The 72089-nt window shown below is 38.1% G+C and overlaps 6 protein-coding genes across 6 annotated transcripts; all 6 read left to right on the forward strand.

Annotated features, from left to right (window-relative positions):
• Positions 1-3046: 3046 nt before the first annotated feature.
• On the forward strand, positions 3047-3406 carry LOC122910315 (keratin-associated protein 21-1-like). Its single transcript, XM_044254963.1, has one exon. It carries the CDS (start codon positions 3047-3049, stop codon positions 3404-3406), a length of 360 nt encoding a protein of 119 aa, XP_044110898.1.
• A 3434-nt stretch (positions 3407-6840) lies between these two features.
• LOC122910316 (keratin-associated protein 21-1-like) lies at positions 6841-7224 on the forward strand. Its single transcript, XM_044254964.1, has one exon. It carries the CDS (start codon positions 6841-6843, stop codon positions 7222-7224), a length of 384 nt encoding a protein of 127 aa, XP_044110899.1.
• A 4289-nt stretch (positions 7225-11513) lies between these two features.
• On the forward strand, positions 11514-11831 carry LOC122910317 (keratin-associated protein 6-2-like). Its single transcript, XM_044254965.1, has one exon. The coding sequence runs from the start codon at positions 11514-11516 to the stop codon at positions 11829-11831; it is 318 nt and encodes a 105-aa protein (XP_044110900.1).
• A 6661-nt stretch (positions 11832-18492) lies between these two features.
• Positions 18493-18876, forward strand: LOC122910318 (keratin-associated protein 21-1-like). The gene has a single exon (XM_044254966.1). The coding sequence runs from the start codon at positions 18493-18495 to the stop codon at positions 18874-18876; it is 384 nt and encodes a 127-aa protein (XP_044110901.1).
• A 5178-nt stretch (positions 18877-24054) lies between these two features.
• LOC122910319 (keratin-associated protein 21-1-like) lies at positions 24055-24384 on the forward strand. The gene has a single exon (XM_044254967.1). It carries the CDS (start codon positions 24055-24057, stop codon positions 24382-24384), a length of 330 nt encoding a protein of 109 aa, XP_044110902.1.
• Positions 24385-28615: 4231 nt separating this feature from the next.
• On the forward strand, positions 28616-28969 carry LOC122910320 (keratin-associated protein 21-1-like). The gene has a single exon (XM_044254968.1). It carries the CDS (start codon positions 28616-28618, stop codon positions 28967-28969), a length of 354 nt encoding a protein of 117 aa, XP_044110903.1.
• The last annotated feature ends 43120 nt before the right edge of the window (positions 28970-72089 follow it).

Raw genomic sequence — 72089 nt, forward strand, 5'->3', positions numbered from 1 at the left:
TACTGGCACAGATGTGTTGTTAGCTTCATTGTTTTTGTTTCTCTTGTAGTGTGGAAAGCAGATGAACACTAAGGTAGAGGTGGTGAAAAGGTAGAGTGGCCCAGACAGAAACACTAGATCTTCTTTGGAGGAGTCTTTTTACACGTGCACATGCTTAATCCTGGGACGAGAACAACGTGTGACCATCTTTGCAAATCTCCAGTTCCCAAGACAGCACTGAAGCTGTGGTGGGTGTTAATGAGTGTCTGTGGAATTCAGCTAAGTTGCTGAAGGAATGCCTAACAAGCGAAGCAATCAACAAAAATGTCCAAGTTATCATTTTAAAACTAGTATCATTTTCGAACTATGTGTGGAGATGGGAAAAACTCGGTCAGAAAAATAATGGGATTCTGGATAGGTCGAGTGAAAATTTAACATATTTTGCTTGGAAGAGGAGAAGCAGGTGAATTAGATTTGTGGTGCTGTTCTGGGACTGGAAAGCTGGGAGGGTCTATGGATTGCAGAGACCAAAGCACTGTGGGTCATGATACTGTTTTGTTCCTTCTCCACATTTTGCAGGAAGAGTGTGTGGTCTTCCTAAGTTTGCTACAAGAACCAGTTGTCTTTAAACTTTATATTCTTTTAAATGGAAGCCCATAGAGTTTAAGTGTGAGTCCTTCTGAGATGGTGATTAAAGGCAAGTGCAGAAGGAAGCAACAGAACAGGACTTTACCATTTACTTGATTCCAGTAGAAACTTACTGATGAAAAGCATCATTGACAGTGAACTACCCTACAGAAGAAGCAATCTAAGAAGGAAAGAGCAGGGCAAGACATGATGCTGAGTTCTGCAGAGCATCTCATTTTCTATTAAGTTCTAAATCTTACCATAAATTTCAAGACAGTGCCACAGGTATCTTTCTGATCACTTCCCACTAACCTAAGCCAACTGGATCATTGTGATAAAAAGTTTGAGGGAGAAGGGTAGAGGGAAAAAACAGTCTGAGGAGTTCTGAAAAATGGTGTTGAACACAGTATTTACTGTATTATGGATGTGGATAAATTTTGTAATTTTTTAATATATAGGAATGATGAGTTGAAGTTCACTGAAAAATGTATTTTCCCTAAGAATTCTTTGCTTATTCTAGTCACTTTCAGTATATCAGAAGGACATTTTGCAGTGGAGTGCTGAGCTATGTTACACATAGAATTTTGTAACTGAGGTAATGCATGGGTGGTACTGAGGTTATATATATATAGATACATATATATCAGATCTCAGTGTTAATTACAGGTATCTTCCTGCAGAATTACAATGGTTCAGCTGAGGCTGTAAATATCAATTAAAAACAGATGAGAGAAAATAAAGAAGGAAGTCATACATATTAGACATTTTTGGAATGTGGCAGGAATTTGAAGGTTAAAACAAACAAACAAGTGCTGTGTTCTGCATCTGGTAATGTTTTGGTCTTCAGCAGCAAGACCATTAATTCAGTGTGGCATCAAAACACCTTGCTACAGTTCTTTTTCCCAGAAGTGGCTTCATTTTGGGTCTATAAATTAACTTCCATGGTTTCTTAAATTTATCTTACATAAAATGTGAACCAAACACCAGCTCTGCCTAAAAGTTCTAATGTGGAATGGACAATGTTTCCTCAAGAATGCCATGAGGTGATTGGTGAAGGAGACAGAGTTTCAACAAACTTGGGCAAGGTCTATGACATTTGTCTCCATATAGGGAGGGGCAAAGAGGAAGGTCATTCAATCCAGATATTAGCAGCAAAGAAAGGCATCCTGTAGGAAGTGACCATAGAACTGAGTATAAATAAGTTTTATAACTGAGAATTAAGGGGAGCAAGAAAAATATTACTGGAATTAGAAATGACATTCACTTTCCTTTTCTCTATGTTGAAAAGGTAAGTGTGACAGAATAAATTGGCAGAAAAGGAATAGGTTATGTAACAAAATCACAATGAACATTTTTGTCAAAGATTGAGGACTTATGTTAAGTGGGTAACCCTGAATAGCATGAAATGGACATATAAATAGGGGTTAAAGTTGACTTATGGGCTCCTTTATGTCATAAAGTGTCAGGCACTGAAGGGGAGTTTTGCGGTAGGTATCTTAAAGTTATTCATTCACTGTCAGCTTCTGAACCAAAGGTGCAATGAACAGTACTGGTAGGAGAAGGGAATACTGGAATGCACTGATAACTTATCATGTGAAACTCTGCATAACTTATCATGTGAAACATCTGCATTGGAAAAAGTTTAGTTTTTGGCTTAATCGAGGTATTCTGTTTTCTCATCCAAATAAAGTGGTTTGGGGGTAAAAGGCTCTGCATAACAACACTTACATAGCTCAAAAAGAAACAGTAAAGGAGGGTTGCTCTATCCCCCAGGACCTGGCTTGGCCTGGTATATGACAGGAGTAAATATAGGAGGACACACTTATATAAAACGTGCTATTCCATACTTATAGTCCATGTGCCAATGAAAGTGAGTGCGTTATCAGATGTTGAGCTTCTTCTTGGAATTTGAGGAGAATTGAACAAGGGATGGGGCATGGAAGTCCAGAGTGGGTGGGAAAGCCTGGTAAAACATTGTAATGATTTCAGAAAGGAGATGGCAGTTATTTCCTTCCCTACAGGCAGAGGTGGATCTTATAGGAAAGAAGAGAGATTGAAAGGGACAATTTGTCTAAAATTGTCCCCAACCTTGTTGTATCAGGTGGATTAAATAATGGGAACTTGTGAAGTTGGGTATCCATGGTACATAGAGCACATGATTCTACTCAGACAATTCTTTGGCAGAACAAATTAAAATGTTGCTCTTTGAATGAAATAGGAGTCTCCAAAATAAAGAGTTCATTTTTTTTTTTTTTTGAGCTTTATTGATTCTTGACAGGCACAGTCACTACACAGTTGCTTACATACTTGTTGGGTAAGTCAGGGGATGAATGGTATGCTCTATCAATTACTGGCAGTATAAAAAGGTCCAAGTGAAGTAGGGACCACACTTCACCACACATTCACTTGCAAACCATCTGACTCTTCCCCTCCTGCCAACATGTGTTGCAACTACGGGAACTCCTGTGGCTATGGCTGCGGATGTGGCTATGGAACTGGCTATGGCTGTGGCTATGGCTCTCGTTGTGGCTGTGGCTATGGCTCAGGCTGTGGCTGTGGCTATGGCTCAGGATGTGGCTGTGGCTACAGCTCAGGATGTGGCTATGGCTATGGCTCCCGTTGTGGCTGTGGCTATGGCTCCCGTTATGGCTGTGGCTGTGGCTCAGGCTGTGGCTGTGGCTATGGCTCAGGATGGGGCTGTGGAAAAGGCTCCTGCTGTGGCTATGGATATGGCTCTGGCTCTGGCTGCTGTGGCTACCGGCCATTTTGCTACAGAAGATGTTATTCTTCTTGCTGCTAGACCATCGCTCTCCAAGCCCCATTTGCTTCTGAAATGACACCACCAAAGCGACAGCTGAAGCAAGAATCCATACCCCAAGAATTCTACATCCAGGAAATTGCATGCTTGACAGAGGCTTTGACCCCCAGTGAATGTTTGTGAGGCTGTGTGGTATCTTCTGACTACTTCCTAAATATTGGTCTTTGTTCCTTTAATCTGGATTCTGTGTTGCGGCTGTCCCAGGGATCCTAACATCCCACTGTTGGACAAAAAAACTCACTCTCAATAAAAATGGTTCTTTGCTTCTAACAAATCTCTGTGTTCTTGCTTGTGAATTACTCCTTCCTTTTGAGGTGTTATGGCTACTCTTGAAAATTGGGCTGACAATATGCTTCATGACCCTAGGCTCTTCTTTGATATAATACAAACATTTCCTCTCCTCGTGCATCAGAGATGTCTTCTTCACTTATTTCTCAATTCTCTCCTGCTCAGGCACTCACAGCCCAAAAGAAATTACACAGTATTTCAGAACTGTGCCCTGGAAATTGCACTGTGTTCCGAATGAAGCTGGGTGCAGGGGGAAGAGAAGGAGGAAGGACACCTCTTCAGGAGGTTGTGACAGAAGCCCGAGAGAGGAGATGCGGTCTGAGTGCTGACTAGATGAATGGCATGGGTGAGAGAGTTTCTAGGGTTAATGAGAAATTAGAAGCAGAGTCAGATTATTCATGAACGGCTAATGGAGGGATAAGGAGGGGGGAAAATGTGGTGCCGTATCATGTGCATATGGATGGAAGTGCAAATATCTGTTTGCATATCTTAAGCTTGAAGAAATTGATTTAAGTCACTTGTTTGACAAAAATCTTTGAATGTGTTTGATAAGGAACAGCCCCACATACTGAAGATACAGGAGCAAAATTGTAGCTGAGTTTCCTGTTCTCAGAGTGTTTATTTTCTAAACGTGATAACAACAACAAAAAAGAGAATCAATTAAGACACATTTAGGCAGATAATTGCTGTGGAAGGATAAAAAGTTTCTTAGGGGAAGAGCGTGAAGGTTGAAGTAGTGGAGAGGAGGGTATTTTGGCATTTCGTGTCAAATGAACTGATGCCAGTCAGAAGAAATACTGCAATATATGGTGGTAAGTGTTAAAGAAGAAGAGAAATGCATTATGTTTTGGGTATGATCAGCGGTGCCGCAATTTTTAGTGGAAAGGAACAAGGATTAGTGCTTAAAGGTGCTCTCTAGTGCCATAGTTGATGCAGATACAAGAATGGGATGAAAAGCCCAGTCTACTCTCTGAGTTTGAGAGCTTACCACTTTGCGGGTTCTGAGTTCAATGTCCTTTCCTCATGTGACTTTCTAGATCTCCAACACTATACTATAACATAGAATGTCGTCTAGGCTCAGTTTCCATGAATAGTGAAAAATGACTCCCTGTGTCTTTTTCACGACAGGGGTCACTGCCCAAATCTGAATCTAGGTCCGTGGAGGTAGTAGCCTCCACCCAATGGCCAATTGCAAGAGAAATGGCTCTGCCATCCAAGTCAGCCCTGGAGTAAAGCTCTGCCCAGGATATAATGTGTCTTATTGATGAAGAAACAGGGTATTTTAAAGATCTGGACAGTTTTCACAGGTGGAATATCTGTAAATCTGATCTGAGTGCACTGTGCTCTGGGAAAATCTAAGGTGGGGAAGTTCTACAAAGAAGGGAATGGAATTCTGATAATTACAGGTTGTTGAAAGTCTACTCATGTTTCATTATGTTCCTTGTGCTTGGAGTCTTTGAAAGGATGAAGAATATCAACAGCTAGCCATTTATATCATAATTTATATCCTATAAAGTCTTGATCATTTATTAGACATATCAGATACTTTGTACATCTGGAAAAACGTCTTTGGAAACCAACACATTTTTCATAATGTGAAATTTGAAACTCACTTAGTCGAAGACTATTTGAGGCTCTCAGCTTTCATGAAATGAGAACATCATGATTCTCATCATTCTTCTAAGGTGCATACCAATGCTTGAACATGTTTTTGTTTTAACACTTCTGATTTTTTGGGGGAAATGTTGAGTTCAAATTATGTACTAGGTACTCTACTTAGAACTAAGTGGTGATTCAGGGATGCACAGAATAAGAGATTTTTTCCCCCCTGCCATCATGGATTTGAATGGAAAGTTACTAGAAATTATGCAATAAAGATAGAAAAATTTTTCAATAGTAAGGAATATTGTGACCAGAAAGTGGGTGCTTGAAATGTAATGTGTCTATTCTAGGGAACTTGTGTATTAGAATTTAGAGTTATGATTTTCAAGAATGAGAGAAAAGTAGAGAAAATAAAGGTAAAGTTCAACTGGAATGGGATATGTTTTCTTTAAATTTCTTGTTAGGGATAAAACACAGCAGACTGATCAAATAGACCAGTGACCAATGGAGGAAAAAGTAGTTGGAAGTACTCTCACCTAAGGAAAAATCTCTAGTAATGAATATTTTCCGAAAAGGAAATCAACAGCTTTATGAAAATCTTTGCTGAAGGCATTCCCTGAATGCCTTCAGGGACTAAATGCCACACATTTCTTTGTTGAAATTATAGTGTTGAGTAGAATGAATCATCTTCCTGAGTTTGTACACCTTTCCATCTTGGATTTCCTAGCTATTATAGCAAAAAAATTTAAATTTTGGATTTCGGAAAATGGGGTTTTAAGTAAAGCCTAGAGAACTAAGGTAAGCAAAAACTTCCCAATAACCAAGCAAACAAAAAAATAAGCTAGTTTTCTTTATTTCCTTCCTTCCTTCCTTCCTTCCTTCCTTCCTTCCTTCCTTCCTTTTCTTTTTCTTTCTTTTCTTTCTTCAATTCATGTCTGGTGATGGAATGATTTGATATTTGGTTTAATTGGGAAGAAAGGAAATATTGTATTGACATTATGTGAGATGTTTCAGTGTTGTTGGGGGTTGTTACGTGCCCTGAGGCCAGCATCTCCCCCTGTTTCTAGCATGAGGAGCCAGTAGGTATCTGCAGTAGATATCTGGGTATGAGAAGCCTGGGAAAAAGTTTCGATGATTCCAGACAGGAGATGGAAGTTATTTCCTTCCCTATGGGGAGAAGTAGATATTTCAGGATAGAGAAGAGATCAAGAGGGACAAAATTTTCCCAAATTCCCCGAACCTTGTTATATAAGGTATATTAAATGATAAGAATTAAGAATAAAGTAAAATGCTGCTCCTTATATAAAAAGTGAGACTCTAAATAATGAACTCTCTTTTTCCAAGACATTAAGATTTTTGACAGTGACTGTCACATGAAAGTTGCTTACATATTTGTTGGGTAAGTCAGGGGGTGAATGGTATGCTCTTGCCAATTACTGGCAGTATATAAGGGTCCAAGTGTAGTAGGGACCACACTTCACCACACAACCACTTGCAACCCACCTGAATCCTCCTCTCCTAACAACATGTGTTGTAACTACGGGAACTCCTGTGGCTATGGCTGCGGATGCGGCTATGGAACTGGCTATGGCTGTGGCTATGGCTCCCATTGTGGCTGTGGCTATGGCTCAGGCTATGGCTGTGGCTATGGGTCACGTTGTGGCTGTGGCTATGGCTCAGGCTATGGCTGTGGCTATGGCTCACGTTGTGGCTGTGGCTATGGCTCAGGCTGTGGCTGTGGTTATGGCTCAGGCTATGGCTGTGGCTATGGTTCCCGTTGTGGCTACGGCTATGGCTCAGGCTGTGGCTATGGCTATGGCTCAGGATGGGGCTGTGGAAAAGGCTCCTGCTGTGGCTGCTGTGGCTACCAGCCACTTTGCTACAGAAGATGTTATTCTTCTTGCTGCTAGATCATCACTCTCCAAACCCCATTTGCTTCTGAAATGACACCACCAAAGCAAGAGCTGAAGCAAGAATCTGTACCTCAAGAGTTCTACATCCAGGAAATTGCATGCTTGACAGAGGCTTTGACCCTCGGTGAACGTTTTTGAGGATGGGATCTCGAGGATCCAGGCTGTGTGATATCATCGGACTGTTTCCTAAATATTGGTCTTTGTTCCCTTAATCTGGATTTTGTGTTGGGACTGTCCCAGGGATCCTAACATCTCACAGTTGGACAAAAAATGTATTCTCAATAAAAATGGTTCTTTGCTTCTAACAAATCTCTGTGTTCTTGCTTGTGAATTACTCCTTTTTTTGAGGTGTTATGACCTCTCTTGAAAATTGGACTGGCAATATATTTCATGGACTTGAGGGTTCTTCTGTGATATAATACAAACATTACTTCTCATCATGCATCAGGGGTAATGTCTTCTTCACTTATTTCTCATATCCCTCATGCTCAGGCACTCAGAACACAGCACAAATCACATGTTATTACATAACTGTGCCCTGAAAATCACTCTGTGTCTAGAATTGAGGTGATGGGGAAAGAGGAGGAGGGGGGACACCTATTCAGGAGCTTGTGACAGAAGCCCAAGGGAGAGGAGGTGTGGCCCGAGAGCTGAATGGTTGGATGAGTGGCATGAGAGAGAGAGAGTCTCCAGGATTAATGAGAATTTAGAAGCAGACTCAGGTGACTAATGAAGAAGTAAGGGAAGGATAAATAGAAGCAAAATGTGGTATTGTATCATGAGCATTTTGACAGAAGTGGTAATGTATTTGTTTGGATTTTTTTGACTTTAAGAAATTGATTTGTCACTTAATTTACAAATAGTTTTGAATTTTTTTTTAAAGATTATGTTTTTGAGAGAAAGAGAGAGGGAGAGAAAGCAAGAGCATGCACAAAGACGAGCAGAGGAAGGGACAGAGAGAGAGGCAGACATGTAGATTCCTGCCAAGTGCATCCTGAAATTAAGAGTCTGATGCTTAGGGGCACCTGGGTGGCTCAGTGGGTTAAGGCCTCTGCCTTCAGCTCGGGTCATGATCCCAAGGTCCTGGGATCAAGCCCCATGTCGGGCTCTCTTCTCTGCAGGGAGCCTGCTTCCTCCCCCTCTCTCTCTGCTTGCCTCTCTACCTACTTGTGATTTCTCTCTCTCTGTCAAATAAGAAAAAAAAAAAAAAAAAAAAAAAAAGAGTCTGATGCTTAACTGCCTGAGCCACCGGGTGCCAAGTTTTGAATGTTTCTGAGAAGAACCAGTCCTACACACTTTAGACAGAAGCGAAATTGTAGATGGGTTTCCTGCTCTCAGAGTGTTCATATTCTACTAGGTAACAATAAGAAAAAATAAGGAGTAGTTAAGATATATTTAGAGAAATAATTGCTATGCAATGAATAGGCCAGCTTCCTGGGGAAGAGAGTGAAGGTTGAAGCATTGGAGAGAGAGTTCAGGGAGTTATTTTGACATTTTGAGTCAAATGTACTGATGAGTCCAGTCACAAGAAATACTGCAATGTAGGGTAGTAAGTGTTAAAGAAAAAGAGAAATGCATTATGTTTTAGGTATGAACAGTGGTGCCACAATTTTTAGTGGAAAAGAACAAGGATTAGTGCTTAAAGGTGCTCTCTAGTGCCCTAGTTGATGCAGATACAAGAATGGGATGAAAAGCCCAGTCTATTGTCTGAGCTTGAGAGATTCGCACTTCGTGGGTTCTGAGTTCAGTGTCTTCTCCTCCTACACTGTATTCTGTAACAGAATGTCTTTTCAGGCTCAGTTTCCATGGGCAGTGAAACATGACTCCCCGTCTCTTCTCCATGACAAGGATCACTGCCCAAATCTGAATCTGAGGTCCCTGCAGGTAGTCGCCTCCACCCAATGGCCAATTGCAAGAGAGATGGCTCTACCATTCAAGTCAATTCCGGAGTGAGGTCATACTCAGGACATAATTTGTTCTACTGATGAAGAAACAGGCATTCTTCAATAGATGGATAGCTTTCATAGATGGGATATTTGTACATCTGATGTGAGGATTGGTGGCACTCTGGGTAAATCTGAGGTAGGGAAATCCCACAAAGAGGGGAATGGAATTCTAATAATTACAGTGTGTTGGAAATTTACTGTTTTATTATGGTCCTTGTCCTTGAAAGCTTTCTGAAGGAGAGAGAATATCATCCATTTAGCATCAATATTGTAGCTGACACATCCACAAAAGGCCAGTCCTTAAATTGGCCTATTTGATAATTCAGACATCTGGAAAAATATCTTCATAAACTAACACATGTCTTCAAAATGGAAATTTGTGACTCTCTTAGTTAAAAGACATTTCAGACTTTCGGTTTGAACGAAATGAGAACAGTGTGATAATGTATCCAAACAGCTTATAGTTTCTAATGGGCACAACAATGCGAGAACATGAGTTTTTTTTTTTTTAAGTTTATTTATTTTTTAGAGAGAGAGACAGACACTGAGAGAGGGAACGCAAGCAGGGGGAGTGGGAGAGGGAGAAGCAGGCTTCCTACTGAGCAGGGAGCCTGATGTGTTACTCTATCCTGGGATCATGACCTGAGCCAAAGGCAGATGCTCAATGACTGAGCCACCCAGGTGCTCCAGAGCATGTTTTTGTTTTTATGCAACTGATTTTTATTGCGGGAATACTGATTGAGTTCAAATTACATTCTGGGTGCTCAGAACTAAGTGGTGATTCAAGGATTCACTGAATTAGAGATTTTTTTCCCCCCTGCTATCATGGATCAGTATCCACAGATCTGAATGGAAAGGTACAAGAATTATGCAATAAAGACAGAAAAATTTTCCAATAGTTAGGGATATTGTGACCAGACAGTGGTTGCTTGAAAAAGTAATGCATCTCTTCTAGGGAACTTGTGTATTAGAACTTAGAGTTTTGAGTTTCAAGAATGAGAGAGAAGTTCTTAAATTTAAGAACAAGTAAGCTTTAAGCTTCTTGGAAGGGGTGAGATACAGCAGAGATATCAGATAGACAGAGATCCAACTTTAGAAAAAGCAGTCAGAATACTGATGAAAAATTTTAAAAATGAAAGTTCTCAGAAAAGGAATTCTGTAGACGTATGAATATCCCTGTTGAAGGCTTTCAATAAAGGACTGGATGGCACTCATTTCATTGTTGTTGAAATTTGAGTGTGGAGAAGGAATGATCTTCCAAGGTTGTACTCCCATTCAACTTAGACGTCATAGTTGTCACAGTAAAAAATAATTAAAATTCTGGATTTTGCCTGTTTCAGAAAATAGTGATGTGGGTGAAATCTAGACAACCAAGATAAGCAAAAACATCACACACACACGCTCACACACACACACACACTCACAATCACACACCATATAGTACCTTTCTTCTTCTCCTACATCCCCTTCTTCTGTTTCTTCTACTACTCCTGCTACTACTACTACTACTACTTCTACTTCCTCTTATACTTCTTCTCCTTCTTCTCCTCCTCTTCCTCCTCCTTCTCATTTTCTCCTTCTCCTTCTTCTTCTTCTCCTCCTCCTCCTTCTTCATCTACGTGTTTGGTGATGGAAAGTTTGGATGCTTGGTTGAGTTAGGAAGAAAGGAAATATTTGGAATTAGACACCAGTAAAGAGAGAAGCTAATTATCAGTGTGAAACTGCAAACCAAGGTTTTTAATCTCAGCACTACTGATATTTTAAAAAAGTCAGATGTTCCAATGTTGTTGGGGGCTGTTCTCTGTCCTGAGCCTAGCATCATCTCTGGTTTCTATCACAAGGAGCCTGTTGGTATCTGTGGTAGATATCTGGGTGCAAGAAGCCTGACAAAAAGTTTCAATGATTGAGAAAGGAGATGGGATTTCTTTTGTTTGGGCAAAAGTAGATACTGTAGGTAAGAAGAGAGACCAAGAGGGACAAAAATTATCCTAAATTCCCCCAACGTTGTTATATGTTAAATGATAGGAGCTTGTGAAGTGGGTATCAGTGGTATGTTGAGCATGTGATTCTAGTGGGACAGTCTTAGGCAGAGAAAATTAAAATACTGCTCTTTAAATAAAATGGAGTCTCCAAAATAATGAGCTCATTTCCCCCAAGACATTATTGGCTGTTGACATTGACAGGCACATGAAATTTGCTTACATACTTGTTGAGTAAGTCAGAGGTTGAATGGTATGCTCTTGCCAATTACTGGCAGTATATAAGGGTCCAAGTGTAGCAGGGACCACACTTCACCACACATCCCCTTGCAACCCACCTGAATCCTCTTCTCCTGACAACATGTGTTGTAACTACGGGAACTCCTGTGGCTATGGCTGTGGATGTGGCTATGGCTGTGGCTATGGGACAGGTTATGGCTGTGGCTATGGCTCCCGTTGTGGCTACGGCTATGGCTCAGGCTGTGGCTGTGGCTATGGCTTAGGCTGTGGCTATAGCTATGGCTCAGGCTGTGGCTGTGGCTATGGCTCAGGCTGTGGCTGTGGCTATGGCTCCCGTTATGGCTGTGGCTATGGCTCAGGATGTGGCTATGGCTATGGCTCTGGCTGCTGTGGCTACCAGCCACTTTGCTACCGAAGATGTTATTCTTCTTGCTGCTAGGCCATCACTCTCCAAGCCCCATTTGCTTCTGAAATGACACCACCAAAGCAAGAGCAGAAGCAAGAATTCATACCCCAAGAATTCTACATCCAGGAAATTGCACGCTTGACAGAGGGTTTGACCCTCGGTGAACGTTTGTGAGGATGGGATCTCGAGGCTCCAGGCTGTGTGATATCATCGGACTATTTCCCAAATATTGTTCTTTGTTCCTTTAATCTGGATTCTGTGTTAGAACTGTCCCAGGGATCCTAACATCCCACAGTTGGGCAAGAAACTTATTCTCAATAAAAATCATTCTTTGCCTCTAACAAATCTCTGTGTTCTTGCTTATGATTTATTCCTTTTTTCTTTTCTTTCTTTCTTCTTTTGGTGTTAGGACCCCTTTGAATATTGGGCTGACAATACCTTTTATGAACCCGGGATTCTTCCTTGTAATAATACAAGCATTTCTTATCATATGTGCATCGGAGATAATGTTTTCTCCTATTTCTTGTATCCTTCATGCTCAGGCACTCACAACCCAACAGAAATCACAAAGTATTTCAGAACTGTGCCCTGAAAATTGCACTGTGTTCAGAATGAGCCGGTGGGCATCGGGAAGAGGAGAGGGGATGACACCCATATAGGAGGCTGTGACAGAAGCCTAAGGGAGAGGGGGCATGGTCTGAGTGCTGAACGGATGGATGAATGACATGATAGATAGAGTTTCCTGGATTTATGAGAAATTAGAAGCATGTTCAGTCAATGCATGAAGAACTAAGGGAAAGATAAGTTTGAAGAAAATGTGGCATACTACTATGTGCATTTTGATGGAAGTGCACATGTATTTGCTTGCATATGTTGGGTTTAAGGAAATTGATATAAGTCATTTAATTTATAAGTAGTTTTGAATGTTTTGAGGGGAGATCTCCTGGACATAGAAGCAAAATTGTAGACAAGTTCCTGCTCTCAGAGTGTTTATATTCTAAAATGTGATACCAAAAAATAAGGATTAAGTAAGATGCATTTAGACAGATAATTGCTATGGAAAGAATAAAGCAACTTCCTGGGGAAGATACTGAAGGTTGGAGTATTGGAGAAATAGTTCAGGGAGTTATTTTGACATTTTGAGTCAAATGAACTGATACCTATTCCAAGAAACATTGGAACAGATGATAGTTAAGTGTAAAGGAAAGGAGAGGTTAATTATGCTTTGCATATGATTAGTGGCGTCACAATTTTTTACTGGAAATGAGCAAGTGGTTAACTAGTGGTTAATGGTGTGACCTAGGGTCTTAATTGGGGTAGATATAAAAATGGGATGAAAAGCCCAGTCTGCTATCTGAGTTTAAGAGCCTACCATTTTGTGGGTTTGAGTTCAGAGTCCCTTCCTCATGTGAGGAAGATCTCTACAGATCTCTGACATTGTATCCTATTACATAGAATGTCTTTTCAGGCTCAGTTTCCATGGACACTGAAAAATGACCCACTGTCTCAAATCCATGACAAGGGTCACTGCACAAATGCCGAGTCTGAGGTCCCTGGAGCTACGAGCCTCCACCCAACGACCAGCTGCAAGAGAGATGGCTCTGCCATCAAAGTCTGCCCTCGAGTGTCATTATGCCCATGTTATTGTGTTCTAGTGATGATGAAATAGTTCTTTTAAGAGTGAAGAGTTTTCACAGGTGGAATATATGCAAGTCTGATCCAAATACTGACTGTGCTCCAGATAAATCTGAGGTGGGGAGATCCTACAAAGAATGGAAGGGAAATCGAATAATTACAATTTGTTGAAAGTCTACTCATGTTTCACTATGTTCAATGTGTTTGAATTCTTTCTGAAAGGGAAGAATATTATTAATTAGGCACGATTATCATAATTTATATGTCCAGTAAAGGACCAAACATTTATAAGGCATAGAAAGTAATTTGTACATCTGGAAAAACATGTTTTTAATCTAACAGATATCTTCTTTTTTTAAATTTTTTTTAATATTTTCAACATAACAGTATTCATTATTTTTGCACCAAACCCAGTGCTCCATGCAATCCGTGCCCTCTCTAATACCCACCACCTGGTACCCTGACCTCCCACCCCCCGCCCCTTCAAAACCCTCAGATTGTTTTTCAGAGTCCATAGTCTCTCATGGTTCACCTCCCCTTCCAATTTCCCGCAACTCCCTTCTCCTTTCTATCTCCCCATGTCCTCCATGCTATTTGTTATGCTCCACAAATAAGTGAAACCATATGATAATTGACTCTCTCTGCTTGACTTATTTCATTCAGCATAATCTCTTCCAGTCCCATCCATGTTGCTACAAAAGTTGGGTATTCATCCTTTCTGATGGAGGCATAATACTCCATAGTGTATATGGACCACATCTTCCTTATCCATTCGTCCTTTGAAGGGCATCTTGGTTCTTTCCACAGTTTGGCGACTGTGGCCATTGCTGCTATAAACATTGGGGTACAGATGACCCTTATTTTCACTACATCTGTATCTTTGGGGTAAATACCCAGGAGTGCAATGGCAGGGTCATACGGATGTTCTATTTTTAATTTCTTGAGGAATCTCCACACTGTTCTCCAAAGAGGCTGCACAAACTTGCATTCCTACCAACAGTGTAAGAGGGTTCCCCTTTCTCCACATCCCCTCCAACACATGTTGTTTCCTGTCTTGCTAATTTTGGCCATTCTAACTGGTGTAAGGTGATACCTCAATGTAGTTTTAATTTGAATCTCCCTGATGGCTAGTGATGATGAACATTTTTTCATGTGTCTGATAGCCATTTGCATTTGTATGTCTTCATTGGAGAAGTGTCGGTCCATATCTTCTGCCCATTTTTTTGATATGATTGTCTGTTTTGTGTGTGTTGAGTTTGAGGAGTTCATTATAGATCCTGGATATCAACCTTTTGTCTGTACTGTCATTTGCAAATATCTTCTCCCATTCTGTGGGTTGCCTCTTTGTTTTCTTGACTGTTTCCTTTGTTGTGCAGAAGCTTTTGATTTTGGTGAAATCCCAAAAGTTGATCTTCGCTTTTGTTTCCTTTGCCTTTGGAGACATAACTTGAAAGAAGTTGCTGTGGCTGATATCAAAGAGATTACTGCCTATGTCCTCCTCTAGGATTCTGATGGATTCCTGTCTCACATTGAGGTCTTTTATCCATTTTGAGTTTATCTTTATGTACGGTGTAAGAGAATGGTCGAGTTTTATTCTTCTACATACATAGCTGTCCAGTTTTCCCAGCACTATTTATTGAAGAGACTGTCTTTTTTCCACTGTATATTTTTTCCTGTTTTGTCAAAAATTAATTGACCATAGAGTTGAGGGTCCATATCTGGGCTCTCTACTATGTTCCACTGGTCTATGTGTCTGTTTTTATGCCAGTACCATGCTGTCTTGGTGATCACAGCTTTGTAGTTAAGCTTGAAATCAGGTAACGTGATGCCCTCCATTTTATTTTTGTTTTTCAACATTTCCTTAGTGATTCGGGGTCTCTTCTGATTCCATACAAATTTTAGGATTATTTGCTCCAGCTCTTTGAAGAATACTGGTGGAATTTTGATTGGAATAGCATTAAAAGTATAGATTGCTCTAGGCAATATAGACATTTTAACAATGTTTATTCTTACGATCCAAGAGCATGGAATGGTCTTCCATCTTTTTGTGTCTTCTTCAATTTCTTTTATGAGTTTTCTGTAGTTCCTCGAGTACAGATCCTTTACCTCTTTGGTTAGGTTTATTCCCAGGTATCTTATGGTTCTTGGTGCTATAGTAAATGGAATTGATTCTCTAATTTCCCTTTCTGTATTTTCATTATTAGTGTATAAGAAAGCCACTGATTTCTGTACATTGAATTTGTATCTTGCCATGTTGCTGAATTGTTGTATGAGTTCTAGTAGTTTGGGGGTGGAGTCTTTTGGGTTTTCCATATAAAGAATCATGTCATCTGCAAAGAGAGAGAGTTTGACTTCTTCATTACCAATTTGGATACCTTTTATTTCTCTCTGTTGTCTGATTGCTGTTGCTAGGACTTCTAATACTATGTTGAACAAGAGTGGTGAGAGTGGGCATGCTTGTCTTGTTCCTGATCTCAACGGGAAGACTGCAAGCTTTTTCCCATTGAGGATGATATTTGCTGTGGGTCTTTCATAGATAGATTTTATGAAGTTCAGGAATGTTCCCTCTATCCCTATACTTTGAAGCGTTTTAATCAGGAATGGATGCTGGATTTTGTCAAATGCTTTTTCTGCATCAATTGAGAGGACCATGTGGTTCTTCTCTCTTCCTTTATTAATTTGTTCTATCACATTGATTGATTTGTGAATGTTGAACCATCCTTGTAGTCCAGGGATGAATCCCACCTGGTCATGGTGGATAATCTTTTTAATGTGCTATTGGATCCTGTTTGCTAGGATCTTGTTGAGAATCTTAGCATCCATATTCATCAGTGATATTGTTCTGAAAGAGTCATATTGATATGAATACACTCATCATTGGAGATCTTAACACGCCACTCTCAGAAATAGATCATCGAAGGAGAAAATCAGTAAAGTAACAAGAGCATTGAATGACACATTGGACCAGATGGACCTCATATATATATTTACAGAACATTCCACCCTAAAACAACAGAATACTCATTCTTCTCAAGTGCACGTGGAACTTTCTCCAGAATAGACCACATACTGGGTCACAAATCAGGACTCAACTGATACCAAAAGATTAAGATTATTCCCTAACAGATATCTTCTAAATGTGAAATTTGTGACTCTTTCAGTCAAAGAACGTTTGAGACTTTCAGCTTGAATGAAATGAGAACATCATGATAATTTATCCAAATATCTTATGGCTTCTAAGGGGCACACTGACCCTTGAACATATATTTCTTTTAATGCATCTTTTTTTTTATTTTTTACTCAGAACTAAGTGGTGATTCAGGGATGCAGAGAATAAGAGATTTTTTTTTTCTGCCATTATGGACCAGTACCCAGAGATCTGAATGGAAACCCTCTAGATATATGCAGTAAAGATAGAAAACTTTTACAACAGTCTATGAGTATTGTGATTGGAATGGAGGTGTTTAAAAAGGAGTGGGTCTGTTCTAGGGAACTTGTGCATTAGAATTTAGAGTTGAATTCCTTTTAAAAAAATTTTTAATATATTAGTCATAGAGAGAGAAAGTAAGCACAAACAGGGGGAGCAGTAGGCAGAGGGAGAAGCAGGCTCTCCGCAGAGTGGGAAGTCCAATTCTGGACTCAGTCCCAGGACCCTAGGATCAGGACCTGAGCCAGAGGCAGACGTTTAACCAGCTGAGCCATCCAGGTGTCTCTAGAGTTTTGAATTTCAAGAATGACAGAAAAGTAAAGAAAATAAAAGCAAAGAGCAAGTATAGTGGAATGTATTTTTCTTTAAGCTACTTGTAGGGATGAAATATGGCAGAGTGATCAGATACACAAGTGACCAACAGTAGAGAAACTAGTAGGAGGTATTATTAACTGAAGGAAAGATGTCGAATTATAAAAGTTCTCAGAAAAGGAATTCAGTAGATTTATGAAATCCCTGTTGAAGGCTTTCAATAAAGGACTGGATGGCACTCATTTCACTTGTGTTGAAATTTGAGTGTGGAATAACAGAAGGAATGATCTTCATGAGTTTAGGTTCCCTTGCAACTTGAATTTCATAACTATCAAAGCTCAGAATTTCATAACTATTTCATAACAATAAAAAAAACGGTAATTTAAGTCTTGGGATCTGCTTGTTTCAGAAAACAGTGATTTTGGTAAAACCCAGACAGCCATGATAAGCAAAAACACCACAAAAAACCCCAAACTCAAGACACCTTTCTTCCTTCCCTTCCGCCTTCCTGCCTTCTTTCCTCTCTTTCTTTCTCCCTTTTCTTTCTCTCTTTTTCTCTCTCTTTCTTTCTGATTGGTGTTGGAAAGGTTGAATGTTTCCTTACCTTAGAAGAATGGAAATATTTGGAATTAGACACCAGTAAGGCAAGAAGCTAATTTATTGATGTGAGGCTACACACCAAGGTTTGTAGATATCCACAATACTGATATTTCAAATCAGATATTGCAATGCTGGGGACTATTTTTCTCTGTCCTGAAAAGAGCATCTTCACTCATTTCTCCCACAAGGACCCAAAGATATATCTACAGTAGTCATCTGGGTTCAAAAAGCCTGATAGGAAGTTGTAATGATTCTAGTTTGAAAATGGGAGTATTTTTTTTCCCCCCGTGTGGGCAGAGGTAGATGTTTTAGGAAGATTAGACATCAAGAGTGGCAAAATTTTCCTAAAATCTCCCAACCTTGTTATATCAGGTATATTAAACAATGAGAGGCTGTAAAGTTGGGTATCAGTGGTATATAGGGCACATGATTCTACTGAGACAATTCTTTGACAGAGAAAACTAAATGCTGCTCTTTAAATAAATTGGGAGAAAAATAAATAGAAGAGGAGATTCCAATTAATGAGCTCACTTTTCCAAAGACGTTAAGATTTTTGATAGTGATTGTCACATGAAAGTTGCTTACATACTTGTTGGGTAAGTCAGGGGGTGAATGGTATGCTCTTGCCAATTACTGGCAGTATATAAGGGTCCAAGTGTAGTAGGGACCACACTTCACCACACATCCACTTGCAACCCACCTGAATCTTCTCCTGACAACATGTGTTGTAACTACGGGAACTCCTGTGGCTATGGCTGCGGCTATGGCTCAGGCTATGGCTGTGGCTATGGCTCAGGCTGTGGCTGTGGCTATGGCTCAGGATGTGGCTGTGGCTATGGCTCAGACTGTGGCTGTGGCTATGGCTCAGGCTGTGGCTGTGGCTATGGCTCTCGTTGTGGCTGTGGCTATGGCTCAGGATGTGGCTGTGGTTATGGCTCAGGATGTGGCCATGGCTATGGCTCAGGCTGTGGCTGTGGCTGTGGCTATGGCTCAGGATGGGGCTGTGGAAAAGGCTCCTGCTGTGGCTGTGGATATGGCTCTAGCTCTGGGTGCTGTGGCTACTGGCCATTTTGTTACAGAAGATGTTATTCTTCTTGCTGCTAGACCATCACTTTCCAAACCGCATTTGCTTCTGAAATGACACCACCAAAGTGACAGCTGAAGCAAGAATCCGTACCCCATGTATTCTATATTCAGAACATTGCAGGCTTGACAGAGGGCTTGACCCACAGTGATCGCTTGTGAGGATGGTATCTTGAGGGTCTAGGCTGTGTGGTATCATCTGACTACTTCCTAAATATTGGTCTTTGTTCCTTTAATCTGGATTCTGTGTTGCGGCTGTCCCAGGGATCCTAACATCCCACAGTTGGACAAAAACCTCATTCTCAATAAAAACGGTTCTTTGCTTCTAACAAATCTCTGTGTTCTTGCTTGTGAATTACTCCTTTCTTTTGAGGTGTTATGGCTACTCTAGAAAATTAGGCTGACAATATGCTTCATGACCCTACGCTCTTCTTTGATGTAACACAAACATTTCCTCTCCTCATGCATCAGAGATGTCTTCTTCACTTATTTCTCAATTCTCTCCTGCTCAGGCACTCACAACCCAAAAGAAATTACACAGTATTTCAGAACTGTGCCCTGGAAATTGCACTGTGTTCCGAATGAAGCTGGTGCAGGGGGAAGAGAAGGAGGAAGGACACCTCTTCAGGAGGTTGTGACAGAAGCCCAAGAAAGAGGAGATGCGGTCTGAGTGCTGATTAGATGAATGGCATGGGTGAGAGAGTTTCTAGGGTTAATGAGAAATTAGAAGCAGACTCACATGACATATGAAGAACAAAGGGAAGTGTAAGTTAGAGGAAACGTGGTACCATGTCATGTGTACGAGACTGCATATTTATTTGCTTGCATATGTTGAGTTTAAGGAAATTGATTTTTTTAAATTAAAGATTTTATTTATTTGAGAGAGAGAGAGAATGAGAGAGAGAGAGCATGAGAGGGAAGAGGGTCAGAGAGAGAAGCAGACTCCCTGCTGAGCAGGAAGCGGGACTCCATCCTGGGACTCCAGGATCATGATCTGAGATGAGGCAGTCACTTAACCAACTGAGCCACCCAGGCATCTCTAAGGAAATTGATTTAAGTCACTTTTTGATAAATAGTTTCCAGTGTTTTTGTAAGGGAACTGCTCTATACACTGAAGATACAGTAACAAAATTTCACAAGAGTTTCCTGCTCTCAGAGTGTTTGCATTCTAATAGGTGATAATAAGAAAAAGAAAAAAAAAAACCCAAGATACATTTAGGCAGATAACCATTATGGAGGGAATAAAACAGCTTCTTGAGGAAGACAGTGAAGGTTACATATTGGAGATACAGTTCAGGGAGGTATTTTGACATTTTGTGTCAAATGAACTAGTGTTTGTTACACAAAAGGGCAGTGTTTCATGTAAAGGAAGAAGAAAAATGCATTGTTTTGTGTATGATCAGTGTGTAACAATTTTTAGTGGAAAAGAGCAAGGACAAGTGGTTAATGGCATGCTCTGTGTGTGAAATGGTACAGATATAAGAATGGGATGAAAAGCCCAGCCTACTATCTGACTTTGAGAATCTACTACTTTGTGGATTCTGTTTTCAGATTCCCTTCCCCATGTGACTTTTCAGTTCTCTAACATTGTATTCTATATTATAGAATGTCTTTTCTGGCTCAGTTTCCATGAGCAGTGAAAAATGATGCCCTGTCTTGTCTCCATGACAAAGGTCACTGCACAAATCTGAGTTTGGGGTACCTGAATCTAGGAAACTCTCCAGAATGACTGTCTGCAAGGAAGGTAACTCTGCCAACAAAGTCAGACCTGGAGTGAGGCTATGCCCAGGATATAATATGTTCTAGCAATGAAGAAAAAGAAATTCATCAAGAGTTAGGTACTTTTCACAGGTGGAATCCTGTGTAAGCCAGATCTGAGGACTGACTATTCTAGGTAAATCTGAGGTGGAGAAACCCTACAGAGATGGGAATGGAATTCTCATAATCACAGTGTGTTGAAAATCTACTCATTGTCTTATTATGATCCTTGTCCTTGAAGGTTTTCTGAAAGGGAAGAATATCTTCAATTAGGCAGTGATATCATAATATCAATTGATATCATAATTTATATACTCAGTAAAGAGTTGATCATTTATTGAGCCTATTAGATAATTTATACATCTAGAAAAATGTCTTCATAAACTAACACATAATCACATTGTGAAATTTTGACCCTCTTAGTCAAGGAACATTTGAGACTTTCAGCTTGAATGATACGAGAATATTGTGACAATATATCAATATATCAAATATATCAAAATATCTTAGAGCTTCTAACTGGCACAAAAATACTTGAACATGCTTTTGCTTTAATGCATCTGTTTTTTAATGACAAAAGTATTGATTAAGTTCAAATTATGTCCTGTGCACTCTATTTAAAACTCTATTTAGAACTCTAATTAGTCATTCAGGGATGCACAGAATAAGAGGTTTTTTTTTTTTTTCTGACATCATGGATCAGTATCTGGGATCTGAATGGAGGTGACTAGAAACTATGCAATAAGTGTAGAAAACATGTTCAATAGTTCAGGAGTATTTTGGTGGGAAGGTAGGTGTTTGAAAAGGAATGTATCTATTCTATGGAACTTGTGCATTAAAATTTACAGTACAGACAAAAGGTTGATATCCAGGACCTATAAAGACCTCCTGAAACTCAACACACACAAAACAGATAATCATATCAAAAAATGGGCAGAAGATATGGACAGACACTTTTCCAATGAAGACATACAAATGGCTATCAGACACATGAAAAAATGTTCATCACCACTAGCCATCAGGGAGATTCAAATTAAAACCACATTGAGATATCACCTTACACCAGTTAGAATGGCCAAAATTAGCAAGACAGGAAACAACATGTGTTGGAGGGGATGTGGAGAAAGGGGAACCCTCTTGCACTGTTGGTGGGAATGCAGGTTGGTGCAGCCTCTTTGGAGAACAGTGTGGAGATTCCTCAAGAAATTAAAAATAGAGCTTCCCTATGACCCTGTCATTGCACTCCTGGGTATTTACCCTAAAGATAAAGATGTAGTGAAAATAAGGGCCATCTGTACCCCAATGTTTATAGCAGCAATGGCCACGGTCACCAAACTGTGGAAAGAACCATCAAAGGATGAATGGATAAGGAAGATGTGGTCCATATACACTATGGAGTATTATGCCTCCATCAGAAAGGATGAATACCCAACTTTTGTAGCAACATGGATGGGGCCGGAAAAGATTATGCTGAGTGAAATAAGTCAAGCAGAGAGAGTCAATTATCATATGGTTTCACTTATTTGTGGAGCATAACAAATAGCATGGAGGACAAGGGGAGTTAGAGAGGAGAAGAGAGTTGGGGGAAATTGAAAGGGGAGGTGAACCATGAGAGACTATGGACTCTGAAAAACAATCTGAGGGGTTTAAAGTGGTGGGGAGTGGGAGGTTGGGAGAACCAGGTGGTGGGTATTTGAGAGGGCACGGATTGCATGGAGCACTGGGTGTGGTGCAAAAACAAGAAATACTGTTATGCTGAAAATAAATAAAAAAAAATATATATATATAAATTTACAGTTTAAAATTTCAAGAATGACAGAAAAGTAGAGAAAATAAAAATAAAGAATAATTGGAATGGGGTGTATTTTCTTTAAGCTTCTCAGAAGAGAAGAAACATAGCAGAATGATGAGATAAAACAGTGACCAATAATAGATAAAGTTGTAGGAAGTACTTTCAATATAAGGAAAATGTCTACTAATGAAAATTCTCAGAAAGGAATTCAGTACATTCATTAATATTCCTGTTGAAGGTCTTAAGTAAGGGGCGGATGACGCTCACTTCCTTTACTGAAACTTGAGTGTGGAGTCGAAGCAATGACCTTCCTAAGGTTGTACTCCCTTCTAACTTGGATTTCATAGTGGTTACAGGAGAAAGTAATTTAAATTTTGGATTCTGCTTGGTTTGGAAAGTGGTGATTTAAGTAAACCCTAGAGAACCAAGATAAGCTAAAACATCTTAGCAAACAAGGAAACAAACCCCCAAAAGAGAAATCTTTCATTCTTTCTTCTTTTTTTTTTAAAGATTTTATTTATTTATTTGACAGACAGAGATCACAAGTAGGCAGAGAGGCAGGCAGAGAGAGAGGAAGGGAAGCAGGCCCCCTACTGAGCAAAGAGCCAGATGGGGGGCTTGATTCCAGGACCCTGAGATCATGACCTGAGCTGAAGGCAGTAGCTTAACCCACTGAGCCACCCAGGCACCCCTTTCTTCTTTTTTTGATTCATGTCTGGTGATGGAATGATTGGATATTTGATTTAGTTGGGAAGAAAGGGAATATTTGGAATTAGATACCAGTAAAGAAGCTAATTTATTGATGTGAAGCTAAATATCAAGGTTTCTAGATCACAGCATGATTGACATTTTATTTCAAATGTTTCAATATTGTTGGGGGCTGTTCTTTGTCCTGAATTAAGCATCTTTCTTCCTTCCTACCACAAGGGGCCTGCAGGTATCTGCAATAAGTATCAGGGTACAAGAAGCCTGGTAAAAAGTTGCAATGAGGGGACCTTGGTGGCTCAGTTGTTAAGCGTCTGGCTTCAGCTCAGGTCATGATCCAAGAGTCTTGGGATGGAGTCCTGCATCAGGCTCCCTGCTCAGAGGGAAGCCTGCTTCTCCCCACTCCCTCTACTTGTGTTCCCTCTCTCGTTGTGTCTCTCTGTCAAATAAATAAATAAATAAATCTTAAAAGAAAAAAAAAAGTTACAATGATTCCAGAAAGGAGAGGGCAGCTATTCCCTCCCCTATGGAAAGAGGTAGATATTTTAGGAAAGATGAGAGATCAAGAGGAACAAAATTTACCTAAATTCCCCCAACCTTGTTATATCAGGTAGATTAAATGCTAGGAGCTCATAAGGTTGTGTATCAGTGGTATGTACAGCACATGATTCTACTCAGATTATTCTTTGACAGAGATAATTAAAATGCTGCTCTTTAAATAAAATGGGAGTCTCCAAAATAATGAGCTTATTTTTCCCAAGACATTATTGATTGTTGACATTGACAGGCACATAAATGTTGCTTGCATATTTGTTGGGTAAGTCAGGGGGTGAATGGTATGCTCTATCAATTACTGGCAGTATAAAAAGGTCCAGGGGAAGTAGAAGACCACACTTCACCACACGTCTACTTCTAGCCCACCTGAATTCTCTTTCTCTGACATCATGTGTTGTAACTATGCGAAATCCTGTGGTTATGGCTGCGGATGCAGCTATGGCTATGGATGTGGCCCCTATTCTGGCTGTGGTTATGGAACTGGCTATGGCTGTGGCTATGGTTCCCGTTGTGGCTGTGGCTATGGCTCAGGTTGCGGCTGTGGCTATGGCTCAGGATGTGGCTGTGGCTATGGCTCAGGATGTGGCTGGGGCTGTGGCTATGGCTCAGGATGGGGCTATGAAAAAGGCTCCTGCTGTGGCTGTGGATATGGCTCTGGCTCTGGCTGCTGTGGCTACCGGCCATTTTGCTACAGAAAATGTTATTCTTCTTGCTGCTAGACCATCACTCTCCAAGCCCCATTTGCTTCTGAAATGATACCACCAAAGCAAGAACTGAAGCAAGAATCCATACCCCAAGTATTCTACATCCAGGAAATTGCATGCTGGACAGAGGCTTTGACTCCCAGTGAATGTTTGTGAGGATGGGTGGTATCATCTGACTATTTCCCAGACATTGTTCTTTGTTCCTTTAATCTGGATTCTGTGTTGGGACTGTTCCAGGGATCCTATCATCTCACAGTTGGACAAAAAACTTATTCTCAATAAATATGGTTCTTTGCTTCTAAAAAATCTCTGTGATCTTGCTTGTGAATTACTCCTTTTTTTGAGGTGGCTACTCTTGAAAATTGGGCTGACAATATGCCTCATAATCCTGGGGTTATTTCTTGGCATAATAACACATATTACTTCTCATTGTACACCAGATTTAATGTCTTCTTCACTTATTTCTCATATTACTCATGTTCAGGCACTCACAACACAACACAACACAACACAAATCACACATTATTACAGAACTGTGTTCTGAAAATCACTCTGTATTTAGAATTGAGGTGATGGGGAAAGAGGAGGAGGGAGGACACCTATTCAGGAGCTTGTGACAGAAACCCAAGGGAGAGGAGGTGTGGTCTGAGAGCTGACTGGGTAGATGAATGTCATGGAAGAGAGAGTTTCCAGGAATAATGAGAAATTAGAAGCAGTGATGCATGGTGATGCATGAACAACTAAGGGAATGGTAAATTAGAGTAAAAATGTAATATCATATCATGTGCATTTTGACAGAAGTGAAAAAAATATTTATTTGCAAGGATTGAATTGGAAATTATTTTAAGTCAGTTAATGCCAAATAGCTTTGACTTTTTTTTTCTTGTTAAGATTTTATTTATTTGCTTGTTTGTTTATTTAGAAAGTATGACCAGGGGAGAGGGATGCTAGAGAGAGAGAGTGAGAGCGAGAGCTAGAATCTCTCTTTTTTTAAAAAAAATTATTTATCTATTTGTTAGAGAGAGGGAACACGCAAGCATGGGGAATGGCAGGCAGAGGGAGAAACAGACTCCCTGCTGAGCAAGTAGCCAGATGAGGGACTCATTCCCAGGATACTGGGGTCATGACCTGAGCCAAAGGCAGACACTTTATCTGGCTGAGCCACCCAAGCATCCCAGAGGGAGAATCTCATACACATTCCGAGGTGAGCACAGGCTCCAATGTGGGGGCATTCTCAGGACCCTGAGATCATGACCAGAGCTGAAATCACGAGTCATTCTTTACCAACTGAGATACCCAGGCACTCCATCTCTTTGAATGGTTTTGTTTATTTATTTTTATCATTCATTCATTATTAAAGATTTTATTTATTTATTTGAGAGAGCAAGAATGAGAGAAAGCATGAGCAGGGTTGAAGAGCAGAAGGAGTGGGAAATGTAGATGCCCTGCAGAGCAGGGAGCCAGATGTGGAGTTCCATCCCAGGACTCTGGGATCATGACCTGAGCCAATGGCAGATGCCTAACTGACTGAGCCACCCGGGGGGTCCCTCTTTTCTTGGAAGGTTTTTGAAAGGGAACTTTCCTATACACGGAAGACACAGCAACAAAGTTGCAGAGGCATTTTTTCCCCCTCTCGGAGCACTTATATTCTAATAGGTGATAAGAAAAACTAGTAAGAATTAATTAAATTAAATTTAGACAGCTACTTGCTATTGAAGGAATAAAGCAGCTTCCTGGGGAAGAAAATGAAAGTTGAAATATTGGAGAGATAATTCAAGAAGTTATTTTAACATTTTGTATCAAATGAACTGATGCCTGTTACAGGAAACACTAGAAAGGTTGGTACTAAGTTTAAAGGGGGAAGAGAAATGCATTAAATTTTGGGTTCGATCAGTGGTGCTGCAATTTTTAGTGACAAAGCGAAGGCCTAGTTCCTTAAATGGGCTTGCTTTATTGGGGAACACATATGAATGCAATCAAAATTTCTGGTTGACTTTATGAGTTTGAGAGTGTACCAATTTGTTGGGTTTTGACTTCAGGGTCCTTTCCTCATGGGACTTTCCAGAACTCTAACATTTATATCCTATAAAAGAAAATGGCTTTTCAGATTCAGTTTCTACCATGCAGTATAAATGAGTCTGTCTCATCTCCATGACAATGTTCACTGGGCAAAGCCTGAATCTGAGGTCCTTGGAGCTAGGAGACTCTACCAAACGACCAATTCTAAGGAAGGTGGTTCTGTCATCAACATCAGCACGGGAACTGATGCTATGCCCAGGACACTATGCCCTACTGATGAAGAAACAAGTGTTTTTCAAGAGTTGAGCAGCTCACAGACGGAATGTTTATTAGTTGGATCTGAGAGCTGTGCTTGGGTAAACTTGAGGTGCGGAAATCCTGCAAAGAAGGGAAGGGAATTCTAATAATTACAGTTGAAAGTCTACTCACGTTTCATTAAGTTCCTTGTGCTTTAAGGTTTTTGAAAGACAGAAGAATATCATCTATTTGGTATCTGCATCCTAATTTACATATCCAGTAAGTAAAGGGTTGATCATTTATTGGGCATATAAGGTAATTTATACATCTTGGAAAACGTCTTCATAAATTAACACAAATCTTCCAGATGGGAAATTTGAGACTCATTTAGTCAAAGGATATGTGAGACTTTCAGCTTGAATGAAATGAGAACATTGGTAATGTATCCAAGTATCTTACAGCTTCTAAGTGGCACACCAATGTTTGAACATTGAACATTGTTTTAATGCATCTTTTTTGATTGGGGAAATGAATAACTGAGTTCAAATCATGTACTGGGTACTCAGAACTAAGTGGTGATTCAGGGAATACACAGAATAATATTTTTCTGCCATCATGGATCAGTATCCTCAATGTAGAGTTACTAGAAATAATGCAATAAAGATAGAAAACTTCATCAACATTTCACCTTTGACCCAAAGGTGGTTGTTTGAAAAGTAACATACCTACTTGAGGGAACTTGTGCATTAGAATTTATAGTTTTGAATTTCAAGAGTTGACAGCAAAGTAGAGAAAATATAGGTAAAGAACAACCAGAATAGGATGCATTTTCTTTAAACTTCTGGTTAAGGATGAAACATAGTAGAGAGAGGAGATAGACCAGTAGCTAGTGGTAGAAAAAGTAGTTGAAAATACTCCCAAATGAAGGGAAAATGTGTAATAATGAAAGTTCTCTCAAAAAGAATTCAGTAGCTTTATGAAAATCTCTGTTGAAGTCCTTTTAAAAATGAGTAGACAAATCTCATTCCTTTGTTATTGAAATTTGAGTGTGGAATGGAAGGTACAATCTTCTTGAGTTTGTACTCCCAACTTAGTTGTCATAGTTATGACAGTAAAAGGCAATTAAAATTTTGTTTTTTTCCTGCTTTGGATATTGATGATTTAGGTAAAACCTAGACAACCAAAGGTAGCAAAAACATCACAAACAAACAAACATATAACACTTTCCTATCTTTTTGTTTGTTTGTTTTGATTTTAGTCTTCACATTAAGTGATGGAAAGGTTAGATGTTTGGTTTAGTTGAGAAGAAAGGAAATACTTGGAATTATACAAAAGTAAAGAGAGAAGGTAATTTATCATTGTGAAGCTATACACCAAGGTTTCTAATCTCAGCATTATTGATATTTTATATCAGTTGTTACAATGTTACTGGGGGCTGCCCTGTGCTCTGACACCAGCATCTCCCTGGTTTCTCTCACAAGAAGCCAGTAGGTTTCTGCAGTAGGTATCTGGGTGTGAGAAGTTCACAAAAAGTTTCAATGATTCCAGAAAGGAGATGGGAGAATTTCCTCCCTTAGGGATAGAGGTAAATATTTTAGGAAATAGGAGAAATCAAGAAGGACATAATTTTCTTAATTCTCCCAAATCTTGTTATATAAAGTATATTAAATGATAGGAGCTTGTGAAGTTGGGTATCAGTGGTGTGTAGAACACATGATTTTACTGAGACAATTTTTGGCAGAACAAATTAAAATTCTGCTCCTTAAATAAAAAAGGAGATCCAAATAATGAGCTCGCTTTTCCTAAGACATTAATGATTGTTGACATTGACAGACACATAAAAGTTTCTTACATACTTGTTGGGTAAGTCAGAGGGTGAATGGTATGCTCTTGCCAATTACTGGCAGTATATAAGGGTCCAAGTGTAGTAGGGACCACACTTCACCACACATCCCCTTGCAACCCACCTGAATCCTCTTCTCCTGACAACATGTGTTGTAACTACGGGAACTCCTGTGGCTATGGCTGCGGCTATGGCTCAGGCTATGGCTGCGGCTATGGCTCCCGTTGTGGCTGTGGCTATGGCTCAGGCTGTGGCTGTGGCTATGGTTCAGGATGTGGCTGTGGCTATGGTTCAGGATGTGGCTGTGGCTATGGCTCAGGCTGTGGCTGTGGTTATGGCTCAGGCTGTGGCTGTGGTTATGGCTCCCGTTGTGGCTACGGCTATGGCTCCGGCTGTGGCTGTGGCTATGGCTCAGGATGGGGCTGTGGATATGGCTCTGGCTCTGGCTGCTGTGGCTACCGGCCACTTTGCTACCAAAGATGTTATTCTTCTTGCTGCTAGACCATCACTCTCCAAGCCCCATTTGCTTCTGAAATGACACCACCAAAGCGACAGCTGAATCAAGAATCTATACCCCAAGAATTCTACGTCCAGGAAATTGCATGCTTGACAGAGGGTTTGACCCCCAGTGAACGTTTGTGAGGATGGGATCCTGAGGCTATAGGCTGTGTGGTATCATCTGATTATTTCCCAAATATTGGCCTTTGTTCCCTTAATCTGGATTTTGTGTTGGGACTGCCTCAGGGATCCTAACATCTCACAGTTAGACAAAAAACTCATTCTCAATAAAAACAGTTCTTTGCTTCTAACAAATCTCTGTTCTTGCTTGTGAATTACTCCTTTTTTTTTTAGGTGTTATGACCTCTCTTGAAAATTGGGCTGACAATACATTCCATGAACCGGGGGGCTCTTTCTTGATATAACACAAGAATTACTTCTCATCATGCATCAGAGATAATGTCTTCTCTACTTATTTCTTATATCCCTCATACTTCAGTATTAACAACCCAACAGAAATCACAGTGTTTTGGAACTGTGTACTGGAAAAAACACTGAGTCTAAAATGGATTTGGAGGGGAAAAAGGAGGATGGAGGACACCTATTCAAGAGGTTGTGACAGAAGCCCAAGGGAGGTGAGGTGTGGTCTGAGAGCTAAATGGATGGATAAATGGCATGGGAGAGAGTTTCCAGGATTAATGAGAAATTAGAAGCAGACTCAAGTGACACATGAACAACTAAGGGAAGGATAAGCTAGAGGAAAAATGTCATATCATATCATGTGCATTTGGCTGGAAGTATATGTATATTTGTTTGTATACACTGAGTTTGAAGAAATTGATATAACCCATTTGTTTGACAAATAGTTTTGAATGTTTTCGTAAGGGAAGTGTCCTACACACTGAAGATACCATAGCAGAATTGTAGACCACTGTCTTTCTCTAAGAGTGCTTGCATTCTAAAAGGTATAATAATAATAAGAATAAATTAAAATACATTTAGACAGATAAGTGCTATAAAAGGAATAAAGCAGCTTTCTGGGGAAGAGAGTAAAGGTTATAGTACTGGAAAGATAGTTCAGGGAGGTATTTTGGCGTTTTGATTCTAATTTGATTCTAATTCCTGTTATAAGAAACACTGGAAAGTATGATAGTAATTGTTGAGGAAGAAGAGAAATGTATTGTGTTTTGGGTTTGATCAATAGTGTCACAATTTTTGTGGAAAAGAGCAAGGACTAGGGATCTCAGTGAGCTCTAGCACCTCAGTTGGTTCAGATAGAAGAATGGGATGAAAAGCCCAGTCTACTGTCCGAGTTTGACAGCCTACCAGTTTGTGGGTTCTGAGTTCAGTGTCCTTTCCTCATGTAACTTTCTAGATCTCTAACCCTGTATCATATAACATAGAATTTCTTTTCAGGCTCAGTTTCCACGGACAGTGAAAAATGACTTTCTGTCTCATCTCCATGACAAGGGTCACTGCACAAAGTCTGAGTCTGAGGTCCCTGAAGCTAGGAAACTCCATAAAATGGCTGTTTCCAAGAAAGATGGCTCTGCCATCAATGTACACCCTGCAGCAAGGCTATACCCAAGATAAAATGTGTTTTACTGAAGAGGAAATGGAAGTTCTTGCAAGAGTTGAGCACTTTTCACAGGTGGAACATTTGTTAGTCATAGCTAAGGAATGACTGCTTTGGGTTAATCTCATTATTCTTACGAAAAGATGAAGACAATTCTAATAATTACCATTGGTTGAAAATATGATTATTTTTTCATTATGTCCTTTGTTTTCAAAGACATTAACAATTCAAGAATACCATTTATTAAGTATGGAAAGGGAAAATTTATTTTGTAGAAAAGAGTCTTCACAAACTAAAATCAACATATGTTCAAATCTGAAATATGGTGCCTGGGAAAACAGTTGTAACTTCCAGTTGAGTGAAATGAGGAAATGATGAACATGTTAAAAGGGAGTTCATTATGATAAAATTAGAGTGTGTGTGTGTGTGTGTGTGTGTGTGTGTATCATTGGTGGATGAAGGTTGGGAAAAATGAAAATATGGCCTCACATATAATAAAAGTCAACACTTTCTATAGTCAGGAGATGAGTTAAATGTTAAAGCTTCTTCATGAAGTAACACAAAGTCCTTTTCTTTGATTACCTGTTGCATATTATGGTTGTAGTAAGTTGTAAAATCATTTATTTGTTCTTTCAGTCATTTAGCAAATGTTAAAATCCATGTTCCAGCTTCATGTTATGATTGGTGCTGCATCGTATTTAATTGGTTGTTTCTTCCAATAATTAAAAATGTTCACTTGGATACAAAGTAGTAAATCATACATTCTCATTCTAGCATGTGTGTTTGTAGGTTTTATAGAATCCTATAGGATTCAAGATGGAAACCAAAATAAGTCATGACAAGAAGACTAGAAAAAGGCTAGAAATACCTTCTAAAGGAGAATGATGTATGAGAAGAGCCATAAAGGATGAGTTGAAATTGGTCTGTTACGTGAGAGGGAAAATAGAATTCAAGGAAGAGGTATTTTAAAAAAGGGGAGGTGAACCATGAGAGACTATGGACTCTGAAAAATAATCCGAGGGTTTTGAAGGGGCAGGGGGTGGGAGGTCGGGGTACCAGGTGGTGGGTATTAGAGAGGGCATGGATTGCATGGAGCACTGGATGTGGTGCAAAAATAATGAATACTGTTATGCTGAAAATAAAAAATAAGTTAAAAAAAAAAGAAAGTGAATAAATTGGCAGCTACTACTTAAGTAGCAACCTCTACTGGAAAATTTATAATCAGCCTCACCCCCATATGGGAATTCTGAGATTTTCTTTAGCTGCATCCAATATGGTAGCCACTAGAGAGATATGTCTATGAGCACTTGAAAATTGACTAGTCCATAATGAAATGTATTTTAAGTGTAACACACACACTAGATATCAAAGACTTGGTATAAAAAAAAAGAATGAAAACTAATATCAAACAATTAAAAAACTGTTGATTATATATTGTGGTAATATTTTGGGTATATTAAATGAAATATACTATAAAAGCAATTCATCTATTTCTTTTTATCCTTTTAAAATGCAGCTACTGGAAAGTTCTAAATTCTATGTGTTTCATGATACATTTCTATTGTACAGTTTGGTTTTATAAGGTCACAACAATCTGGCCAGGAGGACTGTAGCCAGGAAGAGGAGTCATGTTAGGCCACCAACAACCATTAAGCAATAATTCCATGTTATCCAGGTATAAGGAGTGGATCATTCTGAGATAGTAAGAACACAATAGCCAGTGCTAAAGACTTCAGAAGGTGCCCAGTAACAAAGTTTTCATCTGAGGTAGTTTATTCAGTAAATGGGATTAATTAATTTGTCATCTGTTTAAGATACCTGCCTTATACCATGCACAGAAGAAATGCCGTGTTGATTAAAGTTGTAAGCGATGAAAGTTAATTTATTAAAATAAAGATGTTATAAACTTTCAGGAATTTTATAAGTCCGCTAATTTGAAACTAATCATACTAAGAATATTTACACCCTGGAAGTTGGCAAATCAGATTCCTTATCATCAGTCGAGGTCATTAAAGAATTAACAGCAGACCATTGTCCACATTCCTCTTGTTACTAAGAATAAAATTATTTTTTTGAAAGTTTTACAATATGGATGCATTATTTATGAGCCTGAAAAAGAAAACAAATCCACAAAAATCAGTAAAAGAGATCTAGAAATCTTTGGAGTCTATATTAAGTTGATATCTATATTCCCCTGTGCATGAACCATCATTTTTAACTACACTCTTCTGCAAGATAGCATTTCCTCAAGGCCATCCCAATGACTACACTTCCAGGAAGAAAATTGTGATTAAGAGTCTAGGTTCCATAGAGGGTATTATGCTAAGAGAAATAAGTCACTCAGAGAAAGACAATTATCATATAATATCACTTATGTATGAAATTTAAGAACCAAAACAGAGGATCATAGGTAAAGAGAGAATAAAATAAAACCAGATGAAATCAGAAAGGGAGGCAAACCATAAGAGACTCTTTTTAAAAAAAAATTATTTTTATTTATTTGACAGAGAGAGAGGGATCACAAGTAGGCAGAGCAGCAGGCAGAGAGAATGGGGGAAGCAGGCTCCCTGCCGAGCAGAGAACCTGATGTGGCGCTCTATCCCAGGACCCTGGGTTCATGACCTGAGCTGAAGGCAGAGACTTAACCCACTGAGCCACCCAGGTGCACCTGTAAGAGACTCTTAATTATAGGAAACAAACTGAGTGTTGCTGAATGGGAGGGGAGTGAGGGGATGGGGTAGCTGGGTGATGGACATCCAGGAGGGCACATGATAAAATGAGCACTGGGTATTATATAACACTGATATATCTCTGACCTCTACGTCTGAAACTAAGAATATATTATATGTTAATTAAGTGAATTAAAAAAAAAAGTATTTTCTAAGAAAAAAAAAAAGATTCTAGGTTCCAGAGTCACATTACTTGTGCTCTAGTATAGTTTCCATCAGTTATTAGCTGTGTGATCATGGCATATTATTTAACTCCTCTGAGCCTCAGTATATTCAGAGGTAAAATGATAAAATAGTGCTAGATCAGGGTTGTTGAGAGTATAAAACAAATAAAATATGCAAAATTCTACCACCATGAGAACTCAGTAAATTTTTACTGTATTTGTTATTGGGTTGCTCAATATGAAATTGCTGTCACAGCCATTTTAACATAAAAAATTTATTGTTTGACCTTATTTTTTTTTATTAATGTTGGCAATATTTTGATAAGCTCAGAATTTTATAGTCCATTATCTCAATTCTCTCATATCAAATGCATGGGTACAAACCCTTGTTAGATGTCTTGTACATCTATCATACATGTATTTCATAGTTATGAACTCTAACATATGCTCTGATACCAAGTAAATTGACACAGTGTTTATCAATGTACTTTTCACAATAAATTATTAGTGAAGCAGCTTATTTTCTGATGGTTGGGCCTTCCTAGTAAGTTTTGGTTATATTATATTGAAAAGTGAATGGGTAAGGAAGAGTGAAGATTGAAAATAATTTATTCTTTCATGTTACATGAGGTGGAAGGATAGAGAGCGGTCCAATGGAAATGATAATTCATCCTCCCTAGAGTTTTTTTAAAACATAGAACTCATCCTTAAACTTTAGATACATACTTTTAATTAAAAATTCTATGTCCTGGAATATGCATGAAATAGGTCTTCAAAATTCTTGTAAAATTAATTGCACTGTTCAGCCACCGTCTGGAAAAAGATTCAATGGAACGATGAGGGTAAAATGGTCATGTCAACGATGTTTTAGGAAGATATCAGGTGACATGAAATGTGGAGGGGTCATGGAGTTTGCCAGAATGGAGCCAATGTTGAATATAGTTTAGTGGAAAGAACTGCAAAATTGGGGCAGTCATAACTAGAAGGCAACCAAGAGTCTGAGGCCTTAATTCTGACACGGGAGTTGTGGAGCCAGGTGTTTTACCCTATATTGACTAAAATTAGAGATGTCTAGAAAAGTTACTATCATTTCTACTTAAATGGTGACTTAAAGAATGTTATGAAGACTGTACTCTCACTGGGCAGATTGCGGGTGCTGAGGGACAGCTCTAGTACCACAGTGTGGTGCTTAAGACGGGTAATGGAGCAGGTTTGAGTGGGGGCTAAGTTGTCTGCTATGGCTCCAAGGTGAGATCACAAGGAACATTTCTATCCAGATGACCAAAGTGTACAATATTGGTAATTTTAAGAGTGTGAATATTTTTCATTTGAGAAATTGAAGGAAAAATAGTTCATGAAAAAATATTTATGGGTCTTGCCATAGCTTTTATGTTATATGGGGAATTGAAACAATTCGACTTCATGCCTAAATAACTCATAGTCCTTGGGCAAGACTTAACTACCCTCATTCTCCCTTTTCTCACCTGGAATGTGTATAAAAACAAACACCACAATTTCCTACTTTACGTTGTTTTTGTCAGCATCAGATGAAGTGATAAAGATGAGTATATCCCAAAACCTATGGGAGGAAATATAAATGTAATTAATAATTATTGTTATTATTATTTTTTCTTATAGGACATCCTATACATTAAATTAACAATTTTTACAGGTGGACGAAATCTCATAGGCTGTCATTCAACAGTTGGTGAATTGCCTAGTTCTTTAGATTCCCACAAAATAAAGACAAAGCTAGTGGCCTTAAATAACTCACAACTGACTGAGGAAATCAGATAATTAAAACAGAATGTGTTAATATAACATTCAGTACCACAATAGAGGAAGGTTATGGAAGAACAAGGAATTATGCTTATTAATTGTTACTAATGTCCAGGATCGCTTCCTATACAAGGTGTGGTCTAAACTGTGGTTCATGATCCTGGGTTTATCCATTTCATTCTTCCCATGTTAATCAGCACTCACATACTCACCAACACACATGGGCATGTATTCACGCACGCACACACACATACACACACACACCCACAGTACTCAAAAATCTGCTTTTTGAAAAGTGAAATGGGGAAAATCAAAGGGGGAAATGAACCATGAAAGACTGTGGACTCTGAGAAACAAACTGAGGGTTTTATAGGGGAGGGGAGAGGGGGGTTGGGTAAGTCTGGTGGTGGGTGTTAAGGAGGGCACGGATTGCATGGAGCACTGGGTGTGGTGCATAAACCATGAATCTTGGAACACTGAAAAAAATAAAATAAAATAAAATAAAAAAGCTTTTTAGTGGGAAAATGATAATGGTGAAAAATGGTTTGGAAGGAGAGGCAAGATTGGTTAAATGGTGCTAGATTTGTTTGGTGGCATAGATAATGAAAAGGAACAGATGAGCATCAGGGATTTTGTGAAGGAAAAACCATAGGACCTTAGACATCAGCAGTGAAGAATTGAGAGAAAATTCTAGAGAAGGTAATATCTAAAAAGTATGCATGCCTTCTTAGCACTTAGGACTGTAGCAAATTCAGGGTGGTATATACAGTTACATATCTGAAAAACTGACATTGCAAAATCAATAAGACTAGTATTGCAGATGTGCTCTGTGTCTTTCTGGAGAGACTAATCAGGGTGGGGTGAATGGATGACCACAACATACAAATTTCTCAACACAAGAGCTCTTTCTATGTGATGCTATGTGAAACAAGAGTTAACAAACCTGAAGATATTTTCCATGGTCAAATTGTTAGTAAATGGCTCAACCAGGCAATGAATCAATCTGTTTGCCATGGAAAGCTATTTCTGTCACAGAGCCTCAGAAACTTGGAGGATGCATGTGCCATTTATCAACTTACTGCTTCTCAGCTTCAAATTCATTCTTCAGTAGATGCTCTGTGATAACACATGGGGTTCCTTTAGGCATTTCTTCCTTGCTGTGAGCATGACAGTAAGCCTTCTGCATAGTGGTTGGTATCTGGATGTTGCAAAGGAAGCAGTTGTGCATTTCTTTAGCTGTAGCACTGGAGGGAAGAATACTCGGTAGTGTGGATGTGAAGAGATCTGGTGAAGCTCTACTCAGTCATGGGGCCAGAATGTGCTGGATCCTCAGTGAGGAACTTCAGACTGACAATCACCTTCATTTGACCCCTTCTCCATGGAAACCTGTACCTTGAGGACTGCTCATCCATGAATCCCTATTTGCCTCCTGTTCTCACAGACAACCAGATTCCCACTACAGGTTTCCCCTGACCCCAGTGTGTCGGTATCTCAGAACTTCCCAGACCCTCTACACACCCACACCATGGTTGTTTCTTCAACTGTACTCTGGGAAGAGCTGTCTTCTGCAGAATAAACATGGTCTGGCCAAACCAGTGAACTCTGCTTTCCAGTGGGCTGAACTACTCTTTTCCATTTTTTTTTTCTTTTCTGAGTACTCTCCTACATTCTTAGTGCACCGTATAGTGTTTCCTCATATCTTATAGGTACTCTTTTATCATGGTTTAATAATTTTCTTTTCCATGAACATTTCTCTGTTTAACCTACTGTGTGGTTTCTGTCTCCTGATTGGAATCAGACTGATGCAGAGATCTTTTGTTTTAGGGTCATCTGTATATATATATGGTGGTTTACTATTAAAGGTAAGCTTTAATAGTGCATAAAGTAAGAAGCAAAGATGGTAGCTAAAGTAACCACAAGAAGTCCCAAACTTAAGGAAAAATAAAGAAGGACTGTCAGTGAGAGAGATGCCATGGACCAGAAGCCCGTTCATCAAAGGAAATGATGGAAAAACATGCTATCAAGTCAAAAGTAAAGACAAATAATAAAAACTATAGAAAGGTCAACTATTCTTAATGTCATGAGGCAAGTCATCCAACAAAAGTAGTGTAGATACACCTCATTATTAAAATATTGTTTATTGGAGAAGACTGGTGAGAATAAAATCAAGAAAATATTGTGGAGTATGGCAGAATTAATTATTGAGTGGCTACATTTTAGTGGGAAGTATGGATATATTGTGCCAACATAGGAGCACTCTGAGAAACCTCATAAACAGATGAACATTTAAGATCTGACTTTAACAAAGAAGTTGTTGAACTAAGGCATTTTCCTTGTTCTAAACTGGAACTCTTGGAAAAGTTTGTCCTTTTTGTTTAAATAATGAATATTAAATATTGCACCCACCTGGAGTTCAACAACAAGAAAAAGAAGAGAATCCTAATCTGGCTGGAAAGGGAAGGGATAGACAAACTGTCCTCCAGAGAGAAGGAGAATGTTCCTGGGAGTAGATAAAACGTGTTAAAATACTCAATTCCTTGTCCAAAATTCATGACAATTGCTTTAGAGTGATTATGATGGAAAAAAATACTGGGAGAGGAAAAAAAAGACACCAAGATGCTATGATGAGGATTGTGGTGATGAGGGTGATGATGATGAACAGGTTATTAATAGCAGTGAGTAGAACTTCACGTTTAGTGGATGATTTCCAAGATGTTGAAAGAACAAAATAACAAACATGTATTTATAGGTCAAGCATATTTTGGTGATGTGATATGTCATGGTCATGGAACACAATTATGGAAGCTAAAATTATGGTCCTATATGTTTGGGTGCTTAGAAAACATATTTTTATTTGGTTTTAAGGCCTTAGATAATTCCTAGATTAGTAAGTAAATTAGAACATCCTAATAAACTTGTGTACAGAACTAGCTAATTTATGCAAATAGTTGTAAAGTGAGAGAATAGAGGTCATGCGAGGTATGATCCATCCACCCCTGGAAGTATATATAAAGGTCCTGGAAGAGGGGAGGATATCCAGACTTCAGGAATACTCTCCTACACTTCAATTGAAACCTCACCTCCCAACACCATGTGTAGTAACTACTGCGGAAACTCCTGTGGCAGCTGTGGCTCTGGCTGTGGCTATGGTTCCGGCTGTAGCTCCGGCTGTGGCTATGGCTGTGGCTATAGTTCTGGCTGTGGCTCCAGCTGTGGATATGGCTGTGGCTATGGCTCCCGCTATGGCTGTGGATATGGCTGTGGCTCCGGCTGTGGCTCCCGCTATAGCTGTGGCTATGGATCTAAAGGTGGCTACGGCTGTGGATATGGCTCCCGCTATGGCTGTGGATATGGCGGTGGCTCTGGCTGTGGCTCTGGCTGTGGATATGGCTCCCGCTATGGCTGTGGATATGGCTGTGGTTATGGCTCTGGATCCTGTGGCTACTAAGCATTTTGGTACAGAAGATGATATTCCTCTTGCTGCTAACCATCGTTGCAGATCATACTGTGCCTTTCAAAGGATCACTACAAATAGAAGTCCTGTTGAAATCTCCCCATCCATGATCTTCATAATGAAGTAAAGAATTATTACTGGCTGTCAGGAACCTGCCTTAACTTCAAAAAAGCTCTCTGTGGTTGATGGAGACTGAGTAGTTACATCACATCACTGAAGACAGAAGATCTTACTCTGATCATTTTTCAAATTAAATTCTTACATCTTTTTCTCTGTCTCTGTACTGTGGCTATTTGCACAAGCACAGGAGGACTATCCAATAGGAATATAATAAAATGAAGCAAAAATAAAAGATTTTACTTACTAAGAAGTCTAGTCTTTTTTTTATATTGGAGTCATCCCTGATTTCAAGGTTTGTGGCCTCCTAGAAAAATGGGTGGCCACAACTCCGGATAACTGATGATTGAATCCAACTACTGATTCTTTTATGCATTTCTTAATCCATTGTATGTACATTCATTACATTATATCTGAACATAAAATATCAAACCCCAAATTTCATATCTTGGGTGGATGAAGGATTAGAACAGGGAGGTCAATGAGAAGTAGAATCTGCTCATGAGGCTAGTGCTACTAGACTAAGACAGAAGCGCTTGGTTCCATCCTGGGTTCGTGTCTTGGTGATAAAGGGGCGATATTAATATAATAACAATATTAATGTAAACAGCATTTTTTGAAATAGGCGAAACAAATTTTGGGGCAAGCCAATTAAGGCTGTCACAACCGCTCAAGAAAATCAGTGATTGCCCACTCTTGCTGTGTGACTTTCACACTCAGTGTTAAAGTGGGTCTTGTAAATGGCTGCTGTCATGCTCACTTTCCCTTCAGGAAAAGGGAGGAAGGACAGATGGTGAACCACACCGGGGTTTTTTAAACCAATGTTGTCTTTTTATTTGGGAAGGAGAACACTTCCCAGATAAAAACACATTTGCCTACCTATGCCTCATTGACCATTACTGTGTCACGTGGCCAGTCTCCACAGAAGGTGGGTAAAGGGAAATGAGCTGTAGATCGAGGTTGCGCTGGTCAGCCAACAATGGGTAACAAAACCCCATAGATCTTGAATATCAGGGGTAAAGGACAAAAGGTGGGGGAAGCAAAACAGTAGGTAAATGGATATTTGTCTTCATAGTAATTTGAGTTTGGGCTTGGGCACAGCTGATGTCTTCACCTAAAGCTTGTCTTTGAGTAAAGAGGGTTACGCTTATAATCCCCTACTTATATCATGTCATTTGTCTACACAGGGCTCTTCCCCCTCTCCCCCAGAACATATTTAGTTATTCTCTGTTATTTTTCTTTTATTTTCTTTTTCACTCCCAACCTACATTTGCAGCCATTTTGTATTTTATATGCCGTCATTGCATTTCACAGAAGTTCCAAGACAGTTGTTCATTATATTACATACTTTTAATTTATATAAATGACCTTCCTTCCTTCCTTCCTTCCCTCAGCATGATTTGTGTTGACAGATACATTTATGCTACTATGTGTGCATTTAGAATGGGATGGTACTCTACGTAATTTATATACGAGATTTTTCTCTTTCACTACTTCTGTGTTTCACACAACTGCCCCCAGGTCCCTTTCACCACAACATTGCTACAATAAACACATGTTCCCTTGTGGGATTTTGTGAGAATCAACCCAAGATCTGAATTATTGGTCATATGGTAGTTCTATTTTTAACTATTTGAGGAACTTTTATGCTGTTTTCCAGTGTCTGCACCAGTTTATGTGCCCCCTCACAGTGCATGAACATTTCTGCACATCCTTGCTTATGTTTGTCATTTCTTATCTTCTTGATTTTAGTCATTCTAATAGGTGTGAGTTGATTTATTGTCTGTATATTTTCTTTGGGAAAATGTTTGTTTCGGTCCTCTGCTTGCTTTCTTTCTCTGTCCTTTTTTTTTTTTTTTTTTTTTTGTGGTGTGTGTTGAGTTGTAGGAGTTTTTATTAGAAATTTTGGATATCAATGCCTTATCAGAGATATCATTTACAAATATCTTCTCCTACTCAGTAGGGTATCTTTGTTATATTGATGGTTTCTTTTGCTGTGCAAAAGCCAGGTGACTTTTTAGAATGTCTGCACCAGTCCCAAACCCTAAAATTGCAGTTCTTATGTCATCCCATGTATGTCAAAACTTGACATTATCTAACCTTCTAATGTTTGCTTGTTTGGCAAGTGAAAGTGATATCATCTTGTTGTTTTAATTTCTACTTCTCTGATTACTAATAAGTTTGAATATTTGTATTTTTTAAAAATACATGGTAAACTTTGTTTCTTTCTTCCATATCCTTTGACTATTTTTTCACTGGGGTTTCTGTCTTTTCTTATTGATTTGTAGGAGTTCATTGTATATTCTTCACATAATTTCCTTGTCATTTTTTTACACATTGCAATTATCATCTAAACTATCATTTGTCTTTAATTGAAGATAATTGAAGATTATCATAATTGAAGATTTTGAATCCTATGATTTGTAATTTTAAGTTTTATTTAAAAAGAACTATCTTACCTTTATGTGGAAAGATGTCCCACAGGGGCGCTGGGATGGCTCAGTGGGTTAAGCCTCTGCCTTCAGCTCAGGTCATGGTCTCAGAGTCCTGGGATCGAGTCCCCCATTGGGGCTTCTGCTCAGTGGGGAACCTGCTTCCTCCCCTCTCTCTGCCTGCCTCTCTGCCTACTTGTGATCTCTCTCTCTCTGTCAAATAAATAAATAAATAAATAAAATCTTTAAAAAAAAAGATGTTCCACATTACTTTTAAAGTTTTTCATTTTCTTTTAGATAATTAGTTTACATCTTTTAAAGAATTTTTTATATTTTTTTATTAACATATAATGTATTATTAGCCCCAGGGGTACAGGTCTATGAATCTCCAGATTTACACACTTCACAGCACTCACCATAGCACATACCCTCCCCAATGTCCATAACCCCACCCCCCACTCCTCCCCCCTCCCCCCAACAACCCTCAGTTAGTTTTGTGAGATTAAGAGTCTCTTATGGTTTGTCTCCCTCCCAATTCCATCTTGTTTCATTTATTCTTTTCCTATGCCCCAAACCCTCCATGTTGCCTCTCAACTTCCTCATATCAGGGAGATCATATGATAGTTTACATCTTTATATGTTTTGCTTCAACTTTATTTTTCACTGTGTTGAGCCAGTTTCTCCAATACCTAACCTGTTAAACATCCTGTCTTTTGTTAGTGATTGGTGGTACACTTTTCCTATATATTGTTTTTACATATATGAGTCTATGAACTCTCTATCATGTTCTCTCTATACTTATGTCTCTTCACATATTTCAAAAACTTTTTATAATGGCAGAGAATTAGGTTTATCCTGTGTGTTTCTACTGAAGAGAATTAGATACAACAGGTAGAATGTAAAGACAAATAGACCTCACAAGAAATTTTTCTAATGGTTAGAAGACCGTGAAAATGCAATTGGCCTTCTTATTGGGATCCCCATCTGGAATTTGTTTGAGAGTTTGGATCTCTTCTTATTGGAGAAATGAGTAAAGCTCTACATTCAGAACATGAGCTGAATTAATTGATTCATATTATTCACTTCTATTTTGAAATTCAGAGATTCTGTAAGTAAAGAATAATTTAAGGTGAGATTCAGGCAACCTGGGTAAGGAGAATATGGCTAGGGAAGCCAGAAAAATAATGTCCCTTTTTGTAGCAGAAACAGGAGGAAGAGTATTGGTTTGAGGAGCACTTCGAAACCTTCACTTTAAGTCTCTATTTCTGGATTTCTGTACCTCTGTGCAGATGATTACCAGATCAGGGAAAAGAGAGAGACCAGATTCAGTAATGCGTTTGCAGAAGAGCTCATGACTGTGGTCAGGGATTAATGTGATGATGTATAGCTTAGTTCCTTTCTTTCTTTTTTTTAAAAAATATTTTATTTATTTATTTGACAGAGAGATATCACAAGTAGGCAGAGAGGCAGACAGAGAGAGAGAGAGAGGGGGAAGCAGGCTCCCTGCTCAGCAGAGAGCCTGATGCAGGACTCAATCCCAGGACCCTGGGATCATGACCTGAGCTGAAGGCAGAGGCTTTAATCCACTGAGCCACCCAGGCGCCCCCTGGTATATTTCTTAAAAGGGTACGGAGATCTGCTCATATTGAATTGAGAGATTATGAGATATGATATGGTGATAATAGTTCAGTTGCCTTGAGAAACAGACATCATTCCTGTAACCATTCGAAGACAGATGGACTAATCACCCACCAGCAGTACATATGCAGAATGGCAAAGCACTTTGCTACTTATTAGCTTTGTTACTTAGGTCTAGTAATGTAAGCCCTATTTAAAAATCAATTTCTTTACATGGAACTGTGGATAAAATATTTTCCTAATATTGGGGGTAGTTTAGACATAATATTTTCCAAGGCAATTTACACAACATAAACCACTGTAAAAAATTGTTAGAATGAATTTATTTGCTCTATGGGAGGTTGCAAAGAGAAAGCAGTAATCAGAGCTTTAAAAGATTAATTGATATATTTATTCACACAACTCTCTGAGACATATTCTCTGTAATTAGTGATAGACATTTTATAATCAACATCTTTATTCACTTAACTCTCCAGTTGCAAGGTTTTAAATTCTGAGTATATTAAAAAACAGTCACACTCTCAGACATAATCTATTTTCCTATGATGTTAATATTTTTCGTGATACCAAAGTTTGAAATAGGAACTCAACTGTTTCCATATTGAAACCGTAGAATGTCTTCTAGTCAAAAGTTTTATAGATACAAGCGTATTCTTTCCAAATTACTGAATTGAATATATGTTATGATGCCAAGTCCAATGAATTGCTATAGTATTCTGAGTAACAATTTGTTATACAAAATGATTCAATCATTTTATAGTTGGTTTAACATTAAGATAATTAATTTTTTCAGGATTTGGTTTTATTTGCTTTCTTCACTAATGTTCAATTAATAGAGGGACTCCTGGGTGGCACAGTCAGTTAAGCATTAAGCATCTGACTCTTGGTTTCAGCTCAGGTGGTAACCTCAGGGTTATGAGACTGAGCCCTGCTTTGGGCTCCATGCTCAGTGTGGAGTCTGCTTGAGATTCTCTCTTCCTATCCCTCTGCCCCTCCCCCTGGTGCCCTCTTACATTCAAGTAAATAATATATCTTAAAGTTCAGTTAATAGAGATCAAATAGCTACATGGGGTACATATTATCACACACATTTTCAGCTGATATTCAATTACTTAAGAACATTGCTTAGGGTTATAAATGGTGGAGCCAGAATTCTGATCTGGGTCTCCCTGGTTTCAAAAGGTTTTCTACATTATGCAGATTTGTGAATTAATCCGGGAATGAATAATGTAATCCATGTTTTAAAAGAAGCAAAGGCTGTTGGCCATCAATATTTGATTAAAAATCAGGTATAGAAAGTAACATGGGATCCATAATGAAAAGCTGGGATGGGACTTTAGTGATTATTTTTGTAGGTGATGTGATGTTACCTAAGGGGACTATAAAGAACCTGGAAAGATTTTGTATTAACAAAAAATGCTGGAATATATTTGGGTTTAACTTTGAATTAAACTTTTCTAGGAAGACAAGACGTTCTGGAAAACTGTTTTTTTTGCAATCTTGGGGCAAGAGAAGTGATCATAACTAAAGAGATAAAAGGGCTCTAAAGTAGAAAAAACCCATGATCTGTAAATATTGGCAATGTGGTAAAGGCTGACAAAATAAGGATTTGAAAATGTCAGAAAATTACTACTTGGGGTCTTTTGAAGACATGAGAATGAGCACTAATAGTGAGAAAGTTAAATTTACTCTAAGAGGCTTGAAATACAACAAGAATTTAAATTAATGTAACTAGACATTAACACACAATTGCATATTTTGTGGTGAAAATTTGTCATTGAATACATATTTTGAGATGAGTAGATTTCTTCAGTGGAAATGCAAGTGTTTTTTGAAATCAATATTACATGGCAAACAAAATGCAGGTATCCTTGATCAAAGCACAGAGCTTTTTAAGAGCACTTGACTGTTTTCTGGAAATTTTCATATTTCATCCATTCTCAAGAGCCACGGGCTTTACATGACATAGAAACTATTGATATTGGTGCTGATTGTACACATACATGAGAAAAAATGTTTTAAATAATTAAGTAATTCTTACTTAAAAATACTTGAAATAAAATGCACAATAGGAAAGCCATTTAAATATAGTAAAACAGTTTAACAACAACAACAAAGCAAAGTATTTTATCTAGAGCAGCCAAATAATAAAACAATTTCAGTTAAAACTAGGGAGCAAAAGCCTCAGTTTGTTTCTCAGAGTCCACAGTCTCTCATGCTTCTTTTCCCCCTCCGGTTTACTCCAGGGGGATGGGTGAGCCTGGTGGTAGGTATTAAGGAGGGCACGTATTGCATGGATCACTAGGTGTGGTGCATAAACAATGAATCTTGGAACACTGAAAAAAATAAAACAAACAAACAAAACAAACCAAAAAAATAAGGGAGCAGTTGGAGTTGGTAACTATCATAATCATCACCAAGTACAGAGAGGGAAAAAAATAACAGACAAAAACATTGGGAAAAAAATGACCTTTTTGATGATTATATTCTTGTGTACAGAGATAATTCAAGATACTAAAGTAAGAAAAAATACTAAAATTAACAGGAAATTTGTAAGCTATATGGACACCAAAACTATTCTCAAAAAGATATTCTAATTACCCAGATGAAGAAAATGGTAAGAATAATTTTTGTAATGTGATATAACTTTAAATTCTTAGGAAAAAAATAAAAAGAAAGATGCAAAAGCCTACTTGAAGAACACTATAATAGAATATCTAATTAAAGAAAAATGTATGAAGAAATGGAAATGCAGATCTTGTCTCAATGGGAAGACTTATCATAACATGTAAATCTTCCAAATTAATATGTAAATTAAGCTGTCTAGTGGCTTCTTCACTGAATACAGTTAGTCTAAATGTACGTAACATACACTCCTAATACTTGCCAAGAAAAAGAAAGGAAAAATATGTTTTTGGTTTAAGAATAGAAAATAGAAAAAAGAAATATAGTAAAGAATTTAGAAATAAAAAGTATATATAAGTATGTGATATGTGATAAATTTTGTCATACAATACTGTGAAAAACTGATTTCAAATAGAGCTAATACAACAGACTACCCATTTAAAAAACATTTCACTACCTAAAAAATATTCTGAAAGGATTAACAATCAAACATTTAAAAAACCCAACAAAGTCCTGTAAAATGGAAAATCAAAGAGAACACATATACAATCTATAGAAAATGGATACTTTTACCAAGAGCAGACAGCTAGAACCTATGAACAAAAAGATAGATGAACAAAACTGAAGATTAGAGGCAAATGTGAATGTCTTCATATTATACAGAAAGCCTACAAACCAATCGCATATTAGGCAGAGGAAATAAGTAGACATTCCAAGAAAGAGAAATACAAATGTTAAAACATAGTAACAGGTATTCAAATTCTATCATAACCAGAAAAATTAAAAATTAAAACCACCAAAATATTGTTTTTATCAGGTGAATAACAGTGTGCTTTTTTTTTTAAAGATTTTATTTATTTATTTGACAGACACAGATCACAATAGGCAGAGAGGCAGGCAGAGAGAAAGGGGGAAGCAGGCTCCCTGCGGAGCAGAGAGCCAGATGCAGGGCCAATCCCAGGACCCTGAGATCATGACCTGAACCAAAGGCAGAGGCTTAGCCCACTGAGCCACTCAGGTGCCTCAACAGTGTGCTTTTAAAAAAAATTAAGACTTTATTTTTAAAGGAAAGTCGTAGATTCGTAACAAAAATTTATAGAAAGGGACAGACTTCTGTATGACCACTGCCTGCATGGATACAAAAACAGTTTTTATACCTGTTGCTGGCAGGGAAGTAGGGAAATGAGTGCACTCATGTAGCGTGGGTGCAAGTGGTTCCCCTGGCTCCTGTTAAGACTGTGGGGAAGGGTCCTGCTCTCGCTGTGCCTATAGGTCTGGTTGCTATGACTACAGACCATCCAGTGACCAAAGGCACCATTTACCTTTCTCCTAGGTTGTGACTTTCAACACGCTTCATACATTTTGACATTATCTTCTAAGATATATTTTTCCTTTTCTGGCCTAATGTTTAAATGCTCTTCCTCTCAATACAAGTTTGCAAGTCCCTTCTAAATATTTTGATGTTAAGTACTTGCTTATCAACAAAAAGATTTCAGGTTTTAGAGTCCATAAAATTTTAGAAGACCTAAAAATTCAAAAATTCATACATTTCAGAAAATAAAAACCACTTGTATTTGTTGATTCTGCTTTGTCATTGTGATGTCAAGCATATTCTAGGAACAGAAGCTTAGAATGAGGTTTCTAATACAGCTTTCTTTGCCATAGGAATTGTGCTTTAAAATATGTAGCAAAACTAATTCACTTGTTATAATCTTTGGGTTATCTTTTGTAAACTGAGCAACTATAGCATTGCTTTGGTTTAGGTCAAATTAAACATTTATTCTCAAACATTTCAAAACCAAGATTTGTTTAATTCTTGACACTTAAAAATAAGCATGCACGCATCTGTGCCCACAGTGGGTTTTGCATAGGGAGAAACAGTAGGTCTTTCCATTTGTCGTCCTTTGATTTTTATGTTGGCAGCTTTTGTGATAACAGATAATAGCTCACAGGCATATTTGGTATGGTGGGAGGAATGGGATTGGAGTGGCTATATCATTTGAATTGTTTGCCCTCAGAGGTCTAGTAAATTGTCTCAACCAAATATTTATAAACTTGTGGTTTCTAACAAGGTCCCTGGGCTTCTCCATTAATTTAAAAATTTAAGTTTTGTTTGTATATAAGACAACTAGAGTTTCCCACAAACGTCTCTGGCATATTTGAAAATACTTCAAAGCGCTGAAAGAAAGAAAAGGAAAGTACTCAGTGCAAGACGGTGGTGGAATTGAAGGCTTCTGACCAAACATGAAGGAGAAGGTGTGTGAATATTGCCACATAAACAAGAGGGACTCATGAAAGAGCAGCAAGACAAAGAAAAATACCCACCGGTCCAATTAGTCGTTATTCAGGAGATGATGCTTTCCAAGATCAACATAAGTGGTATTTCTAAAGAAAACAATTCAAAATAAGAAAGAAAAGTATTCAAAGGCACAGTAAATGAACCTTTCAGTAAGCTGAAAGGTAAAATCTACTGATAACAACTGCTGTAGGTGCCCATGAAGATGAAAGAGAAGTAGCAAAGAGGCATAGCTAGGTAGAATTATTAAACTTTAAGTATAAATCTAGACTTCTATGTAGGATAGATGGAAGAAATGTCACCCAAAGAGAACAAAAAGAATTTCTGTTCTTCAGTGTCTCTTCCACAGCTGGGATACCAGAAGAAAGTAGAACATTGATTATAACAGTTTGAGGGGAAGAGTTGCCAAATCAAGAATTTAATCCCCCATCACAATATTGCCCCATAGGTTGAGTTAATAGGAGATGACTTTTATATATATGAAGATTCCGTAAGGAGATCATTAATATATGTTTGATGGAAGCAAAACAAACCAAATAAAATTACTCAAAGATGTAGATCAGCCAACTCAGGATTGAAGAAAAAATAGTATATAAAGAGGCAAGTTTTTATTCCAGGGAGTAATGGTAAATACTGAAAGCACTTAAACATATAATTTGGTATGAATAAAATATCTCTAAAATTGAATGAAGATATTAAATATCAAGAGTGAAAAAATTTAGAAAACTAGGAAAATGTTCACTGATTAAAAAGCTAAGAATAAGAGCCATTGGAAGAGTTTGGAAATAAAAGAAACCATTGGCTATAAAGTAAAATAAAGACAAAGGCAAAAGCAAAGCACAAATACAAATATACATTTTCCATGAGATACACATGTAAAAATAAATCAGAAGTTCAAAATTCAAAGGAAGTGTAAAGAATGGTCATCAAACAGACACAAATATAAAAATGTTTGCAAGATGAATACTAAACTTTAAGCAAAGGTGACATGGAACATCTATAAAGGAGATGTATGTTTTACAGATCTGAATTTAAACAAGTGACAGTACTGAAACCTCTAGTCAAAACCAAAAAAAATATTGTATCTAGAAGTTGACAGTCAGTCAGTCCTAGAGTGGAACTAATTTTCCATTTTAGTCCTTGAAAGATCATGTTTATCACAGATAAATAAATGGAATATTAAGAAAATTTCAAGAGTATATAGTAAATTCTATGCACTATAGAGAATCATCTTTTTACATATCCATAAATGTTTTTAAGATTTGAATGCCATATATTCTAGAAGGTAGAATTAGTGTAGGTCACAGATACTGACAATACTATTACAAAGCTAGAAATAAACAACAGAAGTAAAATCATATTAAACATGGCCCAAGTAAATTTTGCAGTCAAAGAAGAAAATACTAACTCATATTCAAATTAAACAAATAAGAAGAATACATATATAAAAACCCCCGAGATACTGTAAAAGGTGTATGCAGAGGAAAGTTCATAGAATTTAGCACTTTTGTTACATTCTTGATTACATAAGAGTGAAAGTGGACATAAAAGCATTGAATTTAAAAAGAATTGTATAAAGAACCACAGAACAAATATAAAGAAACCAGAAGAAAATAATAGTTAAACCAGAAAATAATGAAATAGAAAATCAAGAAGCAGAGTTGAATAAATCCAAAAGCTCACTGTACCATGAGTAGTCTGCTTTGCAGATTTCTTTCTTGACAGCCCCTAAATCATGGGATCAATTACTTGAAATAAATCTCTCAGACCTTCTACTCTAGCCTACATATATCCTTTATATTTCCCATTATATCTTATATATGTATACACCTTTGTATCTCTTCTGTTGTATCCTACATATCATATATACCACCTATGTAGCCTATATATATATAATATATATTATATATTATATTATATTATATTATATTATATAACTACCTATTTATTTATCTACTTATCAATCTCTGGTTTGTTCTGTTTCTCTGTAGATCCCTGATGAATACAAGATCTGCTTAGGTGGAAATGAAATTAAGTGCTAAGTCTCGGGGGTACATGGCATGTTTGTGCAATTTTGGCCGCTGGGCAGATTACCAATCAACACTGAGTTCTCTGAATTATCCTTAAAACCTTCTGAGCATGGGACCCTCTCAATGGTCCTTAGCTTCAGTTTCTGCAGTTCTGTTCTGGATCTCACCTCTAACCAGAGCCCCAAAGATGAGGTTATCCACAAGGGGTGGTCAATGGGTTACTGAAATCTAATGTTTAGGTCTTAAAACTTTTCCAAATATTCAGAAGTATGTTCCAGCTAGACTGAGTTTTTAACAATAACTTGTCCTTTAAATTCTACTTTGAGCTGCATGATCAGCCAGTTTTGGGGGAGAACAAGGCAAAAGTTGAAAGAAACATAGGATATTAACCTTCACTGCAAAACCTTTTAGATTTAGAAGAATGATTGCACTGTTTCCATTATTATCTAAAGCTTTTGTGAATCACAAAAAGTGCATTGCTAATCACCGTTTGCCTTGCTTTAAGCAGGTCAGAGTGTTCTCAAAAATAAAAGCTTGGTAAATTAATCATTTGTGTCACCCAGTGCTATTTTATCTAGAATTGGTGCTTTGGCAACTAGGTGACTGATCCACAGTGTGTATCATGATTACTCAGAAGGCTTGAAAAACACAGACTTCTGGGCCTTGCCCTTAGAATTTCTGACTTAGTGGGGCTGAGGGAGAGTGTCAAAATTTTTGTTTTTGACAAGTTCTCAGGGGACTTTGATGCTCCTGGTCCATGCGTCACATTTTCAGAAACTCAGGTTCTCATACACTTGCAAACAAACGAATTAGTGGCAACCCTGCTTTCACCTGTGTTTAGCACATGATCAAAGGGATTCACTGAGTACCTACTATGTGCTTGATAAAAGCTGTGATAGTTGCTACCATGAAAGAACTAAGCACCTACTTGGAGAATCAACATGAACACCTCCAGAACAACACTTGGTGGGTAACAGCAATGTGACCCAAACAAAAAGAATGGCAGGTATTCAGAGATCTCTGGTAACCACAGTAAGATTCTATAGAGGGGGGAGACTCGAACAGGGCTTGAATAACTTGCCCAACAAATAAGAGAAGAAGGAAAAATGCAAGGTGGAGCAATTACATGGGGACTACACGGGGTCTGAGGCAGAGAAGCAAATGAGCATTAAATTAGTTGTCTAGGCTGGAAAATGGTGTCTCATCTATGTATGAATTTAATCAATAATTTGATGAGTACCATGACTTACAGTGGTGAGCAGGTTTAGAATGATTACTGACAAGGTACATTGTAAAAGATCCATGATCCATGCAGAAGATTTGGAATTAGCACAGTATAAAATCCAGAACTTTAAGCAGAAGAAATCAGTGATAGGAAATATTAATTTAGTAACAATGTATAGAATAGAATGGAGTGAGGAAATGCAAGACACCTTGAGCGCTTGGAGCCACAGGTCCGCTGGGAGACCCAAGAATGAGGATATTGGGTCCAGAATCATCCTTGTTGAAATAAGAGTAACAGGCCCAATGGTAAAGGATTGGGTTTAGTGACACAAATGAATAAAAGTGGCACTTTATATTGAACCTGGGTAATCATCAGGAGAGGCAGAGCTACCAACAGGCAGAAATATGTTCAGAAGAGTTTTATTAAAAAGAAGTTGGTTGCAGACACACACAATAATATCCAAGAAGGTAATGTTCTAGGTGAGTTTTGTAGATTCAAAGACAGAGTACATGACTTAGCAATTTGGAGGTGACTAATATGACTAATTTGTTATTTAAAGTTATAACCAGGGGAGAAAACACTTAGTCATACAAATATTTATCCCTTAAGTTTTCATTGAGCACCTTCTGTAAGCCAGCCACTGTGTTTGGAGCACAAAATGGAATTTAATGAGAGAAATCAGAGGAATAGTATAAAGAAAGGAGTAAGGTCAAGGAATTGCATCTTGGAAGACTAAGTTAGGATGACAGCAGAGTTGTGAATGAAGAAAACCTGAGAGAGGGAAAGTAGCAGAAGGAGAATGAAGATGGTATTGGAAAGGGTTTGAAAAAGAAGATGATAAATTGTAGGGAATACAGTGGAGGCTGAGAAAAATAAAAATGGGGATATTTGCTAGGCTTGGTGAAAAAACAAAACAAAACAAAACAAAACCAAAGTTCATATACATTAAAAATCTCTTAGACAGGGGCGCCTGGGTGGATCAGTGGGTTGAGCCTCTGCCTTCGGCTCAGGTCATAATCTCAGGGTCCTGGGATTGAGCCCTGCATCGGGCTCTCTGCTGAACGGGGAGCATGCTTCTGCCCCCAACCCCCACCTCTCTGCCTACTTGTGATCTCTGTCTGTCAAATAAATAAATACAATTAAAAAAAATCTCTTAGAGAGGGGGGATGCCTGGGTGGCTCAGTCAATTGAGAGTCTGACTCTTGGTCTCAGCTCAGGTCTTGATCTCAGAGTCATGGGTTTGGGTCCTGAGCTGGACTCCATGCTGGGCATGCAGCCTACTTTAAAAAAAGAAATATCTTAGAAAGGAGTAGTCAGGAGAAGAAGGTGGAGTTGAGACAGAAGAAGAAAGAGCCAGAGAGAAGTAAAAGTGGAAACAAGGTAGGATGCCACACTGATGGATGGCTAAGGATTACAGGGAAGAAAAAACAAGCTCATCCTCTAAGATGGAAAGAAAGCACAAAGGAGATATGATTTATTTTCAATGCAATCATCCTCTTTCAAAATTAAGTGTATTTATTTACATAAATCTATAACTATTAAATATTTCTTGCCCATGATGTAATCTACTATAATTATATGTGCATTTTAAAGTACACATTTAATGAACACTGACTTCAAACTAAAGGAATTTCCATTAATATTATGATAGTATTGGATTTTTATGTGGCTATTCAATAGCACTGAATACATTAAATCTAATAAATAGAAATTACAAAGTATCTAGTGGGATAACAAATTGCTTATTTTCCATTTTCCTTATAATTTTTAATTTTTTTTTATTTTTGTGGACAAATTTTTTTATTTTGTGGACAGACACACTTTGTTTCTCCTGAGTTGGAGAAACGTTCATAGGGAATGGAGAGCATGGGAGTTAAGTAATTTTCAGGGAAACAAAAGGAGATTTCCAAATTTGATGATATTCTAGATATAAAACTAAAGCATGGACTCAAGAAAGAGAAATTGGTTTAAAAAATCAATAATACATTTGGTAAGAAGTAGAAAATAGATGGAGGAAGACTATAAAACTTAGTTTTATCAGCACATGTTTGGTAAATTTATTAGTGATTTTATGGAGAGGGCTGTTGTGGTAAAAGAAACAGGTGTGTTTTACAAATGAGAGATTGGGAGTAAAAAGTTCTGAATTATAGTTATGAGTGGCACAAAATCATCATCTATAATTAACATGAGGACACTGATACACAAATGAAAAGGAGAATATGAGGAAGATGAACTACATTGTAATATATTTTTTATTTATTGAATGTGGCAAATTTTTACTAATGAAGAGTTGGAAGTACTGATGTAATAATCTATTATCAATAATTGGGAAATTAAATAGAGAGAAACTTCCAGAAGACTAAATGAATGATCATATGGTAAGGAAATACTTTCCAGAACAACTGAGCATTTGGGGATGGGGGAAAAATAGCAACCGCAATTCCTTATAGGTACCGGAAAGTCCAAAACCTGAAAAGCAACAGACACTAAGTGAATCAAATCCTACAACAGAAGAATTTCACAAAACAAGCATTTGATGCAATCCTAGTATCCTTAAGGCATTGGATGAGGCAAGATGGTTTCCAGAGTGTAAAATGCACAAAATCAAACTCAAAACCTGGAAGTAAGAGTAAGGTCCTCCTTTAAAAGCCTTACACATATTGCAATCAGTAACATGACACTTATCCAAAGAAACACACAATATGTCTTAATACAAATTGTTTGCTGCAAAAGTGGTTCGTTAAAGTATCCAATCTCAGCTTCAGATGTCTAATGAAATTTGAGCCCTCCCCCAGCATCTTAAACAGGTTTTTTAACTCTCATGGTGAAATAGATACCATACTGAGGTTGAGTTGATACTAATTTGGTAAAAGGTTGATTTGGCCCAATTGAAAGTTTATTTTGAAAATATTCAGTTTAACCCAGAGAAAACTGCCCCCCCCCAAGGGTTATTTATTTAAATAACCTGTATGAATTACATGACCTGTTCCCTGGTGTTGTGTAAAAATGCCAGTAGTTTCCTTTCAAAAGCTTGTACATTCATAAGATTTTCATATTCTAACATCTACTCTAAAATAGCACCTTTCAAAAGAATTTAGAAAGTTATTTCTCTGCTTGAAAGTTATTTTTATTGCAAGATATGTTAGTTTGTTGAACAATGTCCAGCTGGTTCTCTTTATACGGTGGTTCTCCTGAGGACATAAAAACGCTCCCTGTTGTATTTCAGTTGGTTCTCCTATTTATAGCCCCGACATACAGGAGGTGCTCAAGTAAAATTTAAGGGATAAATGCAAATTGTGAATACTGAAAAGGGGACTTTGTTTTATCGCATTTGACAGCCATTTTTCATCTTGGAAATTCTGGTTCTTGGAACACCTTTTAATCCTTGCCAGACCCTGGGTCCCTGGATACAGAGATGGAGGCCGCTGCTTACAAAGACTCCCACACATCCAACACAATCAGGGCAAATACTCAAGGAAAGGTTTTTACTCAAGTGTGATTTAACAAATAATGGTTTCAGAGAAATAGGACATGACTAAGTGATTTGGACAATGGGTAATAATTGCTCTATTTCAAAGTAGCAACCTGATTATGTCATTCATTTGCTCAGAACTTTCTCTTGTTCTCCATTCCCCGTAGAATACATTCCATACCTCTTACCCTGATAATCAAAGAGCTTTATTATTTGGCCCTGTATTTCAGACTCTATTTTCTGTTTATGCCCCTGCCAGGGAAGAACGTAGAAAAACAATCACTGTCTTTGAAGAGTCTGTGTTCTTGTGCGAAGAACAGACAATAAACAAAACAAGTGAGTGCAACACGAGAGGTTATAGGGTGATAAAGTCTATGAAGAAATGTTAAGTAGGGGTGATAGATACAGCCTATAGTAGAGGCTACCTTGAATAGGACCAGGAGATGGTGAGGGACTGAGTTGCATGGATACATGAAGTAGAAGTTGTAGGCAGAATTATAGCAAGGGGGAGAGCCCTGAGTGGACTGTGATCAGAGTGTTTTGAGACCTATGTCATGTGATTTCTCTTTACTTTCTCTCCTGTATCACTTTCTATTTCCAGTAACTCACCCAATCACCTTGCAATTTGATTGTGTATACTTCTTTTAACCTCACTAATTTTGAGGTTCATTGAAGGTCTGTTCTGGGTCTTATTCATCTTTTTTTTTTTTCAGGGTCTAGAGTCATGGTCTGTTGTTGTTTTCTATGCTCTCAATAAATGTTAATTGAATTGATTGCATATTTCTCAATTTACCTTCCCCCCACCCATCCCCTCCTAAGCACAATTGTAGGCTTTATAGATAATATTGAAGGCATCTGACACGATAAGGATTCCTGCAGCTCCAAGCTTTCTCTAGGAGCCCGAGATGGGACCTCTACAGAGAATGGGAGATTCTTATTGCTTTGGGTAAGATTTGGGAGTTACTTTCCTTTGAATGAGAAATTTTCTTTCTCTTGTTCCTGTTGGGTTGGCAAGGGCTTTTACTGTTTGGAGGCCATGTAGACCATGAAGTCAGACACATGGTTGTTATGGTCCTATTAATTCTCACACTAGGAGATGAGCTTCATGAAATATTCATTAAGGGCCATCCAGTCTCAGCATCAAAGATGAAGGAGTGGTGTTCACTTTTAATATGATGGGAGACAGCCTGATCTTTCATATAGCCCAGGGTGATCTTCAGAGGCCCCTCAATGTCTACTACAGAGCCTTTTGTATGTATTTGTAACTCTACTGGGTTAATTCCATGAATTCCACCAATTCATGTTCACTCAGAACAACCCAGAGCAGGACCTTATTTGAAAATGGGTGTTCACAGATATAGTTAAGTTGAGGTAATAATAGATTAGAGTAGGTCCTAATCCAGTAACTGGTGTCCTTCTGTAAATGAAGAGGGAGATCTGGACAGATACATGCACATAGGGAAGGTGATAAGTAGATAAACATCAAGAACACCATGTGAAGACAGAAGCAGAGATTGAAAGATGTATCTACAAGCCAAGGAATACAACTGATTGCCAGGAACGACCAGAAGCCAGGAGAGAGGCATGGAGCAGATTCTCCCTCTGCCCCCCAAAATCAACTAAAACTCTGCTGACACCTTGATTTTGGACTTATGCTCTCTTGAACTGTATTCTCTTAAGAATACATTTCTGTTGTCTTTAGTCAGTCAGTTTGTGGTAACTTGTTAAGAAACTCTAAAAAAAAGAAATACAGAAATTTTCTCTAGGCAGTAGGTCAGATTTAATATGCATAGGTTGAGTGTGTGGACATGGAAGACCATTCCAGCCAGCCTCCCAGTTGACTCTGGATGACCCTGCCCACAATGTGGGCTGTTCTAATGGATGTAGGGACAATGTTCCAGGCCATAGTGCCACTGCCAGAAGATTATCTTTGATCTTCTGGGTAATAGTGACATCATGGACAGTGATCTTTAGACTTTTGGTAGTTTCTTCACAATGCCAAAATTGTCAGGTATGACCTTGGTTAGCAGAGTCAAGCACTTAGTGCAATACAAGGCTTTGGGGACCTGTCACTTCTTATTACACAGTCTCGAGGGACTTGTCACCTCTTATGATTTAGTCTCATCTTAGAAACAGGCATTAGCAGAAGGAGAGTGACATTTTGACTTCATTCTCAAAGTGAGGCCCAAAATTTTTTTTAAAAAGATTTTATTCATTTATTTGAGAGAGAGCGAGTGAGAGAGAGAGAGCGAGAGCACAGCAGGGGGAGGGGCAGACGGAAAGGGAGAGCAGAGGGAGAGAGAGAAGCAGAGCCAAATGTGGGGCTTGATCCCAGGGCCCCAGGACCATGACCTGAATTGAAGACAGATGCCTAACCGACTGAGCCACTCAGGCAACCCAGGTCCAATATTTTTAAGATGGTTAAGATGAGAAAACTTTGTGGAGTGTTGGATATGTTTATTACCTTAACTATGGTGATGGTACCATGGGTATTTGTTTATGGCCCAACTCATAAAATTATATACATTAAAAATGTGCAGTTCTTCATATATCAATTTTACCTCAATAAAACTGTCAAAAAGAAAGATACAGTGGACTCTGCAACATATTCAGCCCTGGCATCACCCTGCTTGATACTGCTAGTATGTCTCTCCTAGAAGATGGAGTTAGGTTTCCTATTCACTAAGAATTTCATGATCTCAGCCTTGGTAGTACCATTGAACTTGCATGAGTTGAATCATTCTTGTTGGGGTCAATGAAGGGGTTATTTATGGCTACGGTAATCACATTGTCAGAGTTAAACACGACCCTGGTCACAAGGTACCTAGTACAATCCAATCTGTCTACTATAATCTTCACTGTGATGTCTCAAGAATGCAGTTGGCATTGGAACCAAAGGTGCAGCTTTTGGTTGAAGGAGGAACAGAAGCCCAATTTAGCTTTCATAGGTTTGCTTCCATAAGCTGTTATAAAATGGAAAGGTAAGAGTTTAAAGCTTTTTTTTCTTCTTCAAATAATATGTACAAAGCAGAAAATATTTGGATATTATATAAATATATATTTTTCCCCCCTCGGTAAAGCAATCAATAAAAGTTGTTTTTGTCAGAGTTACTTGTTTTTGAAAAACTGTATATGGCCAAATTGACTTTTCTGTGAGTATCGGAAACAGGCAAGAACAATAAGATAGCTTGTATACCATTGTCACGAGCTTCTGTTGAGTGATGCATAGCTTAACAACCAAATGTTGATGTCTCCTGGAATGCTCCTTGAAGAAAACATGGGCATTGTAAATATCCCCCATTTCATAACTAATATTTAATGACTCCATAATGTATGTCAAGAAATTCCCACCCAATTCCTATAAAACATGCAAGAATGTACTGAGAAATATAAGTGTATTTTATAGGTGGTGAGATAGATGTAGATTGATGTCACGTAGAAGATGTGACAGCTGCCCTCATAAGTAGTAGTAGTAAACTTCACTTTGTATGAAGTACAATACATTACCTAAATTTTCTTTCTTTTTTTATTTCAAGTTGTTATTTAAATTATAGTTAATATATAGTATAATACTGGTTTCAAGAGTAGAATTTAGTGATTCATCCTTACATGTAACACCCAGTGCTCATCACAAGAAGTGTCCTCCTTAATGCCCGTCTCCTATTTAACCCATCCCCTGCCCACCTCCTCTCCATCAAGATCAGTTTGTTTTCCATATTTAAGGAACTCTTATGGTTTGTCATCCTCTCTTTTCTTTTTTTCCTTCCTTCTTCTATGTTCATGCATTTGTTCTTAAATCCTGCATATGAGAAAATCATATGGTATTTGTCTTTGTCTGACTGGCTTATTTTGCTTGGCATGATACACTCTAGTTCCATCCACATAGTTGCAAATGGCAAGATTTCATTCTTTTTTATGGCTGAGTAATATTCCATTTATTGTATTTTTTGGTGAAAAAAGCATTTATACATTATACTAGTATTTTTTAAATACAACTTACATGTCAGCATCTAGAGATCAGCTTTTTAAAAAAATATTTTATTTATTTATTTGACAGAGATCACAAGTAGGCAGAGAGGCAGGCAGAGAGAGAGGAGGAAGCAGGCTCCCCGCTGAGCAGAGAGCCCGATGCGGGGCTCGATCCCAGAACCCAGGATCATGACCTGAGCTGAAGGCAGAGGCTTAACCTACTGAGCCACCCAGGTGCCCCTAGAGATCAGCTTTAATCTTTTTTTTTTTTAATGTTGTGTTAGTCACCATAGAATACATCACTTGCTTTTGATATAGTTTGATAGTGTTCCATGATTCATTGTTTATAACACCCAGTGCTACATACAATATTCCACTTTATATATATGTATATATATATGGAATATGTATGTGTGTGTTGTGTGTGTGTGTGTGTATCTCACCTCTCTTTATGTATTTTTCAGTTGGTTGACATTTGGGCCTTTTCCATAGTTTGTCTATTGTTGATAAAGCTGCTATAAACATCAGGTGCATATGCCCCTTTGAATCAGTATTTTTTTAGCCTTAGGGTAAATAGCTAGTAGGGCAATCGGTGGGTTGTAGGGTAGCTCTATTTTTAACTTTTTGAGGAATCTCCATACTGTTTTTCAGAGTGGCTGCGCCAGGTTGCATTCCCACCAACAGCATAAGAGGGTTCCCTTTTCTCTTCATCCTCGCCAACACCTGTTGTTTCTTGTGTTGTTAATTTTATTCATTCTGATAGGTATGAGGTGTTATCTCATCATGGTATTGATTTGTATTTCTTTGATGATGACTGATGTTGCGCATCTTTTCATGTATCTATTAACCATCTGGATATCTTCTTTGGAGAAGTGTCTATTCATGTCTTCTGACCATTTCTTGACTGGATTATTTGGTTTTGGGGTGTTGAGTTTGGTAAGTTCTTTACAGATTTTGGATACTAAACCTTTATCAGATATCTCATTTGCAAATATCTTTTCCCTTTCTGTAGGCTGCCTTTTAGTTTTTTGATTGTTTCCTTTGTTGTGCAGAAGCTTTTTATCTTGATGAAGTCCCAATAGTTTATATTTGCTTTTGTTTGCTTGCCTCCGGTGACATGTCTAGTAAGAAGCTACTACACCTGAAGTCAAGGAGGTTACCGCCTGTGTTCTCCTCTAGGATTTTGATGGTTTCTTGTCTCACATTTAGGTGTCTCATTCATTTTGAATTTACTTTTGTGTATGGTAAAAGAAATGGTCCAGTTTCATTCTTCTGCATATCACTGTCCAATTTTCCCCACACCATTTGTTGAAGACACTGTCTTTTTTCCTCTGGATATTCTTTCCTGCACTGTCAAAGATTAGTTGACCATAGAGTTGTGGGTCTATTTCTGGATCCTCTATTCTGTTCCATTGATCTATGTGTCTGTTTTTGTGCCAGTACCATATTCTCTTAATGATTACAGCTTTGTAGTAGAGCTTGAGGTCCGGATTTATGATGCCTCCAGCTTTGCTTTTCTTTTTCAAGATTGCTTTGGTATTTGGGATCTTTTGTGGTTCCATACAGATTTTCTGTCTTTATTTTACATTGAGTGAAATGGTCCTCAAGTAGAAAGTTACAGGTATTATGCCTAATGTAATTGTACTTAGTAGATTTGAAGTTGGAGACATAGGTATGAAGAGTAATACCAACTTGAGATAATAGACTTCTTGATACTATTGCCACTAGTTTTAAATCCTATGGGAAGAAAACTAAGGTTTGGATAGGGTTTGGTTAAAAACATATAAAGGCCGTCTTGTATGGAAACTACAAAATGTATCTCAGAGAATGTCTGAGAGATAGAGCCATGCTTTTTGTAATAGGTAGGGAAGATTTCTCTTTATACAGTGTTTTCACAGAACAGAAAAAGGTAGCCTTAGAGAACACACTAGTCCAAGGCCATGGTATTTCAGCTGGAGATACCAATGATTGAAGAAAAGAGATTATATAATTCTCAGGAGAGCAGATGTTAATACTATTTACGAATATACACAAAATTTTCAAATCAGTCAATTTCTTTGGGATTCCTTTAGAACAAGCAGGTAAACAATAATACGTGTCATGCTTATTTTCTTAGGTTATATTTCCCGAATTTGCTGATTTGGGAATGGGTTGTTTATGTAGATGTGCTTTGATAGATTAATAAAATTAGAGTAAAAAATTATAAAGTTAAATATAGGATGGAATTTATGAGGAAGGAAGAGCTGAACCATTATTTCTAAATTTGGCCCTTACATAATGAGAAAAGGATGTTTCTTCAAAACACATTTTCTTGTTTGTAATTTTGTTTAGTTTTTAAGTAAGTGGTAATAGAAGTTGATTGGCTATGTCATGATTCCGATTTTCCACAATGTTTAAATACATATATGTAGAGGGTTATAACAAAACAAAATGTGTCATGAATACAACGAATACCTCTATCTATTAGCCTATGAAGATGATCGTTTCTATTGTGACTGATGAGGACAAAATACTCTTGGAGCAGCAGATAAGGTCTTGTACCTGAAAAGGTCTCTGGATGGGAGGACCACACAGTAAAATCTGCCACATTTGTGAGAGGCATTGAAGGAGTGAGGTGGTGGAGCCCCGCCCACTCTCATTTGCATAAGTTAGAGGCTTCTCCTGCCCCCACAGCTTGCTGACACTGTGTTGCAGCTACCAGGGGATCTCTTTTGGGTCTGTGCTTTGAAGTGTAAGGATTAGGAAGTGAAACTTTCCCTTTTCCTCCTGCGGACCCCCAGAGGAAACACACCTAATGGCTTAACACCCATGACACTGGACCGTTCCCTGAGTCTGTGCCTACAGCTCTGCCTGGGGCTGTGCCCACAGATATGGCTCTGGTGCTGTTCCTGAGAGCTGGGGCTTCTGCCTGTCTTTTATAAATGGTGATTCCTCTCCTTGCTTGTAAATTAAATGCTTTCCTAGCTCAAAACAGACTAGTCGACATAGTTGGTGTTACTGACTCAATATTTATGTCCCCCTACGCCCTACTCTACATTCCCCATACCAAATTCACATGTTTAAGACTGTTTTAACCTCCAATGTGATGGCATATGGAGAAGAGCCCTTGGAAGTACTTAATGTTAGGTCATGAGGATGGACCCTCATAATAATAAGAAGGAGAGAGCCAGGTATCCCCCACATCTGTCTCTCTTTTTCTTTCTGTTGTATTTCTCTGTCCTCCTATAACCCAAGGAGAGTGCCATCACCAGAAATACACCTTGTTGCAACCTTGGTCTTTGACCTCCAGTCTCCAGAACTGGGAGGAAGTAAATTTCACTTGTTTGAGGAAGCAGTCTATGGTATTTTGTTTAGCTGACTAAGATACTTGATTTCTGTAGTATTTCGTGACATTGTTTCTAGACATAGTTCAATGTTAATTGTCATTGCAAGTCCATTTTGAGGACTATCTATGACATGATACATGGGTCATGTTATTGTGGTCATAACACAGCATGGCCTAATGGCAGATCATATGACTCTATAATGTACCAAATTTATGTTATAATAGTATTGCTTGATCATAGTAATGACTCTTACTTTGTCATGACAACTTGTTAGATTTTTATTACTGGTAAAAATGTATATTGAACATACAACTACAAGGAAGGAATTCATTTTTCTGGAATAGTATTTACATGCAATTTCAGATTTGCTTTATTTACATACAACAAAACATCCAGGGTGAAAGATCAGCTGTAACCTATCTCCACCATCCATAGTGGCTGTGTATCTGTAATTCAACTGTAAACAGAAGTTTTGAGAGTCAGAGGGAACATCTGGGGAGGCTTCATATGCCATGTGGTCTTTGTTTCTCTATTTTATTGTCTATATACATCTGTGGACTCCATGACCCCCAAAACATGTAACTGACAAGGAGAGATACTTCAAACAGTAGCTTAGCTATCATTCAAGCAGGGCCCACAAAGCTGACAGCTTGTAGCTGGATGACAGAAAGGAGAACCAGTGCAGCTGACTATAGGAAAGCCATTCGGGGTCAAGGCTTTTTGTTTGTATTCTTTTTCTCAGTAGCATTTTATTTTATTTTATTCTTTTTTTACTATGGTAAGAACACTTTTTTTTTTTTGTAAGATTTTATTTATTTGACCCATAGAGAGAGAGAAAGCACACAAACAGGGGTATGGACTGGCAGAGGGAGAAGCAGACTCCCCACTGAACAAGGAGCCCAATGCAGGGTTTGATCCCAGGACTTTGGGATCATGACCTGAGCTGAAGACAGAACCTTAACCAACTGAGCCACCCAGGCGCCCCTTTGCTATGGTAAGAGCACTTACCATGAGGTCTACACTCTTAAATTTGTAAGTGCACAACACAGTACTATTAACTATAGGTACACTGTTGGACAGCAGATTTCTGGAACTTACTTGTCTTGCGCTATTGACACATTGTATCTGTTGAACTTCCATTCCCTATTCTCCCTCCCTCCCATCCCGCCTACCACCTTTCTACTCTCTGTTTTTATGAGTTTGACAACTCTAAATACTTCATGTAAATAGGGTCATGCAGTCTTTGACCTTCTGTGACTAGTTCATTTTACTTAACATCATGTCCTTCAGGTTCATCCACATTATCACAAATGGCAGATTTCCTTTCTGTTTTTTAAGGCTATATGATATTCTGTTGTCTACATCTATTGCATTTTCTTTATCCATTCATCTGTAGGTGGACACTTAGGTTGTTTGTCTTTTGGCTCTTGTGGGTAATGCTGCAATAAACGTGGTGTGCAGATACCTCTTCAGGATCCTGACTTCAGTTCATGTGGATAAATACCCAGGAGTAGGATTGCTGGATTATATGGTCATTCTATTTATAATTTTTTGGAAGAATCTCCATGCTTTTTTTTCCATAGCAGCTGCAACATTTTACATTCTCACCACAGTATACAAAGACTCTAATTAGAGAAAACTTTAGTAGTTAGATGATGAAATAAGGTCAAGAACTAGGTCTCCTAGCAATTGTGTTTTTTTCCAGTTTTAAGTGTGCTGTTGTGATTAATGAGCAGAACCTTCCAGAGACAACTATTCCATTACCAATGACCAGTGCTTCTTTCTTCCGTGTAACATTGAAACCACCCATCATTTGGAAACCATACAACTTCTGCAACTGCCTTCTCACAAAGGTTTTATGGAGTCCCTGCTGACATCAAGCTCCCCGCCAAAGGGCTCCATGCAAATAATTCCGAGTATAAGGGTCTATGACATTTGCAAATTGATGGATACCACAAACACTACAGTCTCCCATAGCACAATGAACGAGACATTCTCCTTAATCTATAGGAATGCCTTTTGGCATGCTTTTTTTCTTTTCTTTTTTTTTTTTTTTAAAGATTTATTTATTTATTTGACAGAGAGTGAGATCACAAGTAAGTAGAGAGTCAGAAAGAGACAGAGGAGGAAGCAGGCTCCCCACCAAGCAGAGAGCCTGATGCAGGACTCGACCCCAGGACCATGACCTGAGCTGAAGGCAGAAGCTTAACCCACTGAGCCGCCCAGGCGCCTGGCATGCTTTCTATTACTAACATCAAAATGATTGTTTTTGCAATCATGACACATTATGTAAGTGTCATGGGTTGAATTGTATCCTGCTTCAAAGATGTCAAAGTCCCAACCTACAGTACCTGTTCCTATGACCTTATCTGTACTCAGGGTTTTTGTAGATAACAAACTAAGATAATGTCTTTAGGGTGTGCCAAATCCAACACTACCGTGTCCTTATACGATGGTGACTTAGACACAGACACACACAGAAGGAAGATGATGAGAAGACACAGAGAGAACATAATCTACAAACCCAGAAACACTTGAGGTTCCCAGAACCCAGAGGGAGACTTGGACCAGATTCTCCCTCATAGCTCTTACAGTTCCCCTCCTGCAGACTGCTTGAGGTCATATTTCCTGCCCATGGAACTGAAAGACAATCAGTTTCTAGTGGTCAAGCCACCCAGTTGTGGTACTTTGTTATGGTGGCCCCAGCAAGCTAACATAGAAACCTACTGTAAAGTGCTGGATATCACCAAAATAGGTTTTTTTCCTTAATTTATCAATTGGTATTATTTTCCTCAAACAACTGTAAGGTGAAGACGTAGCAGGGAAAAGTTAATATCAAGAATAGGTAAAAGGAGTTTATCCCTTCCATTAATATGACTTTTACTCTATTTAAAGAAGAAAACTTATAATGGTTATTTTTCTGATTACAAAAGAAGCATTTTATCACTGTATTAATTTATAAACCCAGAAAATTTAAAAAGAGGAATTAAACCATAATTACAGTAACTAGAGAAAATTACTTCTGTAATTTTATTACTTTTGCTTCCAGTCCTTTTACAAACTGTGTATTTGTAGGGGCGCCTGGCTGGCTCATTTGGTAGAGCATGCAACTCTTGATCTCAGGGTCATGAGCTTGAGCCCCATGTTGTGCACAGAGATTACTTAAAAAAAAAAAAAAACAACTAACAATCTTAAAAACTAACTTAACTTTTCTGAAGAAAACAAGTTCTTGTTAATTCTCTTTTATTTTAAAGTGATAGGATAACGCGGAACTAGAGGGGTTAATACCTCATTCTCACATGTATTTGATGGGATGTACGTAAGCTGTTAATATAATTGACTTAACTTTTAAAAGCACATGTAATTTCATGTTTGTATTTGTCATTGCCTAAAAGAGATCTATTTTTAAAAGCATAGCATGCTACCATTAGACATTGAAGTGTTTTATTTGGACTGGAATACAAAGCAGTAACCCAAATGTGGTCCCTATGAAATTGTCAAAATTACTCCCTAGCATGATGCTTTATAAAATGCTGTGTAAATGCTTCATAACCCACAGCTTCAGAGCACAAACGAATGTCATGAGCCTGTGGTTCCAATCGAAGGTGGCCTGATGGTGCTTTTCCCTGTACGAAGACCATGGGAAGGTGGAGGAGTCACTAATGAGATCGTTTCTTTTCAGTGGCTCTCGCAGAATGAAATACATAAAATATATAAAACTGGCCTTTATTATTAAGCTATAAATAGTAGTCACCGATGGTTTAACTCTAGTTCCTTCAGATCATGTTGCATTAACACATTGTGGCTTATATATAGGAAGAATATGGCTGAATATACTAATGACATCTCATGTGTTTATTTACTCATATATTGGATTGTCAGACTCAGTAACTAGAAATAAAGGACATTCAGTTAAATTTCAATTTCAGGTGAAGAGCAAATGCTATTTTAGTATAAGGATGTCCCATGCAATATCAGTCACTCACTAATGATTAAAATAGTCATTCACTGAATGACTGAAATTCATGTTGGGTATTTCTGTATTTCACCTGGTAATCCCAGCTCTTACTTACATGCCTATTCTAGGTTAAAGAGATAATTTTTTGTTATACGTTGTTTATAGCAATCAAAGGGAAAATCTGTTTACTCTAGACAAGGTGGTGGATAGAGAAGCTGAAAAAGAATAGAGAAAAGAAGAAATTGTCTTTCTCTCTCTCTCTCTTTTTTTTTTTTTTCAGTGTGAATTCACCTTTTTTAGGCAATTAAATTTTAGGCCACCAGTTCGATATTTAAATTGTTTATAAAGGCATATTCTTTTCGAAATAAAAGAAGAAAAAAAGCCTTGAGAGTACTTTTGATTTTCTCTGCCTCTACTCATCTTATTAGTACAGATTGTTTAGCTTGACATCTGGTAATTTTTATAAGAAATATGATACAGATTGTGTACTTTTGGTGGGGAAGATTGCCCTCTTTCTATCAAATAGTTGAAATATTCACAAAAGTGGTGGTCTCACAGACAGACCTAAAAGGGATAACTGCAGGGTCAACTGGATATAACATTGTATTATTTTGTGGGACAAAGCAGAATGGAGTAGGTGAAGAGGTGCTGAGACGAGGGTTCAAGGATCACGTTTTGGTGTACCGGATGAGATGAGAGCAAAAGGACAGACCTCAGGACAGCCTGAGGAAATCCTCTGGATGCATTCTGGAGAAACGATCTTTATCTTCCTTGGGAGGTAGGGGTGGGTGGGTGGGAGTCACACACTCCAGTCCAGAGAGATGTCGGTGACAATTTCTACAACACAAAATCTGAAAACTAGAAATGGAGTAAAGGTCTTTTAAAATATGGGGCTGTAGAAATGAAATAAAAGTCATACTAAGGAATGGTCCCTATGAAACATGCAGTGGAGCTGAGAAGCATTGATTTGGAAAGGAAGGAGAGAGGGTGGGGGAAGACTTGATTGTGTGAGGGGTTTACATGGAATGGGGTAGGCTGGAAACTAATGCTTAGTTCTTAAGTAAATTGCCTTTAAATCAACTGGAAGTAGGAAATGAATAATGAAGAGGTAAATGGACAACTACTAGATTAGGAGATAGATAAAGAAATTTAACATAGCACCAACTTTAGTGTAAGACGTAATTATGGATTAGTGAAGAGAAAGTCAGTGTGTTATTTTGCACCATGACACTTGTGGAATACACGTTTGGATTTCACTGGGAACATGTCTGTAGAGTACACAAGTTATTTCTGAAAGTTTGTGATTGATTTGGGGGAACGGAACTAAGGTCTATATAATGAGATGGGTTCTTATGACCTAAAATAAAATGATAATAAGCTTTTTTTTTTTTTTTTTTTTGACCCGAGCGGGTTTTATTCTGCTGCCCAGACACCGGAAGTTTTCTTGATAATAAGCTTTTTTTTTTTTTTTAAGCTTTTTTAAGTATAATTTTTTTCGTGGAACAAGAAGGCAAGGTGTGATATACATTCTGTAAACTTTTGATTATATGGAAAAATCCCAAGGCAATACCTGAAATTTTCTTCTGTAATTTTTCTGTAACCCACCTGAATCATGATCTCCTGGTGGCATCTAGTTCAATTACTCTAGAAGTATGTGGGAGATGGAAATATGGCTCCTGCTATGGTTGTGGGTGTGGCTGTGTATATGGCTCTTCCTGTGGTGGTAATGGTTCCTGTGGCTCTTGTTACAGAAGATTCTATTGATTTTTGTTTCTAGAGTATCACTATTGAGCATCCTGGCTCCTATTTAGTTCCTCCACAATCCATGACGTTTTAAGCACACTTATCTCCAACAGATAGTTGGGTATTTCTTGCTGACAACCTCGTTTGTCTTCAAAATTCCTTTTGGTTCTAGATATATGTAATATCATTTAGAGATTAAAAATGTGATTACAGTGAAATTGTAAATAATATGAAAATTCCTTATGTGTGAGTCAATACCCACATTAGACTTTTTGATCATTATGAAGCCAGACAGCTATTTGGATAAGTTGAACCTCAGGTTTTTAGATATTGGTTCTTCAAATATTTTTATTTTTTATCATTTATATTCTTTTAAAAAGAAAGATTTATTTATTCTTAAAAGAGAGAGAGAGAGTTGGCAGTGGGGAGAGGCCAGAGGGAAAGGGAGAGAGAAAATCCTCAAGCAGATTTTGTGTGGAGCTAGGAGCCCATCATGGGGCTCGATCCCAGGACCCTGAGATCCTGACCTGAGCACACACCAGAAGCTTAACCAGCTGTGACACCCAGGTGCCCCTATCATTTATATTCTATTAAGACCTTGAATTATTTGTCAACATTTGACATATATTCAATAATAAATAATTACCAATTGATTGAATATACCTCTAAATAGAATCTGAAAACTAGAAGTGATGTAAAGCTCTTTTGAAATAATAAACAAAAAATGAGGACTCTTAAAGATGTTATAGTCCAGATATCTATGGTGATTGATGAAAGATGAACATGCATTGTAAAGGCACTAAGTAGTAGTTTTAAGTATGAATTTGAGCCTCTGTAAAACCTTAAAATTCCTTCATCAGTCAAGATATTTGTTGTAGATAAGCAGGCTACCAAAACAATACATAATAAAGATTATATTTATGCTGGAGAGTTTTAAATTCTACTGAAAGAAAACCTTCAACAAAATTAATGTGCCACACTTACTGATATGTAAATTTGTAGTATATCACATGATAACTGGACATAATTCATAAGTGAGTCTCACAAACATAATTAGCCACACAAACACAATTTTTAGCTTTCTTTTTAAACATTTTTTGTTATCAAAAGCCTTGAATATCATCAACCCCATTGAAATAATTCAATATCCAAATGGAAAAAAAATGTGAACATTGACCTATATGTCACACCACATGAAAAATAATTTGAATTAGATTGCAGATCTAAATTTAAACATTACATCATAAAATTCCTAGAAGAAAACATATTGACCAATATACAGTATTATATGCCAAAATTAGTTCAAATTAGATTTTAGACTTGTTACTATTATTTTTTTAAGTAGATTCCCCCTAGTGTAGAGCCCCATGTGGGGCTTGAATTCGTGACCCTGAGATCAGGGCCTGAGCGAAGGTTGAGTTGGAATCTTAACTGACTGAGCTACTCAGGCGCCCCTAGATTGCAAACTTACATGTTAAAGCTAAAACCGTAAAATTCCTAGGACAAACACTTCTTTTTTTGCAGTAGACAGTAATTTCTTATGAAGCAAAAAAGCGCTACATGTACAAAAATTTGATGAGCTTGGCCTCAAGATAAAAATTGTTGTTCTTTTTCAAAGGACCATTAGAAAATGAAATGAGAGCCACAGGAAGGGAGAAACATATTTCACATATATCTGACAAAAGACTTACTACAGATTACAAGTCAATAAATAAGAGAGAACTTAATTAAGAATGGGTAAAAGACTTGACACTTCAAAAAGAAGATTGATTAATGGACCAGAGTCACCTTGAAATATTCTTAACACCCCTAGGCATTAGGGAAATGCAAGTTGAAACCACAGAGTTACTACCACACTGACTAGAATGGTTAAAATTGGAAAGGCTAACATTAGAAGTGATGGAGCAGATGTGAGAGCAGCTGGATCTCAGACGTTTCTGGAGAGATGTGAAAATCCACATTGGAAAGACACGATGGCAGTTGCTAAGTGAAACATAGTTTATGACCTAGTGAGTCTGCTCCCAGGTGTTTTTCCTAACTGTATTAAAGACTAAATTTAAATAATCTTTTATATTGCTGCTTTCTTCTAAGAAAGATGAAGAAAGCAGAATACCACACAAATCAACTACCATCAATAAGAAAATGAATAAACTGTGGTATATTAATACAGTGAGATACAACGTAGCAATAAAAATAAATATTTTCCACTCCTCCCTCCCAAAATTATAGGGAATGAAAGAAGACAGATACAAAGGAACACATACTGTAAAATTCAATTTAAATAAAACTCAAAGGAAAGTGAAATAATCTATGGGGAGATAGATTACAGAAAAGTGGTTGCCTTTGTGGGAGTAGTAGAATTTTCTGGAAAGGGCCCACAGGCAAACCTTCTAGGGTCATGGAAATATTTTATATTTTTATTGGTGTTATATGGAATTATACATTATTATAACTTATAAAAATGTGCAGTTGAGTTATGGAAATTTTAATGTATGTAACTATGCCTCAAAAATACGAAAAAAGGGGTGCCTGGGTGACTCAGTGGGTTAAAGCCTCTGCCTTCGGCTCAGGTCATGATCCCAGGGTCCTGGGATTGAGCCCCGCATCGGGCTCTCTGCTCCTCGGGGAGCCTGCTTCCTCCTCTCTCTGCCTGCCTCTCTGCCTACTTGTGATCTTTTAAAAAAAAAAAACACGAAAAAATATTTAGAATGTACTTAGCTATCTAAAATTCTCTTGGATCAGTATATGAGTAACCTCTTAGCTGAAATACTCAGGTATTTCTCGTACAATTAAGCTCCTATTCTGAGAAGGGCACCTAAAGGGCCATCAGGCTGTGTGGGTCTTGATCATTTGGAAGCTATGACAGTGACCTCAAGGTTGAAAAAGAAAGGAGACAGAGATTAATGGTAAAAATGACTTGCCAAACACATGAACACCGAACGGGGAATAAAAGTTGATAATTTTGCATTAAGAGATAAAAACGATAATCAATATTCATGTAAAAAAAGAGTCAGTGAGTCAGTGAGGGGCACCTGGGTGGCTCAGGCAGTTAAGCATCTGTTTTAGGCTTAGGTCATGATCCTGGAGTCTTGGGATCCAGCTTCCCATCAGGCTCTCTGCTCAGTGGGAAATCTGCTTCTCCCTCTGACCCTCCACACTCTTGTATACTCTCTCCATCAAATCAATCAATCAATCATCAATCAACCAATCTTTAAAAAAAAGTCAGTGAGAGTCTTGATTTTTTTCATTTTTAGATGCAAGGAAATGGGGAACTGGTTAGAAATGAAGGAAAATTTTGATTTTGATATAAGGAGGAGACGGTTTTGTTCTTGAGGAGCTAAGAAAGCCATTCTTACGCAACTGTTCTACCTGCCGCAGATTTCTCTCAAATGCTCTCATAACTCGGCCACTTTTTTCAGGGTTATAGTCAGTGTCATTTCTCAGGAGCCTTTGCTAGACATCTTGCTTAAAATCCAACCAGTTTCTCTCCCTTTTCCCCTCTTCATCCCCCTTCCCTCTCCTCACCTTCTCTCCCTCCCTTTGTCTCTGTCTCTGTCTCTGCCTCTGTCTCTGCTGCTTCTTTCTCTCTTTCCGCATAATAGTTGTAAATAGGGTAGTTTCAAGAGCACAGTCGGTTGTGGAGTCAGGCTCCTCTCGGACCCCAGCTTCGCCCACTGATTATGGGGTCTTACTCGAGTTACTTAGTCTCTTCCTGACTCAGTTTCCTTACCTGTACACTAGAGTTTTCCTACATCTAGGATTGTTTTGAAGACTAAATTAGATAATCCACTTAAACCACTTCAAATTGTTTCTGTCACATTGCAAACATTCAATAAATATTAGTTATGATGATCATTATTACTATTTATTCTGGCTACATTTGCAGCCACTACATTTGCAATCCTCAGAAATAAGGCTTTAGAAACTTGTACAATAAAAATAATTTGATGAAGCCATAAATGGATTATGTTTTCAAGCCAAGTATTTGCTTAGTATTTGTTTTATTTACTATTTTTCCTATTTTGTGTTATCTTTGCAGATTTAGAAGTCAAAATCCTTTTTCTTAGGTCCTGTGAATATAAAATTAATCCAAACTAATACTAACTTACTATATTAGTAAGTTAGTTTACAAATATAGATTTATGTTTACAGGGTTGGCACACATGAGGACACATACATTTTAAACTAATTGTTAGACTTGCAATTTAGATAAACTTTTTTTCCAGGTGATAGTATTTTGCTTTTAAAAATTTTTTTAAAGTTTTTATTTAAATTCCAATTAGTTAATATACACAGTAATATTAGTTTTGGGTGTACAACTTAGTGATTCAATACTTACATAAAACACCAGATGCTTATCAGGATAAGTGTCTTTCCTAATCTCCATCACCTACTCCACCCATCCCTCTACCCTCCTCTCTTCTGGTAACCATCAGTTTGTTCTCTATTAATAAGGGTCTGTTTCTAGGTTTGCCCCTGTATGTCTTTTTTCACCCTATGTTCATCTGATTTATTTCTTAAATTCCACATATGAGTGAAATCGTATGGTATTTGTCTTTCTCTGACTTATTTAGCTTAGCATAATACTCC

Source organism: Neovison vison, chromosome 6 (genome assembly GCF_020171115.1).
Source record: "Neovison vison isolate M4711 chromosome 6, ASM_NN_V1, whole genome shotgun sequence".
NCBI classification, from domain to species: Eukaryota; Metazoa; Chordata; class Mammalia; order Carnivora; family Mustelidae; genus Neogale; species Neogale vison.

Coding starts and splice junctions, on each gene's coding strand:
- LOC122910315 (XM_044254963.1), top strand. CDS start 3,047: ATGTGTTGCAACTACGGGAACTCCTGTGGCTATGGCTGCGGATGTGGC.
- LOC122910316 (XM_044254964.1), top strand. CDS start 6,841: ATGTGTTGTAACTACGGGAACTCCTGTGGCTATGGCTGCGGATGCGGC.
- LOC122910317 (XM_044254965.1), top strand. CDS start 11,514: ATGTGTTGTAACTACGGGAACTCCTGTGGCTATGGCTGTGGATGTGGC.
- LOC122910318 (XM_044254966.1), top strand. CDS start 18,493: ATGTGTTGTAACTACGGGAACTCCTGTGGCTATGGCTGCGGCTATGGC.
- LOC122910319 (XM_044254967.1), top strand. CDS start 24,055: ATGTGTTGTAACTATGCGAAATCCTGTGGTTATGGCTGCGGATGCAGC.
- LOC122910320 (XM_044254968.1), top strand. CDS start 28,616: ATGTGTTGTAACTACGGGAACTCCTGTGGCTATGGCTGCGGCTATGGC.